Source organism: Nylanderia fulva, unplaced genomic scaffold, assembly GCF_048542155.1.
Source record: "Nylanderia fulva isolate GAGA-0341 unplaced genomic scaffold, ASM4854215v1 Scaffold497, whole genome shotgun sequence".
Taxonomy (NCBI): domain Eukaryota; kingdom Metazoa; phylum Arthropoda; class Insecta; order Hymenoptera; family Formicidae; genus Nylanderia; species Nylanderia fulva.
This window is the reverse complement of record NW_028190584.1, coordinates 1-69,938: the sequence shown is the minus strand read 5'-3', so window position 1 is coordinate 69,938 and position 69,938 is coordinate 1. Positions and strand designations below refer to the sequence as shown.

Below are 69,938 nucleotides of genomic sequence, written 5' to 3'. Positions count from 1 at the left end.
ATCAATGTGATAAATATGTATAAATATTTGTAGATCTTAATTGATAAATGTCATTACTTTTGTCCTGTTTCCAATGGTATACCGACTAAAACGTTTGCAGCTTCTCGCCAATTCTGATTACGTTCATAAATATCAGCTAAGTGTTGTCTTATACTAGCTACTTGTTCTTCGAAGGAAATTACACGTGGCTGAACCTGCATACATGTAAAAGATTTTAATTAAGGGAGAGAAATATGTTTTCTATATAATATTTAAATTATATATTTATTTTCTTATCATTTTATTACCAATAGAATAATAATGACTTACCTTATCTAATGTGTAATGTGAAACAGCTTTTGATATCTCATCAGGTAAAAATAATAAACGGCTGCTAACATCAGTCAGAACTTGCCTCGAAATCACCAAGCTCACATTTTCATTCACAACTAGAATAAAAATTTATCTATACATGTTTTTCTAATTTTGGAATATATACATAAAAATAATGTCAAATATTTGCATCGTAATGTCGAATTAAATAGTTGAGATTTTCGTAGTAGTTTTATATATATATATATATATATATGTTAGAGAGAAAACTGATTACATATAACACAAAAATGTTAATTTAATGTCAAATTATCATGATGAGTAACTCAATATGTTATTACAACTCTATTACAGATAGAGATAATTATGTGGAATAGCTAATAAGTCATTAATTTCAATAAAATTGTATATAAATGTATTTTAGCAACGGTAACTGTATAGATATGTATATTTGGGAAAAATGTGTGAAAACATGTGACTACAAACGTTGCCTGAATGCTATAAAAAAATAATTAAAATGATTGAATTTTAACAACAAATTAATTATTAACAATTATTAATCCTGTCATTTTCGTATTTAATTCAAACTACATAATACTGTCAAAATCGATGAGATAATAATAGCTATTCCGCATCTCTAGAGACACATGTGCACACATAAAATATCTCCTAGAAAATTGTAAAAATCTTTTTATAACCTATCTATGATAATTGAGATCAAAAGAATTTTTGTCGAGGAGAAGGCGTCACAATCGTTCCCAGGATTTTTTCAAGACACACTAGTAGTAGAATAAAAATAACATACTTGCTTCGATAAACGTCTTCAGGGCATCGACTAGTTCTTCGCCGGAAGACAACAATATCATGTCCAAAGTTGAACGATACCTAAACAGAAGAATTAAGTTGATTCGCGAACGAGGGAGAATCGATTTGCGATTTTCTACGAAACTTACTTCTCGGCCTGATCTTTGTGTGAACCGCCGGAATGCGCCAGATTTGTGAGTTGTTGACGTACGGAAGCCACTGTCACCACCATCTTTCTTCGCGATGATTTTACTTTTAATATCGCTCCGTCTGTTGCACTACACGCGGGTTATATACACCGTCCTACTACGTGCTGACATTTATGCCAGTTTTACGTCGAAAGAAACTTCAGGATCGCGTTCGGAAATCCGTCTGTCAAAATGCGAAACTCGACCGACCAATCGGAGACCGAGGATCTCTTCGTTCTGATTGGTCGAGCGCTTCACCCTGAATATAGTGTCCCTTGAAATAGAAATATTTTTAAAAAGTAAAAATTTATATTTATATTATTATTATTTATATTTATATTATTATTATTATTATTTATATTTATATTTTTGATTTATATTATATAAATATAAATAATAATAATATATAAATAATAATAATAATAATATAAATATTCAAGGAACACTAGCTGAATACATTTTTGAACACAATCTAACATTCGCGTGACGTCACAGCTCCGGCTCGGGCCCGCCGAAAGTTCGCGCGCGCAAGTTTACGAGGCCGGATCGCGGGAATTATCGTCGCGCTTTCGACGCGAAATTTTCCGAGTTTTTCCGCGTCGTCGATCGCATTTCAAGCGGGCGTTTACGTGTTTCTGCTCGTACTCTCGCATCGTCGTGTCGGAGTATCATTCCGCGAACTAGGCTCGTAATTTTCGCGAAAATCGCAGGTCGAGTATGACAAAGGTCGCGTCGCCATTGTTATATATTTCTCAATTGTGGAACATCGGCGATTCCGAGTGCGTCGTGGAGGAAGTCGCCCTCGTAATTCGGAGAATAGTCGAAAAATGTGAGTTAAATTAATTATTTTATTATTTATTTTGTTGAAGCAATTTTAATAAATCATATACATTATATATGTATAATTTTAATTAATTATTACAATCAATAATTTCAAATAATATATTAAATATATACATATAAACAATATATAGAAAAAAAATCTCAGAATATTAATAACATATGTCATAAATATATTATAATAAATATATTTTTCGTCTGCGTCAAACAAATAAATTGCATAGATGCAAAGCACCATGTATTTTCGCAGCACATTTAGTGTCGGACAATCGACGCGAGATGGCGCGTCGAATACGATTCTTGCGAGATGCCAGATCTTCAGTATGGCGAATTTAATGGGCCTGTTCAGTCTGTGATGATCGCGCAACAGGTGTTATGTGTCATTATTGGTTTTCTCCTCTTTTTTGTGTGCATATTTCGGGTGTCGATAAGTAGCCGCGCGTTATCTGTCGATAGTAAAGTACGCGTGTGTCCTATGTTTCGCGTGCTTTGACTTATCTCGAATCTCGAGTCGATGTATCTCAAAGGTGGAGCAGGTTGGGCACACGTGGGCGCTCCGTTGTCAAGATTTTTCTTCCGGGTCTCGTCGCGGGAGAAAGTGCCGTGATTGTACACTGCGCAGGTGAGTGCGTTATCATTTTTGGTGTATATAAAGCGAGATCCGAACCGAATTCCGGATTTAAAAGTCGCGAGAGTCGCGTGAGAAAACCGAGACTTTTCTGGTCTTAATTATACTAATCGGCAAAGGAAATTAAAATGTACAAAATATTTAGAATATTAAGTGTATAAATATAAAAGAAAGAAAACTGATTTCTTAAATTTGTAACATCAAATAATATAACAGTAATAATTAAATATAAATTTAACATATATAAGATAGGCAATAAGAGCCAAATCGCGGATGACAGTGCGTTATTCTAAACGAAACTAAATTTTTTCGTTAGAATTAAATACCTGTGCACAAGGCACCAAATTTTTACTTGGACACGGCCAAGATATAAAATTGGAATAATCTCTACAAGAGATTTTTAATTCCATGTATCCCCTATTCCCCCTAAAGAATTAAAGTGCGAGAGAAAAATATAGATCCGAAAGTCGCAGAATCGGGAATCGAACCCGAGACCTTTCGCTTGCCGGGCGACTGCTCTTCCAACTGAGCTATTCAGATCCTTTCGATTCTATACTTTTCTCTGTTATATATATTAATGTTGGTAAATAAACGCCTTTAAGCCAGCGTGTATAAATTAAGAGTTTAACTAGGCTCTGTAATATATAAATATAAATTTAACATATATAAGATAGGCAATAAGAGCCAAATCGCGGATGACAGTACGTTATTCTAAACGAAACTAAATTTTTTCGTTAGAATTAAATACCTGTGCACAAGGCACCAAATTTTTACTTGGACACGGCCAAGATATAAAATTGGAATAATCTCTACAAGAGATTTTTAATTCCATGTATCCCCTATTCCCCCTAAAGAATTAAAGTGCGAGAGAAAAATATAGATCCGAAAGTCGCAGAATCGGGAATCGAACCCGAGACCTTTCGCTTGCCGGGCGACTGCTCTTCCAACTGAGGTATTTAATTCTAACGAAAAAATTTAGTTTCGTTTAGAATAACGCACTGTCATCCGCGATTTGGCTCTTATTGCCTATCTTATATATGTTAAATTTATATTTATATATTACAGAGCCTAGTTAAACTCTTAATTTATACACGCTGGCTTAAAGGCGTTTATTTACCAACATTAATATATATAACAGAGAAAAGTATAGAATCGAAAGGATCTGAATAGCTCAGTTGGAAGAGCAGTCGCCCGGCAAGCGAAAGGTCTCGGGTTCGATTCCCGATTCTGCGACTTTCGGATCTATATTTTTCTCTCGCACTTTAATTCTTTAGGGGGAATAGGGGATACATGGAATTAAAAATCTCTTGTAGAGATTATTCCAATTTTATATCTTGGCCGTGTCCAAGTAAAAATTTGGTGCCTTGTGCACAGGTATTTAATTCTAACGAAAAAATTTAGTTTCGTTTAGAATAACGCACTGTCATCCGCGATTTGGCTCTTATTGCCTATCTTATATATGTTAAATTTATATTTATATATTACAGAGCCTAGTTAAACTCTTAATTTATACACGCTGGCTTAAAGGCGTTTATTTACCAACATTAATATATATAACAGAGAAAAGTATAGAATCGAAAGGATCTGAATAGCTCAGTTGGAAGAGCAGTCGCCCGGCAAGCGAAAGGTCTCGGGTTCGATTCCCGATTCTGCGACTTTCGGATCTATATTTTTCTCTCGCACTTTAATTCTTTAGGGGGAATAGGGGATACATGGAATTAAAAATCTCTTGTAGAGATTATTCCAATTTTATATCTTGGCCGTGTCCAAGTAAAAATTTGGTGCCTTGTGCACAGGTATTTAATTCTAACGAAAAAATTTAGTTTCGTTTAGAATAACGCACTGTCATCCGCGATTTGGCTCTTATTGCCTATCTTATATATGTTAAATTTATATTTATATATTACAGAGCCTAGTTAAACTCTTAATTTATACACGCTGGCTTAAAGGCGTTTATTTACCAACATTAATATATATAACAGAGAAAAGTATAGAATCGAAAGGATCTGAATAGCTCAGTTGGAAGAGCAGTCGCCCGGCAAGCGAAAGGTCTCGGGTTCGATTCCCGATTCTGCGACTTTCGGATCTATATTTTTCTCTCGCACTTTAATTCTTTAGGGGGAATAGGGGATACATGGAATTAAAAATCTCTTGTAGAGATTATTCCAATTTTATATCTTGGCCGTGTCCAAGTAAAAATTTGGTGCCTTGTGCACAGGTATTTAATTCTAACGAAAAATTATTTAGTTTCGTTAGGATAACGCATTGTCATCCGCGATTTGGCTCTTGTTGCCCGTCTTATACGTTAAATTTATATTTATATTACAGAGCCTTGTTAAAACTCTCATATTTGATACACGCTGGCTTAAAAAATGCGTTTGTTTACCAAGATTAATATATATAACAGTGAAAAGTATAGAATCGAAAGGATCTGAATAGCTCAGCTGGAAAAGCAGTCGCCCGGCAAGCGAAAGGTCTCGGGTTCGATTCCCGATTCAGCGATTTTCGGATCTATATTTTTCTCTTGCATTCATTTATTTATTTTCCGTAGGGGGGTTAAAAGGGGTATTGAAATTAAATCTCAAAATATGAGATTATTTCATATTTAAAATCTTGGCCGTGTCCAAGTAAAAATTTGGTGCCTTGTGCACCGGTATTTAATTCTAACGAAAAATTATTTTAGTTTCGTTAGGATAACGCATTGTCATCCGCGATTTGGCTCTTGTTGCCCGTCTTATACGTTAAATTTATATTTATATTACAGAGCCTTGTTAAAACTCTCATATTTGATACACGCTGGCTTAAAAAATGCGTTTGTTTACCAAGATTAATATATATAACAGAGAAAAGTATAGAATCGAAAGGATCTGAATAGCTTAGCTGGAAGAGCAGTCGCCCGGCAAGCGAAAGGTCTCGGGTTCGATTCCCGATTCAGCGATTTTCGGATCTATATTTTTCTCTTGCATTCATTTATTTATTTTCCGTAGGGGGGTTAAAAGGGGTATTAAAATTAAATCTCAAAATATAAGATTATTTTATATTTAAAATCTTGGCCGTGTCCAAGTAAAAATTTGGTGCCTTGTGCACCGGTATTTAATTCTAACGAAAAATTATTTAGTTTCGTTAGGATAACGCATTGTCATCCGCGATTTGGCTCTTGTTGCCCGTCTTATACGTTAAATTTATATTTATATTACAGAGCCTTGTTAAAACTCTCATATTTGATACACGCTGGCTTAAAAAATGCGTTTGTTTACCAAGATTAATATATATAACAGAGAAAAGTATAGAATCGAAAGGATCTGAATAGCTCAGCTGGAAGAGCAGTCGCCCGGCAAGCGAAAGGTCTCGGGTTCGATTCCCGATTCAGCGATTTTCGGATCTATATTTTTCTCTTGCATTCATTTATTTATTTTCCGTAGGGGGGTTAAAAGGGGTATTGAAATTAAATCTCAAAATATGAGATTATTTCATATTTAAAATCTTGGCCGTGTCCAAGTAAAAATTTGGTGCCTTGTGCACCGGTATTTAATTCTAACGAAAAATTATTTAGTTTCGTTAGGATAACGCATTGTCATCCGCGATTTGGCTCTTGTTGCCCGTCTTATACGTTAAATTTATATTTATATTACAGAGCCTTGTTAAAACTCTCATATTTGATACACGCTGGCTTAAAAAATGCGTTTGTTTACCAAGATTAATATATATAACAGAGAAAAGTATAGAATCGAAAGGATCTGAATAGCTCAGCTGGAAGAGCAGTCGCCCGGCAAGCGAAAGGTCTCGGGTTCGATTCCCGATTCAGCGATTTTCGGATCTATATTTTTCTCTTGCATTCATTTATTTATTTTCCGTAGGGGGGTTAAAAGGGGTATTGAAATTAAATCTCAAAATATGAGATTATTTCATATTTAAAATCTTGGCCGTGTCCAAGTAAAAATTTGGTGCCTTGTGCACCGGTATTTAATTCTAACGAAAAATTATTTAGTTTCGTTAGGATAACGCATTGTCATCCGCGATTTGGCTCTTGTTGCCCGTCTTATACGTTAAATTTATATTTATATTACAGAGCCTTGTTAAAACTCTCATATTTGATACACGCTGGCTTAAAAAATGCGTTTGTTTACCAAGATTAATATATATAACAGAGAAAAGTATAGAATCGAAAGGATCTGAATAGCTCAGCTGGAAGAGCAGTCGCCCGGCAAGCGAAAGGTCTCGGGTTCGATTCCCGATTCAGCGATTTTCGGATCTATATTTTTCTCTTGCATTCATTTATTTATTTTCCGTAGGGGGGTTAAAAGGGGTATTGAAATTAAATCTCAAAATATGAGATTATTTCATATTTAAAATCTTGGCCGTGTCCAAGTAAAAATTTGGTGCCTTGTGCACCGGTATTTAATTCTAACGAAAAATTATTTAGTTTCGTTAGGATAACGCATTGTCATCCGCGATTTGGCTCTTGTTGCCCGTCTTATACGTTAAATTTATATTTATATTACAGAGCCTTGTTAAAACTCTCATATTTGATACACGCTGGCTTAAAAAATGCGTTTGTTTACCAAGATTAATATATATAACAGAGAAAAGTATAGAATCGAAAGGATCTGAATAGCTCAGCTGGAAGAGCAGTCGCCCGGCAAGCGAAAGGTCTCGGGTTCGATTCCCGATTCAGCGATTTTCGGATCTATATTTTTCTCTTGCATTCATTTATTTATTTTCCGTAGGGGGGTTAAAAGGGGTATTGAAATTAAATCTCAAAATATGAGATTATTTCATATTTAAAATCTTGGCCGTGTCCAAGTAAAAATTTGGTGCCTTGTGCACCGGTATTTAATTCTAACGAAAAATTATTTAGTTTCGTTAGGATAACGCATTGTCATCCGCGATTTGGCTCTTGTTGCCCGTCTTATACGTTAAAAAGTATTAAATATGTGAATAGAAATCAAAGTTTAAAGTATTTTATGTAAAAAATAAAAATTTTATATAACTGATGACATTATATGTATATATTGCAGGCAATAAAAACGATTCAAAATAATTAAAATTTTTTATTGCAGAAAAAAGTGCATACAATATATTTTAAGATAATTGTTTTTCTCAATATAAAGAAAATGATAAACAATCAAACTCTTCTGTTAATCAATAAATATATGCGCATTAAAAAGCAACCCTTCTTTGCATAATAATTTTTTCAACAGGCACGTGTAGAGATCTGTGCTTTTTTTAAACTTTTTTTTATAAAAAATATAATTGATGTCGGAAAAGATTGATTTAAAATTTATCAAAAAATATTAAAGATTAAATATGAAATATATTGAAAATTTCAAGGAAATCTTTAAGTGAAATATCTTATATTAGATTAACTAGTATAAGATAAATCATTTTTTATCATGATGAACCGAAACACCTTGGCTTCCAGAAAGATTATCCTTTTGTGACGTGACCGATTCATCTTTCGCGATATGTAGTTTCTAAGAAATGTGTATCACTACTTGCAGCAACATACAGCTTCTTTCAACGCATTTTTATGCGTATTTAATTGCGGTTTAAAATATAGTAATTATTTTATTATTCCATATAAAAAATACAATTATTTTTATATATTACATTAGATATTAAGTATGTATTTTTATAAATTATATTTTAATTTTAATTTTTATATTAATAGCTTTAATATAAAAGATTTAATGTAATTAAAAATGTACATACATTTACTTATTTATATAATACATGCACACACGTATGTATATACATATAAATATATGTCCATTTTTTAAAATAAATTAAATCTATATATTGAAGCTATTAATATATAAATTAAAAAATTAAAATAATTTATAAAAATACATAATATATAATTCGTAATAATATTATTTAATAAATTTGAATGTACGTATGTAATGCCAATAATAGATAAATTAATAATATTTAATAATATTTTATGCATAATTGATGAAGAACCTTTTTTAATAATTTGATAGTGATTGATCATCTAGATTGGCATTATAATATAATGTCTACTTCATTCGTGTTTAGTATATAAGAAAATTATTATATGCATTATGCTTATAGTCATACAAGATTGAATTATGTGTGTATGTGTGAAAAATTTTATTTGCGAATTATTATTGAGTAAATTTTAATTAATTAAATAATCAAAAGATGCAAATTACAAAAGTGAATGTTTCGATCCATATTAGCAAAGAAATCGTTCTCGTTCCTGGGTATTATGAAAACATCAAATCTACTTACGCATTTGATGTCTGTACCGCTAGAAGACATTCTACGTGATGTCATTCTACGTGATGAAAGAAAAGAATAAATGTTTTTAACATAGTATTTCGACAATTATGATCTTGACGTACACAAGAACTTGTTCCTCGATATACATATACATATATTATCAAGATCGAATTTCTCAATAAAAAAGTTTTCTATAATAATTAAATGTTTAATACAAATTTTTTCGTAAATAAAATTTTTAGCTAGGATTTTTTAAAAATTAAATATTAAATTAGAGGAATTAAAGAACATAGACACTTATATATATTTAATTAAAAAATAATAATTATGTAATAAAAAATAATAATTGTTATAAAATATAGAATATCAATTTTTTATTATTTTTAATTTATACACATATTATTTATCCTCTTTCTATTTCACGCATAATATGATTTTTTTAAATTAAACTCGATCATTAGAATATTTTTAATTCTTTCGATATATTTTGGTGATATATTTTATTGTACCTATATTTTTTAAAATAATTTTTTAAAATAAATAATTTATATTACAATATTCTTATTGTAATATAAATTATTTATTTTAAAAAATTGTCAAAATGCATAAATAATATAATTTTTTAGCGGATTTATTTGTTTTTAGAGGATGCTAATAGAAAGAAAATCAATACAGATAGACATTTATACCTGAGTAAGACAAGTATTATCTTTGATCATTGATCCGAGTCGTTAGCACTTTAGTTGGTCATGTAAATATTTTGTTACTATCAGCCGCGTAATGTGAGATAAGACAATGTGTCGACATTACAGAGACATTGTATCAAAATAAGATTAAGGATGTTATTTATACAGTAATCAAGTCATGTAAATGTTTTTATATACTTTTTTATACATGTGAAAAATAGTACATAAACATTCTTAAATATTATTTTTATATATTAATAAATTTTAATAAAAAATATAATAATTTTAATTAAAAAATACATTAATTATATTAGGTAATGATTATAATAAAATTAAACAAAAATATTTAATGTTGTATATATTTTTAATTATTTAATATTAATTATATTTAATCATAATATTTATAATTTATAAATTATTTGTTTGGTAATTATTATAAATAAATCATATTAATTTTCAAATATATTATAGTTGATAGAATTCTGAATCACATCCATTTTGAATCACTGAAGACTCTTTTACGTGTGTGTGTAAATAATTTATCATAATACTTTATACATTCGATTAACATTTTTGACAGTTATCAGTTGATTTCTGTCAAAAATATTAATCTATTTTTAATCAGCTGATTTCCGTCAAAAAATATTAATAAAGCGTTACTTTGCTAATTAAATTTTAAAATAATAATGTTGCTTAATGGAAAATCATAAATAATTGAAAGTTTTGGCTTTACTTTCAATAGTGTTCTGGAGTTCTTGATAGTTTAAATTTTAAACAAAATAGTTCTGGCGATTAAATAAAAAAATGTTTAATTAATTTTAACTTACATATTTAAACTGTGTATGTTATAATATAAACTAAGATTATTCTAATATATGTATGCATTTTATTTGTTACAGGTAACATTGCGATTCACGCGTCGTGTTGGGAGTGCTGTGTAAAGTGCCGGACGATCGTAATTATTCGTTTTCGCGAGTGTCGTGAGTGCAACGAAGGACCAAGAGAGGAGGAGAAGGCCCAGGGAGGCATCGGGCGACAGTGGGGCAACTGTGAGGTATGCAAATTATAAATATTTTTTTCTAAACTGTATTGTTTGTTTTGATTGTTTCCAGACATTCTGTACACACACACACACACACACGCAATGTTTGCTGTTATCTACAAAAATGTATATAAATGATTATCTTGATAAAACTTTGGCGTTATCTTATCTTTATATAGAAATAAAAATATGTATTATCTATATTTGTACTTTAGATGAAAAAAAGTATTAAGTATCTTTATTAAATTATCTAGAGTAATTTTCAGATAATTTTGGTTTAGAATCATAACACATAAAAATACTTAAATAGTAGAACTTACGCAGTAAGCGATAAAAATTTATAAATAAAAATATGAATACATATATTTTTATATTCCTTTTTTAATTTACATTCTTTTATATCTGTGTTCACATAAGCAGTTTAAAAATTATTATTTAGAATCTAGAAAAGTATCTAGATAAATCGCCATATAATTTTATCTTTTATCTATATTTAAAACAAAATCATCTTTATTTTATTTAAAATGAATTTACATATTTTTATTTCATCTTTATCTAGCTAATTTTAAAATCATCTAAGCACTACACTATGTATATACATAATTTGAATATTTTGTTTTCAGATCAATATGCTGTGCATTACAATTCCGCTATTGCATCGTATCGGTGAGTGAAAAATTGTTTATTTTATAATATTTCTGTAGTGGTATAGAGTGTGTGAAGCGTCTTATTTTGTGGAACTCACAAATAATTAAGAGTTCTTCCTTTTAAAAATTTAAAAGATTAACTAAAACTAAATAAAGACTATCAAATCTCTTACTTAAACATATCGAAGTAAAATGCCACTCGATTTTCGACAATTCTGCTTATTACGAAATAATTCTGGTATTGAAGCATTCTGAATATTTACATTTTTTGTTTCCAAAGAGCTCAGATGATGAAAATAATTGTACAATTTTTCAAACAATTATTTTAATGTTTATGTAAGAGATTTACAAAGAGATTTGCTAATGTTTATTTGATTTTAAATAATATTTTTTACTTTTAAAAGGCAAAACTCTTCTTAGAACTCTTGTTCAAAGGAACTATAAATATTTTAAAGAACAATTATTGATAAAGAAAATATCGTAGGACAAAGTGATACACACATATAGTTTCTGATACAATATATTTTAAAATATTGCATTTTTATTCGCGATTATATATTCAGTTTTTCATACTGTATGCTATTTAGCAGCATACTGGTGAAAATTTAAGTGATCGATGAGATATAATTTTTATTTAACATTTTTCTCTGGAGGAGAATCTGATTAAAATATATTAGACTGCATAAGCTCGCGGGGACATGTGACTAAATTGGATTCTGTCAATGAAAAATACTCGTTATTGCGCGATCTATATTTTGAGAGCACGGCTATTCTCGATATAGCCTTCTTTTTCTTTTTTAGCAATTTCAGAAACTTAATTGGTGTACAAACATTTGTATTAATTTGCATGGAATTAAAAAGTGTGCAAGAATGGTTTCGTTAACGAAAGCGCGTAAAAATGTGGAGTTTGTAATCGCAAGATATCGTAAACCGATAAAGCGCGATGATAAAAGTAAATGGAGCGGCTTAGAATGCTCTGCTGAAAAATCAGTTTTATACAAAACTCGTATCTGAAAATATAACATATTTAAAAACTTTTCAGCTAATATAAAATATAGCGGAAATATAAAATATCAAGATATATAAGAGATAAAATACAAAATAAAAAATTAATTTACACGCTCAACTCTTTTCATATATATATATATAAATACATATTACGTATATACATATCTATATTTCTAAATTTTGATAAAATAATATATATATTAATTATATATATACACATATATATATTATGATGTGTTAAAAATGTTTATTTTGAATAAAACATATAAAGTGATTATTTTTTTATTATGATATATGTATGTTTATATAAATAGAACAGAAGGTAAGTGCGTCTTGTTCAATAGAACAGATGCAAAAAAATCTTATTTTTTAGTGTATAATTCTGAAAGATAAATATATATATATTACTTATTGCATAATATTAAACAGCTTATATAAATTATTGAATGCTGAAGAGACTTTTTTAATGCAACTACATGAAAAGTAAGTACATAAAAGTAATGATAAGATTTGGCTAGATTTATATCATTATCTATCGGTGAGCGTTACTATATACTTCTGTATCCAGAATTTTATAAAGATTGTTGCACTTATTGAAGTTTGTAGATTGATGTTTTTTACAGATATTTTTAGCAGATATTTTTTTTACATCTTTTGTAATAATTGGAATTTTTTATAACTTTATCTTGTTTTATATTAAAATATATTAAATACATACTTCAAACTAACGACGATACAAATTTATTCTAATTTATACAGTTAAAGTGTGTGTTGGCAAAATATACATATGCATTTTAATGCAACTTGTGGGCACGCTGAATTTTTATATTTCGCTTAAATACGTAATTTAAAATTTATGAAAGATTTTCTTTTATATTATACACACATACAATATATAGTATAAAATATAGGTATTATACGAATTATATATAATGGTTATTCATAAATTACAGTTAACGTTAATTATAAATTTATAGTATGCAATCAACTATGATACTTGACAACTTTCTACTTGACTCTCTTTTTGCAAACATACATTGACCTCATATTTATTTTTAAATATCTAATTTTGTAAGTTGTAAGTTGTAAAAATATTTTTTTACTTTTTTACGTATAAGCTTATATTTTTTATGTATTTTTGGCGTATGTTTTTTACCTTTTTTAAAAAAAAATGTTAGAATTAATTTAGCTAAAATCATAATTCATTGCATTTACGGCGAAAAAAATAAGTCTCAAATCTTGTCTCTTGTATAATATATTACCGGAAATAAGGGAGAAAGATAATTCATAAATGCGCAACACACATTGAAGCCTTATCAAGAAGGACGTATGAACAGCGATAACTGCGATATAAATGCGTTGCATTCGAGTAATGCATTTTTTCTTTTTTGTTCGTCACATAAAAAAATCATAGATTAATAAGAGATATTTCAGAGTACAGGAAAAGCATTTGGTCATGTTGTTTATTTTTATTTTTTCTCACTTGTCTCGAACTTATTTGATCTTTAAATATATTTTTGAGATAATATAATATTTAATACATATTTTAAATTTGCCACATTTAATAACTACAGTTTTAATATTTTTTTATTTAGTATACTTTATTAGAATTTAATTTTAGAAAATGTATGTTATAAGAAATATATATAGAGTGCCATGTTTTATAATTTTAAAGATGAAAACAAGGAAAAAGGTCTTGTTACGAAAATTATTTAATTACGGACAAAGGTTTCTTTCCATCTGACAATGTGTTCTTTCAACACAAATGTGTACGCCTCTGGTGGTCCATGGGTCTAAAATCGATTTAGAGAGACACAGACAGGGCATGGACCTCCCTATAGTAGCTTCACCATAACTTTCGTATAAAGTTGCACTTTATCCAATTAGACAAAGTTGTATTAAATACAGAGATTTTATATTTAATACATTATTTTTTATAACTGATATTAATAAAAAATAATAAATTATTTCTGAAATTTTCTACAATTTTATTCTAAATTTTTGATTTAGTTTTACAAAGAATTATTTCTTTTTTGGATATATATTACAGTTTTTGGCTTTTTATATAGATTGTTTTCGATTTAATTAAACTGCTAAACTTAGAATTTTTATCTAGGGATGTATGTTTGTGCTTTATTTGAGAAATATTGATATCTACACACACATAAAATAAAATAGGTAAAAAAAAAAAATAATAAATTATATGCCTACAGTATATGTATAGATATAAAATATACTTTTAGTAAAATATATTTTCTAGAGAGAAAGAGAGAGAAAGAGAGAGAGAGAGAGAGAGAGAGAGAGAGAGAGAGAAAGAGAGTAAAATATAAATTCGATATAATTTGATTTGTCTAATAATTAATAAAATTTCAATTTTTTATATTGATTATTCTTATTATATACACGTAGATTTGCATATGATCGTTAGAGTTAAATAAATATTTATGTAGCACTTATAAGTGTTACATATAAAAAATTGGCAATAATAGTAAAAATATATAATTAATATTTGAAAAAATGATAATACATATAAACTAATATAACTTTTTTGTTTGAAATATTTTAATGATTAATCTGAAAATTCTAGCAATAAAATGAATAATTTTTATCTCCGCTTTATTACTCTGTACTTGAACTGCGTATGAAATCTATTAATGATAAGTCTTTGCCATGATGCGGGTCCATAAATACGCGTTGGTCGCGTTCTGCCGAAACGGTGCGTATTATGACGAGGATATTAACAGTATATTCTTCTTCTTAATTTTATGATAGCTCGTAATAAACGCACTCGGCAAATTATTACGAGGGAAACTTCGTGTTATGCTGTTGTCGCGCGAGAGAGTTTCCAAAATAATCCCGGAATCCTGAGGTTCAGAGAGTTTATGGTATCTTTATTAGATACCGCGCTATATTGGAGTTGTGTTTATCCATCTGTTTATATGTTTATATTTGCATCCTCTTTTGCAAATTCACAAGTAGGGATACTATGAGAGTTCTAACTCAGGGGCAATGAGGGGGGTGCGGGGCGGGGGGGTTTTTGGGGGCGAGGGGGTATGACGTCACGCGGGCGGGGGGTCTTATCAGCAGATAAGCTTATCTATGTTTATAAACAAAAGATAAACAATATCTATTACAAAGGGTTGCCGACAATCGGGGGGGGGGGGGGGGGTTGCGTTTCTTCTCCTCATACGTTTATGTTTATAAACAAAAGATAAACATTCCATCAATATCTATTACAAAGGGCTGCCGACAATCAGGGGTGGGGGGGGGGGGTTGCGTTTCTTCTCCTCATACGTTTATGTTTATAAACAGAAGATAAACATTCCATCAATATCTATTACAAAGGGCTGCCGACAATCAGGGGAAGGGGGGGGGGGGTTGCGTTTCTTCTCCTCATACGTTATCTGTATATTTCTAAGAAATATAATCAAATTTTAAGAAGGGCCACCGCTTGGCATGCGCCGACAATCAGTTCTCTGAAAATCTAAGATAATCAAATTTTAAGAAGGGTCACCGCTTGGCATACGCCGACAATCAAGGGGGTTGATACATGATCTATACGTATATTTCTAAGAAATATCAGCGGGTAAAGTTTCAGGGCGAACAAGTTGCTGCCTGCAACCTCATCGCTTGCGGCCTGCGACATGTTTTTGCATGGGATTGTATATCACCCTCGCGGTACCTCCCCAATAAGCGGCGGTTCTTTATTGTTTATCTTAGGAAGAAATACCAGCGCCGATAACCAGCGGCTGCAGGAATTTATAAACAAAACAAGCGCCGAAAATTTACGTCATCTAAATTTTTCTCGTTCGTACGTTGACGAACAAAGGGTTGATCGGGGATATATAATGAGGACCGATGCCGCTGCCGGGCCATAGTACCACTGGCGAGCGCACGCTCTCTTCATTCAAGATGTTTGTAATACTATCAAGTGCTTCCGACATTCTCAGTTTAAGTGCCGAACAGTTACAATATATTCCGAAGATTGTTTTACTGCAAAAGTGCGGATATTTCGTAGAGCATTTGTGGGACAAGCTTCCGGAGCATATCAAGACGGATCCGGAGGTTCAGACATATCGTCGCTGCCTCGAACATTACAATCGGCCGTGGATGCGAACGCATATTGACGGTCCAGCACCGATGATCAGGGATTGCAGCGAATGTCAGCGAAAATAGGCTGAGGTTAAAAGTGTGAAAAAGTGTGATTTATAATATTGTATTATATATTTAAATTAATAATTGTTATATTTTTAAATTAATAATTGTTATGTTTACAGATGAACCATACGTTCCAATAATGGTTCCAGAGATGTTCGATTGGGACGCATTTTTAAGAGGCGACGACGAGGCCGACCTGCTCGATTGGGGTCTGGTGCAGCTTTTCACTCTACCAGACCTGTACGATGTTAGGCCTCAGCCTACACCGCCGTCACCGCCGCCGTCACCGCCGCCGTCACCGCCGCAATCACCGTCGCAATCACCGTCGCAATCACCGTCGTCACCCCAATCGTCCATAATGTAAATTATTTTATTTTTTATTTTTCATTTATATCCTTATTTTTATATTTTTATATTTACACACACACAGTAGAGAGGGTTTGGAGTCAATAAATACCGCGGAAGTGACGAACCGTGGGGTCCTTATCTCTTCTGTAACACATGCACAAGTACACACACACACACACACACACACACACACACAAATGTAAATTTACACATATTTTATAGATTAAAAAAAATATTATTATCAAATGAGTGTATTTATTTTAGATTAAAATGTCCTTACCTCTTGTTCCCTTTTAAATATTAGGAAAATATAAAGAAAGTATTAAAAATTATTTTAAAAGCTCTCTCTTTTTCTCTCTCTCGCGTACGTCTCTCGCTGCAGCCCGTCTTCTTTCTCTCTCGCGTCTTAATTCGCCGTCTCTCTCTCGCCACAGGCCCGAGCCGAATCTCTCTCGCCGCGAGCCGTCGAATCTCTCTCTCTCGCCGCCACATCCGATCTCTCTCTCGCGCGCTGTCTCTTTCTTTTCTAGTGATTGCTCTCTCGCAAAGTATGTAACGGGTGGCGCGCAAATAAAGTACACCATGATATACATATAAGTATTTATTCGTCTTATATTTAATACATAATTATATAAGTTTTATTACATATTAAAAACTAAAGCCACCAGCTCGCAATCGACAAGTTGGTGCATGTCGAAGGCAGTTGCTAGCGCGTATCGCATTCGGCAATTCTCTCGCATTCGTTACAGTGGATGCAATATTGGAGAATTGCGTATGTTTGATATCGACCGTTGCGACGAGCCTCGTCAATCGATCGTACATTATTTCGATACATGAATCGAGCTCGAACATACGACTGTAACGTCGATTCGACCATCATCATGCGCACGTCCGCCTGATTCGAGACTTATGAGCTTGGTGTCCGTTTATCTTGTGAAATCGTACTGTTAGCGGCCCGACACTTATACAATTATACACATCGTTGTTGAGGAGGAGTCATTGTTCAGGTAATTGTGAATAGCGTGGCGTTGCTCGTAGAGTTCTTTCCACGTTTCGAGAGATAGTATTAGCTGTTTTCCCCGATGATCTCCTATGGCGATCTCCACGTAACTCGGCGGATCCACTCTGATGCCGATTTCGAGGAATTTGAATTCCGTTGCCGTCAATGCGTATCGTCTTCCAAGTATACGAACCGCACGAGGCTCCAGCGAAACGCTGTAAAAAAATTCGGGAAAAAAAATTAAAACTAAAGTAGGAAAAAAAGAAATTATAACTCATAAAAAATATAAAAATAGAAAAAATATAAAATATATAAAATAGAAAAAGTTATACTTACTCGTCGCATTTCTTCTCGCACGTTTCTTCATGTCTCGGCATGTAGTAATTCATGCTGCTGCTTTTTTGGTGCAGAATATTTTTCTCGAGGGTATTAAAAAGTGAACCGTCAGTTAGAACGGTCGACGAGAGACTGATTGTATAATAGGGTACTAATAATCGAGTAACGGTCATTTTTAAAATATTAGGAGAAGGGGATTCTTAGAAATATATCTGGAGGGAAAGAACAAAGAGAAATATTTAAAATATTAGGAGAAGGGGATTCTTAGAAATATATCTGGAGGGAAAGACAAATTATTAAAAGTAGTGGGGGTAAAAGAAATTCTTAGAAAAACGATTGCGTGAGAAATTTTTAAAAGTAGTGGGGGTAAAAGAAATTCTTAGAAATATATATCTGGAGGGGAACAAAAAGAAATATTTAAAATATTAGGAGAAAGGGATTCTTAGAAATATATATATCTGGTGAGGGAGAGAAATAACAAAGAAAATAGTATGTAAATAATATGTTTATTCAAAAAACGGATGATCGTCGGATCCAAGCCTGGATTTTGCGGCCGACCACCAATTAAATAATTTAAATACATTTTGTAACGCGCAATTTTTTACATGTTTATTACATCGTAGAGTATATGTGAGATCTAATTTATTTAATGCAGGCACATCTTCATATATGGCATCCAAGGTCTCAATGATGAAACCGCTGCACACATCGTCCACTATTTCGGCAAGCCACTCTCGCTTTTCGAGTCCTTTTACATACACGAGAGAGGACTCTTCCTCCTCGTCTTGTTCATTTATGCCATTGATAGCTGCCGTAATCAAGCGCTGAACCATGCAGTATGGAACATTTCCATCCTCCCATTGCAAGCTGTGATGATGTTGAGTTAGCCACGAGGCCTGACGCCTTTCCGACTTTATAAGCACGCTCCATGGCACAGGGCATGCGAAGAAATAGTGCGACAGGATATATCCTCTTCTCAGGATTGCCGCTTCCTTCACGATAAATCGCTTGTTTAGGATAAATCCTTGCAGGTCGACAAACGTTGGTGCGGACATGATCTCTTCGATGCGAGTCAGTCGAGAGGTATTACTTCACTAACATCAGACATCTCACATCATCTTGATTATGTATCCTCCTCCCCCTCTTTCACACGCGTATTTGTGTAAACATTTTTTAGGTGATTTTGCGCACAACGTTGGTCAACGGGTTGTACTGGATCACGCGATCGTGCATGATGAGGCAGTACGCAGTGGTATTATTAGGTATATTCTCCTTACACTCAAATTCCAATCTCACATCCACCGTTGCGCTCTTGACCGATTCGTTTTGTCGAGAACAATCGATAATCACAAACGGACCGTTTTGTAAAAACCGCGTGATGGTGAGGCTCGGCTCGAGATACTCGTATCCGTAATAATTTTTGCAGAAACGCGCATACGTGTCATACAGAATCGACCATCTGTTTCTATCGAAATCCAGATTCATATCGTCATACGGATAACATTCCGAGTTCAGATAGAGTTTCACGTTGGTTAATTTACAGTCGTCGAATCGACTCGTATCCTCGGACATGACATTTTTACGTCCCGTCTGCAGAGCAAAAATTACATATCGCGGCTTCTCCAGTTGAGTCGCAGTCTTAATGGCCCACGAATGCTTGGTTGTACGCTGCAATAGCGGAAATTCGTATAGATCCCACGAGCGGAAACCCATGCTGAGGTAACGTCCGCTTTCCAGAGCGCGCAGCATCGACAGCTTCTTAATCTCGCTCAACAACACGTGTGGCATTCGCCATTGTATCTTGAATATGTTGATCGCAGGCTCCAGTGCAGAATTTCCATACAGACAATTATTGTCGTTGCGCGATCGTATTAGGATCAACTCATGACGCGCATTAATAACAACGCGTTTGTAATCCTCGCAAAATCCCAGCAACATGTGCAGCGGTACGCAAAAATTAAAGTATCCATTCACAGTAGTCGGGCTATCCCAGCCTGCATTTCGCATAATCACGCTTCTATCGGATGACATTGTTACATAGTTTTTCAGCAGACTTGTTATTCCCACATTCCTGTTGCGATCAATCTCCACACCATCGAGCTCATAGCGAATTTCGTCAAACATGAATGCGACGCAATTATTTCCCAGCATCACATTGGATCCCTCAATTGGATGGTTTATCTTTAGTTCTCCCTCGATATATAAGAAACTCTCATACGGCAATGTATATAAATCCTGTTGTTGTATGGGTATTCTTATCTCGTCGCTGTATCCAAATGTTGTGTTGGCAAACGGGTTGTATGTGTGAGTCTCAATCTTGACGATGCGATCGTCAAAGACTGGCTCTTCCTCGATGTTGAGAATCTCAGTCATTGTTCAGATGGCGCGCACCGCAAATCCCAAAGATTGTAAAAACGCAACGTTTGACGAGGTGAGTCTCTTCTTCGTAGTTGATTTGATATTAGCGAATGATGTTGCTGCTGGTCTGATTGTGTTCTTCGTGTCTTTATTCAACACGAGCATCCCGTCGCACGAGGGTGGCCCGCCGTCGTACGTGCAATCTAATTGTTATTTCTTCACCTCGAAAATCGAGCAATCGTCCCTCCTGATCAGTAACGCGTAACACTAAATCAGTAATGCTCCGTACGAAGACCGGCAGGTAAATGATCTGCGCCGGCGTTTCCGATATCTTATATCCTGGTGGTACCCTCGGTGAAAATTCAGTGTATCGTGTGAACGAGTTTATCGTTGCAGTATGCACCCGCGGTCACGTTACACTCTATGCGGATAATGTTCACGTTGATAATATTAATCGCCATGTTCGATTTGTGCCATTTTCGCGGTTGCAGTATACGATTCGAGAATCCCAGCAGCGATCCAATGTTGTTGGGCATGCTAAAATTTATTCTGTAGGCACACTTGATCTCGCTTCTCATCGTATTGTAATTAGCGCGGAGCACGATTGGGTAATCTTCATCGTCGACACCTTTATCGCTAACAGCATTATGTTTTCGGGAAAGTGCACGTTTCAAAAATTCATGTATCGCTTGCAGCTCGTACGATCCCTCGGGAATCGTAATTTCCGCGTCGTCTTTGCCGTAGTAAAATTTATTATTCGAGGAATTCACATTCGATATAGTGTGATAAGTTTCAAAATCCGTCAGACCGAGCTCGTAGTCCGCGTCGCTCAAATCTATGGGCGGAAAGTAGGTCGCCGCGAGAACGCTACTCTTCCCAGTCAATGTTAGTGTTAGCGACATGTTGACAAAACTGAGTTAAATAGCGCAATGTCAGTCTTTAAATTCGCTGCAAGTTGAACTAAAATTCAATCTCTCGGAGAAACTGCAAGCACAACTGTCCGCAGATACTCTGATCATACGTTTGATAAGAGGTGTAATTGTATTCCAATTTCGGCACATTTAAATATCGCACCAATTCCTCGGGTGGTCGAAGATTGCCAAAACTGTCGAAATAGATTGCGCGATTTCCTCTTTTAGCATACGCCACCCAATGAGTGCCAGGACCGTCTGTACTGTCTAGATTAACGATACCACTCTCATTTTCTCGCGCGCCATTTATCGGTAAATTATTGCGCATAAATACACCTCTAAAGTATGGAATGTGCATACGTTTTGCAAGTTGTAACAATTGCACATTTGTAGTTACACCTTTCGGCATTTTTAACGTTTTTTTGACGTTTTTTTTTTCTTCGCTCCTCGTCCATATTTGTAAGGGGCGAGATACAGTCCGCGGCCTTCCATGGCGCGATTGTGGCGTAGTATCTCTTGCAACTGACGTTGCGCGGCTTTTCTGTCATTTACCGCTTTTGCTACGCCAGCCGCTCCGCCAACCAGGGATCCGAGCGCGCCCAGCATTGGTAAAATCGGCAAAAATCCGCCTCGTTTCGCTGCCGAAAGTACCCTCTTCTTCGTCTTCCTCTTTTTCGTTTTCAAGCCCATGCCGAGCTTCGTCTTGGCCTTCATCGCTGTCCAGACAACTGCGGCCGCGGCTCTCTCACCGAGACTCGAGTCTTTCGCGACGATACGAGTTTTCGCTTTCTCGGCGAGTACCTTATCCGCCGCGTGTCTCTCGGCGAGTTCGCTGCTCCGAGAGTACGCTATATCGTGTTCACGGCACGCCGCGTCCAATGGGTTGACACCTTGATCACCTCTAGCCAATCGCTTTTCCAAACGAGTTCCCGGGCCGCAAAATTGATAGCCGGGAATATGAAGCTCGACTGGAAGTGCGTTTATCGCACGATTTAATACACCTGTGCCTATTTTCGTTGACATCCGTTGCAATCTCTAGACGATACTGAGCAAAGCGCGAGTCCGCAGCAGCTATAAATAGGCGGACGTTGGAGGTCAAATCGGGAGTGAGAAAATGAAATTCGTGCGACAACCTCTGACGATACGAGTGATGAATTACGACGACAGAGTACGCTGCAGCGTGAACGAAGGTGTGCGCAAACACGGTACGATGCTACCGACAACTATACGCGCGATCGTTTGCGGCCCCTCAAACTGCGGTAAAACCAACGTGTTGATAAGCCTGCTGGAAAGTCCGCACGGTGTGCGTTTCGAGAACGTGTACGTGTACTCTAAATCGCTGCAACAGCCGAAATATCGCTATTTGGAAGATTTATTGACGCCGATTGACGAAATCGGCTACTTTACATTCTCCAATAACTGTGACGTCATTCCACCGAGCGAGGCTTATCCAAATTCAATTTTTGTCTTTGATGACGTGGCATGCGACAAGCAAGATACGATAAGAGAGTACTTCTCAATGGGGCGCCACTCGAACATCGACTGCTTCTATCTCTGTCAGACATACGCGAGAATACCGAAACATCTTATACGCGACAACGCAAACCTGCTAATCCTGTTTAAACAGGACGCCTACCAATTTGAAGCACGTGTACAACGATCACTGTGAATACCGACATGTCGTATGAGGATTTCAGGGAGTTATGTCGTACATGTTGGCAACAAAAGTATGGATTTCTAGTGATAGACAAGGACAGCTCGCTTACGAACGGGCGATACAGAAAAGGATTTAACGAGTTCGCGATACCGCAGAGCCATTAGTCGTCGCCAACAATCCTCCTAGAGTTTAGGATGGCTGATAATATTCGCGAGCGTGAAAAGGTTGCCAAGGAGATTGCGAAGACGGCCGAATCGATCCGCAAGAAACACCGCGCTCTGAAGACCGGAAAGATCGATGATGATATCGCCGTCAAGACTCACTTTAAACCTATTATCGAGCCGCTACAAAAGATTGTCGACAACGCGACGATTTCGGTGAAAAACGAGCCTAACACCGACGACGACGACAATGTGAAGATCGAAACACGGTATGAGGGGGAAACACCGAAAAAGAGTAAACATAAAACCATCAAGCGATATAAAGAGGAGGAGGAGGAGACATTGAAAAAAAGAAAATATGATATTTTGAAGCCATTGGACGCTTCATTGCCGACAACATCTACACCGAAAAACGCACAACCTGTGATACCCAAAACACTCGTAGACGAAAATGTTTTCGAAACCACGCGTAACCCGCCCGAAATATCCTTTCGACACTGGTTAAGATCGTTGGAAGGTCGACAAATGATGCGAAAGGATTGGGGGCCATTAGGACAAAAGTATATGGACGCTCTCCTCGGTGCTGATGAGAAGAAAGAAATTGATAATGTATACGGAGTCTACTTCGACGAGAAATGAAATGCGGCTCGGCAGCAAGCGATTCGCGATTGACAAAGATGACAATATAATCATAGGCGACACGCGGTACATTGGAACGCCCGGATTGTACGAGTTGATCTTCAAGAAAAGACCTGATTACCAGGAGGATGATTTGCAAAAATACAAAGCATATATTATTGGCGACAAATGCGCATAAACGCAATTTTGATGTGCAAGGCCGTGTGAAGAGTAGCAAGGGGGACAAGTACAAATATATAATCGCACCGTTGACGCGGGTGGAATCGGACGACCCAAAATCTGGCATGGGAATGCCTCGCGCTATGACGCTAACCAACAATAAGATTGATTACGTGCACTGGGACGACCCCAACGAGCTAGTGGATCGCCTACGATTGCTCGATGCTTCGCACCAAGCTGGCAACAACGCGCATGACAACGAGATCTTGTCGATTATCGAGGAACTGCGGGAAGCGGGCATTATTATAAATTAAACAAGGTTCCCGACAATCTATTCAGTTCATCGTGTGACACTTTACAAAGCATTGAAAAAATGTCTATCAATAAATTTGGATTATTCGAGAGGAGAAATGATGCAACCCCTGGCACAAACGATCAATGGTATAGATTGATTAGAAAATGCGTGCGCAAAAACGCTCTGCATCGCGTCGCTGCAGATTATGACGCGAGATCGCGCAAGATTCGCCGTGTAGCGCAACCTGAGGCGGATACCGATGTCGTCAACAAATTGTACCTGGAAGAGTGCTTTAAAACATTGATGATCCAACAGAAAGAGTCAGATGAGAAGCTGGCTGCGTTAGAGAAGGATGTACGAGCGTTGGAAACTGCGATAAAAGAGCTTCTGCATGCGCCAAACACTACCTCAGACATCTAATGAGCGGTTGGCTCAGAAACGTCTATCAAACAGTTGTGAAACGTCTAGAAAGGATTCTCGAGTGGTTGCAAACAATTGTTGAACAGCTACGAAGGATTATTAGCGTGCTACCAAACAACAATGAGTGGCATCAGTGACCGACCTGGAAGCAGCAGTGAACGACCCGGAAGCAGCAGTGAACGACCTGGAAACGGTGGTGAACGCGACCGCTACGATCGAGGTTACGATCATGTCAAACAGGGTTGCGAACGAGGCTACGAACAAGTCCTTAAAGGTTACATAAAAGGCTATCAACAACTCAGTAAGGGTTGCGAACAGGTCAGGGACGGCTGCGAACGGGCCAAGGCGGGCTACGAACGTATCAGAAACGACTTGGGACGAGGCTGTGATCGAGTCAGGAACGATTTTCGAATGGGCCAAGGACGTGAGTAAACGAACGTGAAAGAACCCGAAAGAACCCGAAACAACGAGAATTTAACCTGAAAGAACAAGGCACAAACCCGAAACAACGAGAATTTAACCCAAAAGAACGAGAATTTAACCCGAAACAACGAGAATCTAACCCAAAAGAACAAGGCACAAACGCAAAAGAACCCAAAACAACGAGGCACGAACCCGAAAGAACGAGGCACGAACCCGAAAGAACGCAAAAGAACGAGGCACGAACCCGAAACAACGAGGCACGAACCCGAAACAACGAGGCACGAACCCGAAAGAACCCGAAACAACGAGGCACGAACCCGAAAAAACCCGAAACAACGAGAATTTAACCCGAAAAAACCCGAAACAACGAGGCACGCACCCGAAAGAACGCAAAAGAACGAGAATGAATAGTGAAAATAACAACGAGCAACATAGTTTGGAGAGACGGCAGTTGGTAAACGAGTTGCACGCGTCAGCGAGAAAAAATTTCCCTCGAAGACATGTCATAGTGCGAGGATACGATGATTTGTGGCAAGCCGACATTGTCGAGATGCGTCCATACTCCCGTTTCAACAGAGGTTACCACTACATACTCACCATCATCGATGTGTTGAGCAAGTATGCGTGGGCTGTACCACTCAAGAGTAAAGGAGGAAGCGAGACAGCTGACGCAATCGCCAAGATAATTCGGGTTAGCAAGAGATGCCCGAAAAACATGCAAACCGATAACGGAAAGGAATTTTACAACGCCGATGTGCAACGACTTATGCGAAGACATGACATTAATCACTATTCTACATATTCGATATTGAAGGCGTCGGTCGTCGAGCGATTCAATCGCACGCTAAAGAACGACATGTGGAAGATGTTTACGCTGAATGGTACTTACAAGTGGTTCGACATGCTGCCACGTCTCGTATCAGATTACAACGGACGCAAGCATCGAACGATTGGTATGCGACCCGCCGACGTTACCCCCCGCGATCGCCGAAAGACTCTTGGCTACCGTGTACAATCGTGTAAAAATCGCGGGCCCGGCAAAGTTCAAAGTAGGTGATCAGGTACGCGTCAGCAAGTACAAACAACTTTTCGAGAAGGGATACACGCCAAATTGGACAACCGAGGTGTTTAAGATTGTTAAAGTGCAGCATACTAATCCCGTAACATATCTACTCGAGGATTATCGCAAGACATCTATCGCTGGAGCGTTTTACGAGCATGAGCTGCATCGTGCAAATTATCCGGATGTGTACCTCGTGGAGAAAATACTGCGCAGGAGGGGTGACGAGGTTTATGTGAAATGGCTGGGATTCGACAGTTCGCACAACTCTTGGATACATAAAAACAATGTTATTTAATGTATTTTATTCAATCATTGTATAACAATATATATTGTATAACATATGAAATATATGAAGTATATAACAAAAAATATATAATTCTCATTAATACGTCCTTACAATATAATTTATTTACAATGGTATTCGATAATGTCCCCACGGCAAGGTGTCGGTCGACTCAGGTACGACATACCGTTTGTCGTCGTAGGGACTTAGAGCAATTTTCGTCTCGCTGATGGTATACACTTTATGCAATTTCGATCTTATACATGACTGTTGACGCGTCATTTCAATCTCGTCATTAAGGCAACGCGTATAATCGTCGAATGTTATACTACGCGCTACGACGTTACTTTTGACACCTTTTGCCTTTTTAGTGTCCTTTTTACCATCCACCCGCAAAGCATACATTTTTGCTCTAAGCCCGACGAATTCGGTCATTATCGCGCCGTTATTCTCATCTTTCATCAGACCCGGCACCTTTTTATTCGCGAGCGGTATACCGTACGCATTATTCGCGGCGTAGTCGCTGGTATCGAATCGAGCGATATCGCGTTTCAAATTTTCATAGACATCATGACATTTAATTTGATATATTAAACTATCCGTGTCGGTGTACATTACTCTACAATTGTCACGATAGAGCGGTGACATGTATTCGTGATGAAATTCATAAAGACATACTTTTGATATGTCGAGTATGCACATGCCAACGTAGATTGGTTTGTAGATTTTAACTTCGAGTTTGCGTAATTCAATTGCAACTAATTTTTCCGAAAATATGCTAGTACTATGAAAATTTGGTTTAGCGATCATTGCCTCCGCACCGTACCGTCCGTCCCATTTTGTTAATAATTTTACATCCACATGATTGCGCACATTTTCCATCGTCTTGCCAAATACCGCATTATTCATCAATTTATATAAATTTTTTTCAAAATCGTTTTTCGCTCGTGTTCTAAACTGTGTGTTGAGTTCGATGTATTTTTGAAGCCACGCTGACTGCGTGAATTGTAGTATGCGGTATATTTTTGTTATGCGTAGCCCGTGGCGCGTGCACTGCTGTAGATTACGATAGTGTATTACGTAGCGCTTCTTATCGTAAAGCGTTGCGAGGAGTTTATACTCCCGCTTGCCGGGCGGCTTATCGCGCGTCGGGCAAAACGGTAGGTCAATGTGCGCGTCATGAAGATGCCGCGGATACTCTAAATCTACTTCGAGAACATAGCCTATAGGCGAATCGAACGCGATAGATGATACGTCAAAATTCGATATATCGTCGACCCACCGAAAATCGGCATATGGCAATGGTTGACACATTGCCCATCCGTACAAATTATTTACATCGAAATACATTAGGTACGATGAGGGTTTCGATGGGTCGTACGATTGCATGTACTTGTTATTAGCCTGTGCGTATCGGCCTGAACATTGACTAAGGCCGCCGCGTATACCTCGTTCGACAAACATTACCATGTCAATGTCTGTTAATAATTCAAATTTTATATTCGTATGTTTTAACATGGCGTCCCATGTATATCCGGGGAGAGTATAATAATACGCGGGATCGAGTCCGTAACTTTTTATACAACTATCGCGAAAATTCTCAAATATATCGGCCAATAACAAGACATCAATTTTTAAATATAAATCGCTATATTCGCCTAGCGTTCGAAGGGAGAATCGGCTCCAGACGGTCTCGGCGTGCGCGTAATCACTCTCGGATACTGTGTCGCCGGTTAAGGAACTGTAAAATGAGTCGCGCGGCGGTAAACGTGTGTCTTGTAATCTGTCCACGCAGTCAATGTATTCGTACGGAAAGACACCCTTTCGTGTCAATAAATTGAATTTTTCACTAGTTAAATTTTGATATTCCGAATGTAAAATTTTTAGTTTATCTTTATCCAAAAATGACGCTAATTTGTCGAGACTAGCGCTGAGAAACTTGTACGAATCGATAAACCGTAATTTAATATAATTTTTCGAATTATTATCTTGTGTCAATCTAACAGTCTTCGAGAATGAAATGTATTTTTCCTTTGTTATCGGCAATAATTCGATTTCCCCTTCGAACGCTGTGGCTATGTCCTCGATAATGAAATGCGCGTCGTAGCCGGACAGATTGTGAAAGACTATAGGAATACAAAATGATTCTTTGTAATTTAAGTTACAATTTGAGTGCGCGGGACCCCTGTACCGCCCGGTGAGGTGGCAATGATCGCGGACTCGTGTATCGTCTTCGTCAAACGGTTTTTCACAAATGTGACAATGCGTCGCGGTGCGAAATTTTAACCACTCGTCAGGCGTTAAATTTACCATGGGGACATTGGTCGTTAAAATATTTTTTACGCGGATTGCTAAATTTTTAAGCTGTTCGGCGAACCACGCGACGCAATCGACACTACGGCGGGAATTGTACGCGGACAACGAACTGTCGTACGAACACTGTACATAGTATGCGATGCTGAACACTTGATGGTGTTGATGATTTTTGGCATCTTCGGTCTTTGCCAAAACACACTCGAGGTCGGCGTACACTACAAACGGCAGCCGCTCCTTCCTCGTGTAGTTGTCGAAGCTGAGCCACTTGTCCTTGTCGCTCGGCAACCGGATAGCGCAGTCGTTCAGTTTCCCGCAATCTTCCATATGCGCCTGCAACTGGTCCTCAGAATAGAAATAATGTAGGCATCTGTAAAAAAATAAAAAATAAAAAATTTAATTAGAAATATTTTAAATATAATTTAAGTTTACTATATACTTACCGATCGCAAATAAATTTTTGACCAGTGTGTTTGCTCAGTTGCGAGCTCACGAGACGAGACAGATTTTTTATGCACGCGAAATGTCCAACGCTGTTTTCATCCTCCACGTACAGCAGATTGACGTGCCTGTCCTTCTTTTTTTCCGAAAGACGCAACGGGACGATGTTCTCGTTCTCGATGATGTACACATTCACGGAAATGTCGTTTGCAAGTTCAAACTTTTTAATTTGATTCACAGTCACTGGAAACTCAATGTTTTGGAGATTCAGCACTGTTGTGTAATGTGGATAAGAGGATTCTCGACCCGTGTTTATTTCAGCAGGGTAAAGAGCGGCCACCACCGACCATGCGAAACACGCATTGTCCGCTGATTGCACATTAACCACCGCTCTCTTTGTTACAATTTTTTGCGGTAATTTGACATGACATCCCGCGCGCATTGGATTGTACTTATTTACATTCACTGTCAAATCTATTATCCGCGACAATGCCCAGCCGCTATCGCGTTCCTGGAACTCTTCTAGCGATGCTAGCGTGGGCTCGATTACGCGGCGCTCGTACCACTCGCGTACATCGGACGAGCGAAAGAGTTCAAAGTTTCTCGTGTTAATACTTTTATTGGCGCGCTTGTCACCGGATACAAATTCACCGTTGAAAACAGTGTTCACTTTTACACTGATGTGTCTTTGCAGCACATTCTCCACGTTCTCGACTATAATGTCTTTGGCATTTTCCAAAAATTGACGCGGTTCGATATAGTCAGCGTTAATTACCGCACCGGTCAGTATACGGCTATCGAACGCCGTATCGATTTCGCGCCAAACGAGTCTTTGCGCGTTATTGCCGCCGCCGCCGCCACTAGGCATGGCTCCACCACTAAACATGGATTCACCGACATACTGTCTCTGCAAGCGCACCTTCGCACCCTCGAGTCGCGCTATTCTCGCCACCAGAGATTGTCTATGTCCAATCGAGAGACGCGGACGCTTGGCACGGCTGCGTTCTTCCAGCTCTTCGATAAATTCTTCGCACTCTTGCAGCCATCCGAAATATTCGCCCAAGTTAGCAACTTGGCGGGAACGCTCCAACAGGTCGCGCTCAACGTTCTCCATTTTTGTAAAAATTCACTTTTTCACACTTATTACAAAAAAACTTCTTTGCACACTAAACTTTTTTTCTTGCACCTCGAATGAAGCATGCGCTCGCCAGTGGTACTATGGCCCGGCAGCGGCATCGGTCCTCATTATATATCCCCGATCAACCCTTTGTTCGTCAACGTACGAACGAGAAAAATTTAGATGACGTAAATTTTCGGCGCTTGTTTTGTTTATAAATTCCTGCAGCCGCTGGTTATCGGCGCTGGTATTTCTTCCTAAGATAAACAATAAAGAACCGCCGCTTATTGGGGAGGTACCGCGAGGGTGATATACAATCCCATGCAAAAACATGTCGCAGGCCGCAAGCGATGAGGTTGCAGGCAGCAACTTGTTCGCCCTGAAACTTTACCCGCTGATATTTCTTAGAAATATACGTATAGATCATGTATCAACCCCCTTGATTGTCGGCGTATGCCAAGCGGTGACCCTTCTTAAAATTTGATTATCTTAGATTTTCAGAGAACTGATTGTCGGCGCATGCCAAGCGGTGGCCCTTCTTAAAATTTGACTATATTTCTTAGAAATATACAGATAACGTATGAGGAGAAGAAACGCAACCCCCCCCCCTTCCCCTGATTGTCGGCAGCCCTTTGTAATAGATATTGATGGAATGTTTATCTTCTGTTTATAAACATAAACGTATGAGGAGAAGAAACGCAACCCCCCCCCCCCACCCCTGATTGTCGGCAGCCCTTTGTAATAGATATTGATGGAATGTTTATCTTTTGTTTATAAACATAAACGTATGAGGAGAAGAAACGCAACCCCCCCCCCCCCCCCCCGATTGTCGGCAACCCTTTGTAATAGATATTGTTTATCTTTTGTTTATAAACATAGATAAGCTTATCTGCTGATAAGACCCCCCGCCCGCGTGACGTCATACCCCCTCGCCCCCAAAAACCCCCCCGCCCCGCACCCCCCTCATTGCCCCTGAGTTAGAACTCTCATAGTATCCCTACTTTCACATATGACTTTAATAATTATTTTTTGATAATTCAAGAAAAAAGTCAACAAAAATGATTAAATAATAATCAGAAATGTGTATAAAGAATTAATGATTTTATGTATAATTAATTCTAATATTTATAAGTTTTAACTGTATAAAAGTAACTATGTGAATGTCAATTTTATGTTAGCCAATATTTTAAAAATACGGACTTAAATGAAGTCATTGCTTTGGTATAATGATATTATGCAGACATGTAAATGTAAATATTATTCGTATCGTATGTGCGTCTGCATATATTTCTAACATTGAGCATACTACAATCATGTAAAGTGTATAATTCGAGTTACCATGTATGTACAGGTATATCCTCGAATTGCAACGGTAGAAATTTCAATATAAGTATAGCTTTCATGGCAATTTTCGTCCGCAACTTCGTGCATTCCTTTTAATGTGGTTGCTTTGCTAAAATATCTGAAATTAGGAGTTTGAAACTTCGATAGAGTATAACGTAAGTTACATCAATATTATCGAACTGCGCAATTGTTATTTTGATTGAATATTGATTCTGGCAAGAATATTTTTGAAATATGAAAAACACGTAATTTTATTTATTTATATGTGTGCGCAACCAAGAAATAAACATTAAAATAGGGTGTATCATGTCGTATAAGAAGTTAGTTTTTTTAAGTTCTATCTTTGGCTGAAGAATATGGGTTAAAATTTATTTCTTATCTTTATTATTTATTTTTATTATTATCTTTATTAAATTTTTTCTTTTTTATTTTCTTTTATTCTTGCCTCTTTGCAACAATTTTTGAGAGATAAACAAGTTTGCTTGAAGAAAAAGATTGGTCCCCAATTTCTTGTTAATTATTGTTACATATTGTATACAATATTATATATATGTATAAAGAGAATATATAAAAACATATTTTTTGTTTTGCATATTTTTGCTCTATTTTCTCCAAAATTAAAATTAAAAAGACGAAAGCATTAAAAAAGTTAAATTTTTTATTCATTATTTCTGTCAAAAAATTTTTCTCTGAGTCTATTTTAGAATTGTGAATACAAAAAAAATAGTTAAAATAGTTAAAATCGCGCAATAATAAATGACGCACAAATATGGAGCTTCTATTGTATTCGGATTATAGGTACGATTTATTCACATGAATCATAAACGTTTTAAAGCGATTCTAACAGGATATTCCGTTGCCATAATTTTGGGTGATTATCCACCCCTTTAGGATTGAATACACGTGCATATTGACTACGAGAGATCATGGGCGAAGCATGCGGGATCGCGTCCTCTCGTTCGGCCATATTGTTAGTATGTTCACGGATCGGAATTCGAACGATGCTAATCCCAACGTGGAATTTGCATGGCATTTCCCTTTCCGGTCATCGTCTGGAAGGCGGTCCACCGCGAATTATATTAACGCCGCGGCAACCCTTTCGTCCTCGTTAATCGTTGTTAAAGTCGATTTCTCGATTCTCAAGACCCAAAATAATTCACGATTTGCTTATTCGAAAAATGGATATAATAATAAATTTATTTGTTGATTTTTTGAAAAATATTATTAATCGTTAGATATATTTTTATGTCTTTAAATTCATTATTATACTTCTACATTTTCGTATTACTTAAATATTTTTTAATCATAATTTTTTATTGATTTCTTATACATTGCATTATATCTTATTTTAATATTTTAATATTTTATAATTTTTATATTTGATATAATTCTATATATAAATATAATATATATATTATATATATTAAATTATATTGTATTAAGTTTGTTTTCGGGTGTATGATAAGCAATCTATATTAGTTTTGTAATTTCATTTGCGTTGCGAAACTTTGACCCGCAGAGACCACGGATCGCGCAGTATTTGCAAATATTTGCATTTAGTACTTTATGTAACTTCTTCTTCTTACCCTCGATTAGAATAATTGTCGTGCTTTCGAGTTGCCGCCTCAACTTTGCAATTCTAGAATAAACTCGCTGTAACTCTCAGGACAATAGCAAATAACAACGAACAATTGTGATATTTGTTAACATGTGTAGAACAGACAAATTTATTTTATTTTACAAAATGTTTGTTTTGATTGTTGATACAATTTATATATTTTTTCTTCTTTGACGATAAGTCTCACATAAAGGTTTCCTTAAAGCGTTTTGCTTCTAGTATTAGACACAGAATGAACTTAATAGTCACTTCGCATTCGTCAGTCTTGCTTTTAACTGAAACAATATATATATATATATATATATATATATATATATATACATAAATTACGACAAAATAAATAATATTTTAATAATAAAATAATAAATTTTTGCAATGTTGCAAAATGAAAAATTTATATTATTAAGAAATATAGCAAATTATGTTTAATCATATATGATTGCAATTATAATTATATAAATTTAAATTAATTTTTAAGTAATTTTATGTTACACGTACTAATTAATTTTTATAGTTTTATTTATTAACATAATATTTTTAGTATTTTTTAATTGATTACCTTGTTCTGCACATGTGTCAAATATTCGGTTGCGTGCAACAATGTGCCTTGGATTTGGTGATCTACCAGTATTGTAGCGTACATCCACGAATTCCTTAAGTTTCTCCACATTGATATATGAACCCGACATCTGGAATTTACGCATAATGAATAATGAGAGAATAAATGCAATAATAAATGTAATTAGTGTAATGTATAAATTAAATAATTAGGAATGGATAAATCGACTAAGCAATAACATAACGGGTACACAAAAAACATGTGAATTACATAAATAAATGAAAAAATTCTTTTACTCAAAAATATTGTTGCAATGATCAAAAAAGTAAATGATATGAATTATACGAATATATCATTGATGTATTATTAATATAGTTTTAAATAAATCTTACTATTTCTTTTTTCTGTAACAAACAGGCAAAGAAACAGCCGACTTTTGAAACTGACTTATCAATATCTGCTGTTTCCACATTATCATCTACTAGTTGATTTAGCTTCGCTAAATCTTCTGCAAAATACAAATTAAGTACGAACAGATTAATCAATATTATTGATAAAATATATCTAATAATTTACGAGAGCGCAAAACGACTGTGCATTATAATTAATTTTATTTTGTAATGAAAAAGTACGCGTAAAACAATAAACAGTTTGACTATTAATACAAATTAAAAATATTTGTCTTTTTATTTTATATATATATATACGTTTGCTATTAATTACTTTAATATAAATTTAAATTATTTTGTAATATAATCAAATATAATTAAATTTACAAATATATAGAAATTTCCTTAATAATTACATAAATTAAAATTAATTATACAAATAATTTTTAGTTAGAGCTGATAAAGTTTACCGATTTTGCTCTGGAATACTTATATAATATAATATTATATTACACTTATGGTTAATCATTTTTTGATAGTTTGCAACTATGTATATAACGTGAGAAGAAAAATTTAAGATAAAGATTTTGGTTGTTAATTTTATTGCCAAATAAACTTACCTATTGTTACAGATGTTTTATTTACACAGATCTGTACATCTGTTTTTGACAGCATAAGAAATTCCGCCATTCTCTCTGTGACATCATCGCTGAGACCCATTGTCTATAAAATACAGATTAATATTATATAAAAGTATACATAAACATATGAAAGAAATAGTAAGATGATAGTGTAGCATGAAAGTAGTTATATTAATAAGACAGAAATAGTAATAAAATGGTAGCGGAACAAGAACATAATTCTTACTATGAAAGAAATATAGTATATATCACAATAAAAAAAGAATGAGAATAATCTCTAAAATTTTACCTTATCAAGAAATGTAAAAAGAAAAGTGCCAAACAATACGCGCCAGTGAAAAATTAATAAAGTTGCAAACCCATGTAGAGTTGTAACAAAAAATTATTTTAACCAAAAAATTGTACAAAACATTTGTTTTAATTTTCTAGATATACCCTACAAAAATTATGATGTTAAAAGAGTGGCGCCAAGTAAAGCAATTTTTTAAATATAATTTATTTTTGTTAGGGTATATTTCGAAAATTAAAACAAATGTTTTATACAATCTTTTGATTAATTTTTAAAAATAATTGTTTGTTATACTTACAACGGCGATAAATAGACCGAAAATGAATATTACTTGCTTCATGATTTCACAATTATTTTATACACGTTTTTGGATAATACACTTGCCAATTCACTTGTTCAACAATAAACTGCGTCGACATCTCGATGTACGGCATTTATATCTTATACCCGATGATAAACTACCATGATTTTTATGTGTCGAGGTTATCGTGTAGGACATCTGCGTGAAGTTGTGAAGAACTTTTCTCACAGTACTTGGGAAACATTAGCGTGTTGTGTTCATTATTCCGCGAAATTGATTTGTTATAAAATTATTAAAAATGAATTAAGTAATAATAGATGTATTGACGTCTAAATTCCGATTAATGTTTTTTATACTTCCGCGAAGAGAATTAGACTCTATTAATGTGTAATAATCTTTGAAATGTGAAAAATGGTGCATTTCACAAAACTTGCTTGCGTATAAACGTTTTGTTTATTTAGTTTGTAGAAATATATTTCAATAAAAAGACGCGTTGTTTAAACGTCATTTACATCATGTGTGTTAACAAATTATAAATATTTTATATAAAAATATAAAAGGAAGATAAATTTTTGATGATAATTATTGTAATTTTATTTCTATCTAAATAATAAGGATAAAAATAAATATAAATAATTTTTCAATTTTATACACATGTAAAAAGTCTGATAGTTTGTGTGCACACTAATGTATTACAGATATATTAATATTATTTTTTTATTTAAGTAATTTGTAATCTTAATTTATATGTATGTAGGTTTAATATTTAATTTATTTTATTTATATACCTTTATTTTTTAGAAAATTTTTTGTTTTTTAGAATTTTAGCAAAAATTTTGATAACAGTAGAACATTGTACAAAAATCTAAATACTATTTCTTTATCTTATCTTTAATATTTTTATAATGTGTAATTGTATGTTAAACTATCACTAGAATTCTAAAATTCTAAACTTCTCAACTTTTTATATATTTGTCATATTAACTTTTAAATCTTTAGCTTATATGATTATAAATGATATAAAACTAAAAAGTCACCAGATGATAATTAAAAAATGGTAGTAATTCAATTGACCAACTCTGGCAAATAAGTATTTTTATTGAATATTCACAACGTTTCGGCCGTGGGTTTCTTCGGCCCTTATTAAGTGCTATGTTCTTAAAACAAAGTAAATTACAATTTTTTTAAAAAACAAAAATTCGATCTTAGAATATGACATGATATAATAACATGATAGTATGAAAACGAAATAACTATATACTCATAATTATTTCGTTTTCATACTATCATGTTATTATATCATATCATATTCTAAGATCGAATTTTTGTTTTTTAAAAAAATTGTGATTTACTTTGTTTTAAGAACATAGCACTTGATAAGGGCCGAAACCCACGGCCGAAACGTTGTGAATATTCAATAAAAATACTTATTTGTCAGAGTTGGTCGATTGAATTACTACCATTTTTTATATGATTATATTTCGAAGAAATGAATAAATATTAATAATTTTAAATTAATGTTAAAGTACATAAAAATTTAAGAAGTTTTAAAATTATGTAATAACATATATTGCAATATAATAAAATTTAAGAATCAAATATACATATATCAAAAAATTAAATGGTTAAATTTTAAGAAACTTTGATGCTTTTATAACTACTTATATTGTTGTAGCAACAATAAGTAACAATGATATATTTAATATTGAAGATTCTGACAATAAATAAAACACACACACAAAATATAATACAAACGATTTTTTATTAATATAAAGAGATCAGCATATTTATAATAATTGTAGCGCTAATCGATTTTTCATATTATTGTGTTGAAACAGAGTATTTCATATATTTATATGATAATCTATTTGTTATTCTTTCTCTCTTTTGTTTCTCAGATTAGAAATCTTTCCAGAGACACGTAAGAAGGTCAAGGGACTTGTCGCACATATCCGGCTTTGTTTTAACTGAAATAAAAATTATTGTTTTTACATGTTTTATATATGTTCAGTTATCTTATAAAGAGTGAAATATTTATTACATATGAGAATTGATTAAACTTTTAAAATAAAAAATAAAAAAATTGTTTGATAATAATATATTGTTGTAAAACACAATAATAAAGAATAGGTATATCATTTATTTAATATAGAAATGTATGTACCTTTTATTATTCAAAATTATTATCTTGAAGAAAACGGCATTGTCGACATTTATGAGATAACTTGTGATTATATATATAGTAGATGTATATTCTTACCTTGTTCAATGCAACGATCTACAGTCGCGTATATTTTAGCTTGAGTAGCCTGATTCAAATGAGCGTGTGCTGATTTGCCGTACAACTTGTCCTTCTGGATCTCTGAGTCAACGATCTAGAAATAATGTATAAATATAATATAATATTTTTTTTTATAATATGAACGATACCTTAAATATGGAAAAAATATAAATTATGTCAGTTTAAGAATGTATGGAAAATAGTACACTATGTCAAAAATTTCTAATCCAAAAATCATCAAAGCTGTAGTTCGATGTAATTTGAATTGATAATCGCATCGGTTAACACACGATTAAAAAGCTATTTAGATTTTGGATTACGAAAATTCCTCTTGATATGATCACTATTTATATGTTCAAAAGTAGCGTAAATTATCCTTTAAATTTTTCAATTTGAGCGTTTAGAAAACAAACATAGATATTCGCTGACGTTTGCTTTAAACTTATATAATATTAAAATATTTAATATTTAATATTAAAATATTAAAATATTAAAATATTTAATTCTAACTCTGAGAAAATTTATGTTATAAATGCGTTTAAAAATATAATCTTTGCTTTTAATAATTGTTTTTTAACTTTTTTAAGTTTTATATTAATTGATACATGATTATATACATAATTATTTACTTATATTCAGTGAAAAATATTTTTTGTGATTAAATCAAATTATTAACAGGCTATATTGTTTTTTTAAATTAAAAAACTAAGATTAGTGAAAAACGTATAGATGAAAAGCGTATTATAATTAATGAATTACGTATTATATTAATGTGAAGTATTTTGTGTGTGTGATAATTTTTGTGGAACAATGAATGTTTCGTGCATAACAATTTAATCATTTATTGTATTACTTACTAAGCCACGTTTTTCTAATATACATAAGACGAAGCATCCATTTTTTTTCGCTTTTTGCGCATTTTCTGGATTTTTATAAGAACCATCCTTTATTTCTGCGTTTGTAATTAAATCGGCTGCAAAGTAATTATTTAGTACTATTATTACATTGCAAAAAATAATTATGCATTTATTCCTTATTTATATAGGATTTCCCTTGGTTAATGGCATTTTTAAGATTATTTGAAGACGATTTCTTCTTAGTAAAAATATTGAGGCATCAATAATTTCCTATTTATAAGTGAGTCAAAAAGAAGGGCGTTTGGCAAATTAAATTTGATAGAGTATTAAATGATCATCAAAACTATATTCTTCAGTTAACTTCAAATAGAGTTTATTTTAATAGAGGTTTATTTTAAAGATTAGGTGCAAATATTAGAATAATAGCACAAATTTGAAAAGAATGATGGAAATTTGCAAAAAATAAAGATTCCTTGACATATTTTCGTTGAAAAAAAATCTCCAAATAATCTTAAGAATCTTTCATTAATAGGTAATAATAATATAATGGCACACTCTGTATGTGTATATGTATAATTATTTTTTTAAGAAATATAACACAAGTTTTCAAATGTAAGAAATTAGTTGAAACGAACGAAAGCATATTTCTTTTCAGAGTCTTTTTGATCAAAAAGTGATATAAAAATATATAAATAAAAACATACTAAATAAATAAAATGTTAAATAAATAGTATAATATTGCAATTATTAATATAATATAAATCATTTTTAGAGCAACCTTAATGATTCTGAATCAATTAACTATCCTTTCGGGATGCGAGATAAAAGGAGTATTTAATTTAAATAATATTGAAGTGGCCTTAAAACGAGAGGCCATCAATCGGGATTCAATTGTATATATTATATGTTTATGCATGAATATATAAACATATATTACATACGTATGTGCACATGTATATACATTTTCTCTTAAGAAGTTCAAGAAAGTTTACCTTCTACTAAATTCGCTCTGTCATAACATTGTTCCAAATCCGCGGCTGGTAACGATTCTCCGTGTAAAGCTGTATCTGCGATAGTATTTGCATAGGCAATCATCTGAAATTATTTTGTTATGAGAATTAGAAAACATAAAGCGTAAAGAGACCTAGATATGAGAGCTATGAAAGATATATTATAACAATTAAAAAAAATATATATATATATTTATCTATGTTTGTGTGTAAAATATTTATTAATTATTAAATAAAAATAGTACTAAATATATAAAAATAAATAAATATTCTATTCATAAATAATACAAATTTCTTGAAAGTTAAATATCATGTTATAAATTTTTCTATATTTATAAATTATAATAATGCAAATATTTAATTGTAAAAATATGGTTAATAGCAATTAAATTTTTTATATTAAATATTTAATAATAAATAAATTGTGTCTACTTACGACGATTGCCATCAGCCAGACGAATAGCGCGAGGAATTTCATTTTTATTTTACTGATGAGGCACTTTCGATGCTGCGTCGTGAACTGACAGCAATGAGCCAACGCACCCCTATTTATATATCTCATACAAGCGCTAAATATGCAATCGTCGACCGCGAGAAAACATTATAGGAAAATTGCTGTTGATATTATTATCTCTGTTACATACGGAAAAAGTATAAGAGGAAAAATTTTGCTACGGTCGATGTACGGGTTAAAGAAGATTATAACACTGATTGGAAATTTACGTCGCAATTTGCATCACGTATCCTTTGATCGACTTAAAATATTATAATTTTACGTAGAAACAAGTAAGTTGAATATATTATATAATAATATACTAAAAATTCCTGAGATTTTTTATTACATCTTATCATTTTAAGGCGTATCTTGTGATAAGTTGTATTTAGAATTTTAAATATTTCTGATGTATTGTACTAGCAATTTTTTCGCAATTTTCTTATTATGGTGTTATTTTTTAATTACTCAAAATCTTAAAACGTCTTTACATTAAAATTATTGAATAGAATTGAATAATTTGTACTTTTAAAATGTTTTTAAAAGATTTTAAATATTTAAAAAGAATTAAAATATACGACGAAAATAGTTATTGTGAAGAATTTGAATTTTTTAGTGTCTAAAAGTTTTTTTTCACAAAAAATCTAATGAATATTGCGTCGATAAAAAAATTGTGAAGCAAAAACAAACAAGGAAAGTTGCTATTTAATCATTTTAGGGATTTCCGAGAGGATTTCCCGTATTCTTAAATCTTAAATAAACAACTTTATACGACTTTATTGAACGTGCTATAATTAACTCTGTGTTTGAAAAACATCGCTTTATGATTTGCGATAATGTAATATGGTTTCGCGATAAGACATATTTTACATTTTATTATAATTTTATCTTTTGACGAAAATACATTTACTTTTAAATATTAATATACATTTACTTTTATATATATTTTTGCATTGAAATATCAATCAAATTTATATTATTAAATATGTTCTATTCTTTATAAATGCAATTTATTTTATATTTGAATTGTTCTTTTAATTTATTAATATAAAATTATATTATATTTAAATTAAAACTTAAATTATATAGAAGAAATTAAATTGAAATTATGTTTTATAATTTTTAAATTAAGAAAAAAGCTCGTGCGAGATATTAGTTATACATATATCATTTAATATGCTTTTATCAATGCTGTGTTTACTATTGTGAACTCATTACACTTATCTGACTTGCGAGAAGAAAAATCAAACTATTAAGATTATAGATACGTTCTATGTCACAAGATAAAATAATTTGATCATTTGAACGTATAATACATATACGTTTATATACATTTAAGAATTGTCAAAGTTTTATGCGCTGACACTGAGTACATTTATATTCATTCTATGTTTACTTTTGATTCATATTTTTTATAATATATTTTTAAACTTCATAAAAATTAATAAACTATTTATTCATTTATTAATATACTATTTTTATTACGTTTTTTAAAGATCTTTTTTAACAGTAGTGTGTTTTTAACTTAGACATTTATAGTATATTTTATATCTAGATCATAAAATAATATTTCTAAATTATTTTCAATATTTCTTTTTTATATGCTTTTCTAAAATTTCTTATTAGGACTGTTATATATATAGCTCTTTGCATCGGTTTTTTTTGAAACTTTTTCTCTCTCTCTTCTTTAATTAAAACATCCCGAACTTTATTTCTGGCAGTGTATAAGAATCCAGGATATGACAATTTTCTAATTTTATTTTTTGTTTAATTGTTGCATTTTAAAATAGATTAAAATTTTTATTTATTACGCTAATGGTATAACAGGTTATACAAATAAGTTATCAAATTTTTAATTAGACGATTTTATTTAATATCAGTAACATGATATATAAGCATAAAGTTTTATTGTGAGTTTGCAATAATATTGTGAGTTTATAAGAACATTATCTTATTTTCCATAAATCCTGACACATATCTTTATTTTCTGTTCTCGTAGGAAATATCACAATTTTTCCGATTTAACGTTACATGTGCGAATATTTCTTTTTACTTTTTGATTTTGCTTACGTCTCTTTTTCGCTGGTAACAAAGCAAACCAAAAGTCCATATGACCTATCCTCTTTAGCCATTTCCTCTTCATTTACTGAAAAAGTTAAGAAGGAAAAATTATTAAAAATATTGTACATAATATAGAAACAATATAGATGTAAAGTTAATGTTGAAATATATTTTTTTATTTTTGTACTTTTACATATTGTATATGTATATATAAAAGAGAATTCAGATAATAGGTTAACAAAATAGGCTAACAAAAATCAGACTCAGAAATATTTGTTTTTTACTAAAATCTTTATTTGATTTGAATGTTTCGATCCTCTTCCCTTCCTTCTGGGTAATTTTCATCAATTCAATTGACAAATAAAATTTATGCTTTTGATCCTCATTCTCGCTTCTTTGGTAAATTCTCAAAGTAATCGAAAATGAGATCGAGATATGAATTTTTTGTCAATTGGTATAAAGATGGTCCAAAGAGAAATGACCGTAACATTCAAATTAATAAAAATTTTTGGACAAGTTTTTGTTTCTAATTTCTATACGATTTTTATTCTATTTTTTATTCGAATATTTATATTTATATGTCAGAACCTTTTTTGGTTATTATATTTTACATTTTTACTCTTCATCAAATCTTGTTTAAATATAAATATATTTCAATAATAAACAAAACTTAATGAAATAATTAGAATTTAGAAAATTGATATGTGTGCATAGGCTACTCTTTTTTCTATACATATATACATTTCTATTTTAAAAAGCAAATATATAATTAAAACTGTTATTGCATAACAAAATTGAAAAAAGAAGAAGCGAAGAGAATACTTTTTTATTTTAATTATTTATTTACTTTAAAATTTTACTTACGTGAAATCACGCATTTCGATAAAATTTCCTCGTCATATGCATCTACTGCACTTTTATCATTGTGGAGCACTTCTAATAATTTGTCTAAAACTATCTTGTGTCTTTCATCTAAAATTGTGGAGAAAAACAGGATATATATAAAAAATACCAATAATTAGAAAAATAATGACAAAAAAATTGCATACATATACATATATTATAAAATCAATCTTATTATAATTATTAAAAGAATTTAGTATAACGCATTAAAACTTATGTGTCTAATTGTTACCCAAATCCATCCGCTCCATTACGCATCCTAGGAAACGACAGTATTCTATTACAGATTTTTTCATTTCTTCGGTATATTTTTTTTCGTCGATTTCAATCAACTTTTGTCTCTCAATTGCTACTTCCTCTGTCATGGAAAAATATTTTTAAGTGTGGAAAATTATATTGAAATGTTTGCAAAAAAGGAAAAGTTTGAATGCATAAATTTAAGTAGATTTGTTATTTTTACATATATTGTTATATTGTTATATTGATATTATTTTTTAGATTTTTTAATTTTATAGAAATTACCTAGTAAAAGAAATTTTTGAACTTAAAGTTAAAGTTATTTTTTTATATATTTTTAAATCTTAAATACTAAATTTTTATTTAAATACACACACATATGCGGATATAACACTTACTCAGAGTCGTCCCAACCTCATTCAAACATGATTCTATATCTTGTACACTGGCTTGTAAATCTGATGCTATTTCTTCCATGTCCTTTTTGTCATCGGCGATTACCTGAAATAATCATATTATAATTTTTCTATTGTCATGCCATTACTTACTGTTGGCGGCGAATGTAATGAAAGAATTTATATTATATTAAGAATATAAAGAATATGATTTATAACATAAATATAAGAAAGCTATACTAATAGAAAAAATTTTATATAAAAAGAATACGAAAACTTATTATTGAGGAAATTTTTATTTATTTTCTATATATGTATATATATTTTATTTTTTAAAGAAATTTTACTTAGACAATTTTTTTAGTGCTTTTTATATATTTCAAATGCTCGAGATAATTAAATTATATGAAGTGTTTTACTTAATTTATTCTGTTCAAACAAAGTAAGAGAAAAATAGAATAGAAAATGTAAATAATCTTCGCAATATTCTCTTTCTTTTCCTGTTTTTTCAATTTTGTTACGCAATAAACAGTTTTAATTATATATTTGTTTTTTAAAATAGAAATGTATAGAGAAATGTATATATGTATAGAGAAAAAATAGCCTAATGCATATCAATACAGATAAGATAAATTACACTTACATTAGCGATAAGAGCTAAAACGAGGAGTGCGATTCTTTTCATCTCTGCAGTTTAATGACAAAAAATGAACAACTTGTTGAAAATTAATTTATCAACTGGATGAAAATGTACCTATGCTCATATTTATATTAGCATCCCACATGTCATACCGTTTCATGTGAGTCTTACATCATCGACCTACAAAAGATAATATGTATTTTTGTATATATGTATATAATGTATATATAATGTGTGCGGATTTGCGGAAGCGTGATTGGTATAATTGGTTGTCATATCAGATTTTTAAGGATAATTTTCGATGGCGCGATATCACGCTACCTCTATTATTCCGCGCGCGTATATATATTAGAGCTCGTCAGAGTATGTGACATCGGTGACTTTGAAAAAAAATCACGCCGAATGTGGGAGTAAACTATAATATTTAGAATATTTAAGATAATATAAATCAGTGTATATAAATTAAAAATATAAAGGAAACAAATATTTATATATATAATTAATATTTTCTTACATATAAAATATATATTTTATATGTTATTATTTATATATAAAATATTATGTTTATATAGATATAAATATTATATTTATAAAATTTAAAAAGAGGATTATAAATATATTAATATTATTCATTAAGCATGCACTTTATAGTCAAATTTTAATATGTAATATAAAATTAATATATATACATATATATTTATTTATTATAATTATAATGTATTATTTATTAATAATATAATATAAATATATAATACATAAAATATAAAATTGTTTCTAATATAATTAGTTTTATATGTAAAAAATTTAAATTTTAAAATATAAATAAATATTAATATTAAATAAATCTTATATTTTTGATAGTTATAACAAACAGTTGGTAACATCAAGAAAAAAATTAATTTTGATAAGACAAATGATAAATATAATGGCGGCAATTTTCGAAGATGATAAATGATAAAAATAATAACTTCACCGTATAACCACATGAAATTGCCGAATGATGCAGTTTTGTAAGAGTACAAAGCTTTATTTTGATTTGGCGTATTCTTGTTTATATTCAGTGACAAATTGTTCCTGGAAAAATATTTTTTTTAACCTTATACTGTTCGTTTCGAAAATGATTGTTGTATAATGGATTGTAACTAAAGTTATTGATGTGAAACACACACACACGCACATATATATATATATATATATACTGATTTATATGTACAACATATCAGCGAAAAGAGATTAGTTTTTTTTTGGTGCTAAAAATTGCATTTCATGTACATTATTTTATTTAACGTGACAATAAACTTATGACAATAAACTTATTTTTAGGAATACTTAACATTTTATAATAATAATATAATGTAATAAATGTAATGTATATAATAAAATATATGAAATATTTAATAATTAATATTTTAATATAAATAAAATTTGTGGTTTGAATTAATTAAAATTGGTTGATTGTTTTAAATACTTCTTATTAAAAAATATTGATAAAAAGATTAATTCTTTTTGAACTTTTTTTCAACTAAAAGAGCTAGAAGGTGCAAGTAGAATATATTCAAGTAGGCAATTTTTACTTAAATTTGAATGATAAAAATTGAAATTTTTGACACAATTTCAGTAGTGTGGAAACACTTTATATTTCCAAAATTGGAACTGGCTTGTTATATAATAGTTCCCTTAAAACTGGTCCTGGCATCAAGAACATTATCCTCTCCTCGTTCCAACCCGGCGACAACTTTATGCGATACTGTCTATACGAGCTAACTTCTACCATTACAGATTGCTATTATATCCGAGGACGTGAGTCGCTTACGCGATCTCTCTTTGCTTTTACACGTACACAGATACAAACACGTTGCAGATTGCGTATATACACACGTTTTGCAGAGGCCGGCCGTTAACACATCGCGCTTATCGTCGTCGCGATACTAAATAATTCATAACGCGTTAAGATTTGCTTCGTTTTATTCATAAGCTTGCGTTTTAGGTTATAGCAGCTACAGCTACATCATTCTTTAAAGATTTTGAAATTTCAGTCGGGATGAAGTAAGAAATACAGCATTGTTAGAAAAAGAATTGTCTGAGTATAAGAATTCGCGAAAAAGAATAATTAAATTTTATAATTGACTTGAAACTATTCATCACATTTGCGAATTTTATATATGTGCTATTTTGTGTTTTATTTTGTCTTCGATTTTATCGCAGATTTTAAAATTTGTTTATATAATAAAATTTAAATAAAAATGTCAACAAAACTGGTTAAAATATGCAAAAAATTTTCTAAAAAGAAAAGGAAAAAATTTAAATAAAATTACCATTTATATAATGTATAAAATAGAATTTTCAAAAACTGAAATTGTTATACTCTATATATTAATAAACTCGCTCTTTAGAAATAAATATCAATGCATTTAAAATATAGTTGATTGTATATATTAATTTATATGCCGATGCTAGATAGTTTGTTAGAATTTTTTTAGTTTATACAAATTTTCTATAATATATAAGTTAAAAAAATACGTTAATTTTGTATTATTTATTTAATGAATGCAACATCAAATTATTGCGTTTTTAAAATCGAAAATTATAAAAATTCTGTGTGTTAAGATCTCATATGTATTTTGTATATTGTATGTGCGTGCGTGCGTGTCTGTATATGTATATACTGAATGTACCAAAAAACTTCAAATATTCTTCTAATAATAGATAGAAAAATTTGGAGATAATTTTTTCTCCTCAATGAAATGTCGAAGGAGATTATCATTTTTTATATGTTTTTATTTTTTTGGCTATCATATTTCTATGTTAATTAAGTCATGAAACTTTATACTAATAAATTTCTAAAATTAACTTAAGAATATATTTTGTTAATTTGTAAATTTACAAAAGTTTAGTATTAAAAACTCTATTATTTATTAGTCGCTTATACTTAAAAAATTATTGACAATTTTTCAAGTCTCGATTATTCAACAAGTCTGAACATTTTTCATTGGCAATGAGGAAAAATTATTCCTAAATTGTTTAGAGAATCTGTTGTAAAAGGAATATTCGGTCGTTTTAAGATATTTTGTTTTCACATACATATATGTATACACATATGCATATGATAAATAAATAATAATACTAGTATTATAAACAGTATAAGCAAAATGATTTATTTGCAAGAACATTATGAGTTTACAAGAGTAATAATATCCTATTTTTTTCATAAAACTAAGGTGATGGAATTTTTTTATGATATATCATTACATTGTAGGACATATCGCAATTCTTCCAATCTAATGTTATATGTCACGCAAGTGTTTCTTTCCATTGTTCTATTTTTCGCTTGCACCATATTTTCAAATGGGCAAAACAAAAATGCGAAGGCCCTATTTCTCGAGTTCAATTCGACATTTTCGTTTACTGAAAAAGAAAGGAGAAATTATTAGAAATATTTTATAGTATGATTTAACTTTGTGATTAAATGATTCAAATACATGATAAATTTTATAAAAATATATAGATTTAAATTTAAAATAAAGGAGTATTTTTATCTTGATTTATTTATTTACTTTAAGATTTTACTTACATGAAGTCAGGCAGGCGTCAAACTTTCTTTTGTTAGTAGTCCTTTATGACAACAATTTTAGTATCTGTCTACAACTAGCTTTCGAGTCTTTCATCTAAAGTTATTGAGAAGAAAACAAGACATATAAGAACAAAATCTTAGCATATTAAAGCTATAGATTATAGATATATAAGACAATAATTATTTAATATTTTATCTAGTTTTTTGAAGAAAAGGTTTAATTTAATGCGTTTGATTTTATAACACGTGTGGTACACACACGCGCGCGCGCGCACACACACACACGCACACGCACACCAAAATATGGTGGTTATATTGATTAATATTCTAGAGATGTAACATTAATGCTATTATTTTCCTTTTTTATTTATATATCTATATTATATAGCTACTATCTATTCATATATACTATCCTAGAGATTCTATTAGAAGGTAATCAGATTGATTATTAAAAGAGGAGGTGGATAATAATTAAAGCAGGGGGGTATGGGGTATACCATACGACTGTTTGTGCGGTCCAACTACGTCATCTTATGGTGAATCTCCGCTTGTTGTGTTACGTGACGCGGCAGTTTCTTGCTTGGGTGGATGTCTTGCGAGCGGCTGGGGAGTTGGTGCCCACTGGTTCATTTCATATTAAAACCCAAAAACAAATACCTTCTCTGTCATGGAAACTATCTTAAATATGGAAAAGATATATTGTTCATGGAACTGTTTTAAAAGAAAAAAAAGTAACATACATATGAATATAGAGTTTGCTATTGCTATGTTTATTATTTATTTTTACTTTTTATTTACGAAAGAGACTTTATCGAAAATGATATTAATAATAATTAATAAATTAGCTCAATAAGAGAACTGTGCAAAATGTTATAAGTTACATGTTAGAAATTTAATATTTAGTAAATGGTAAGTTAGATTGTAATGAACATATGAAATTCTAATTCAATGTTAGATAAAATTTGGAACGCCGTGTTAACTTAAAAATATTATTTTTCTCATATTTCTAACATTCATAGTTTTGCATTACACACATATCAAATTGTATTATGATTACCCATATTGTCCCCAGTTTTTTTGGGTGGTGGGGGTGGGGGGTGCGGTGGGGGGGGGGGGGGGGGAGCTTTATGCAGACATGCCTTCAACCTTTTGTGGATCGTTTGGGAAAATGTCTCTAACGTGTTTGGGAGGTTCCTCCTTTTTCATCTGCAATTTACCTATAGAAGCAATTATATACTTCTAAAAGGGTATTCATGCCATGACTGGGGGCGGTAGATGAAAAGAAATATGTGGCATAAAATTTTATAATATTAAAAGATAGAACTGTACCATTAAAATCTGTAGACGAACACTGCGGAAGTAGTCATTTGGGCTGTGAAAAATTTTTAATTTATTTTATATAATCTGGGTGATAGGTTTTATTTTCGATTTTGGAACAAAGTGATACGTAAACTTTGTCAATGCTTGTATATATTGGAAATGACGACTCGAGATACGCAAATTACATAAAGGGGTTTCTGTGAGTATTTTACTGTAGTTCTATTTGAACGAGTAAGAAGGAGAAACAGAAAGGCCAAAGACAAGAACACAGAGCGCGAAGAAGCTGAGGTGGGAAGTGGTTGAGGACTGGGGAGTTGGGACAGGAGAAGACACACGAAACGCGGGGAGCGCGCAGCCGGGGGAGAGGGGGCAGCAAAGGAAGACACGGGGGGAGGGAAGGCCGCAACGACAAAGGGGGGGGGAGCGCGTGAGGGATAGTGCGAGCCGTGCCACGGGCAGGCCCGGGCAGGGGGCGGACAGCAAGCGACGTGAACGGGGGGGGGACGCTAAGCGGAAGAGAGGAGGGGGCGGCAAGGGGGGCGGGGAAGGCGGGGAGGGCAGGGGGGCCGACGGAGCAAGTGTCAGGGAAGGGGCGAGAAAGGCGGCCGAAGGGGAGGGGAGGGACAAGGAGGAAAGAGAGCCACCGGCACGAGCAGCAGGGCCGGGGACACAGAGAAAGGAAAGCGCGCAAGGCAGGGGAGGGGGAGGGAACAAGCACGAAGTCCAGAGGGGGGAAAGAGAGGGAGACGACAGAGCGGAAGGTGGCAGGAGAAAGTAGAGCAGAGGGGGAGAAGACGAGCAGAAAAGGGGGAAGGGGGGAAGAGAAAGGAAATGAAATAGGGATTGAAAGATGAGAAATGAGGGGGAGTTCAGTGAATGGAGTAAGTTCGAAGCAACCCGAACAAATTAATAGAGAGGTGAAATGAATTAGAAAGGGTCAATGGGTTGTAGGGATATTTCGGATGCTGAAATAGGGGGGGGGTGTTTAGGGTCCTTGGTCTAAAGAGAAACGGAAACACTTGTCACAATTTTTTTTTTATGGGAAAGTGAATATTAAAAAACTGAGAAAATTTTTGAGATTTCTAGATCGTGCGACAGCCCTTTTCTATTTTTAAAGGCCTCTGCCTATATCATAATTCCTTTGAATAAAGTTATGGACATTTAAGATGCATAGTCGAGCGCGTGTCACTTATATAACGCATACTCTTTCCTTGTTACACAGAAATACAATCCATACGTTGCAATCATTCGTCCTCAGTCTATTCCTATCTCTCCCTCTATCTATTCTCCATACCATTTTTGTCCACTCCTTATTGTGCTCATTATTTCATTTAACATACTATTAAATCCTAAATGACCATATTATAATAAATTTATGTGTGTTTACAAATATCTGCTTAAAACTATTATTATATTTAACCCCCTACATATGGGTTTGGTCTTACACCGTATTTCTTCTTTTTGTGATCTTATCAATGTTTCGTTGTTGGCGAAGAAGGGATAATAATTAATCAGAATTCAATAGCTTTCGCGAAAGGACTCGACGGGAGGGGGGATAGGAAAAAATCACTAGAAGAGATTTGGGGTGGAAAAGAGAATGAAGCGAATAAGAAAGTTATAACAGAATGCCTGTCTTCACGTAAGTAAAATCTTAAAATAAAATTAAGATAAAAAAATATATATATACATATACATGTTTTGCAGAGATGCCAATTTTATTTTCCACAGTATACAAGAATCATGATATGACTTTCGTATTTTGTTTTTTTTTAATTAATGCATTTCAAAATAAGTTTAAAATATTTTATTTTAGTACTTAATGTGTTACAAGTTATATAAATGTGGAGTTATCATATTTTTATATAGACAGTTTTAATTAATATCAGTAACTAAATATGTAAGCAGAAAGATTTATTGTTAGTTTGCGAGAATCTTATAAATTTACGACAAAAATCTTTTTTTTTATGATGTTACTACTACAAAGTTGGAAGTATCGGAGTAATTCCGATCTAATGTTTATACGTATGTTTCTTTCCATTCTTATTTTTTCGCCTACATTTGTTTCTTTGCTCCTTTCGCAAAGCGGAAGTCCTAACGCCCTATCCTCCCGAGTCAGTTCGTCTTCTGCGTTTACTAAAAAAAAAAGACAAAGAAGAAATTATTAGAAATGTTTTACATAACATACGAGTATATAGAAATTATGCAGAAATATATTGAAATTATGCAGTATATAACAAAGTTGATGCTGAAATATACGTATTTGTTCTCTTATTATTTTATTTATTAAATTATGAATAATAGGAGCCAAGTGCAGTATAACTATATACGCGCAATAAAAGTTTGTCTTAAAATCTTTATTCAATTTGAACTTTTAGATATCTCCTCTTCTTCTGGATTATTCTCATCAGTTTAATTGACAAAGAATGTATATGCATCTTGAAGTCTTGATCCTCATCTCCTCACGGCTTTTAAATCGATTGAATTTTGTTTTATTTGATCCGCTGAAGACGGTCCAAAGAGAGAGAAAAAATTGAAACATTTAAATTAATAAAGGAATTTTTAAAACAATTTTGTTGCGCTTTATTTTTGTGCTTGGCTCTTATTAGCCTAGTTGTTATCTGAATTTTTGTGTTTGGAAACATAAAATTTTATAAACAAATTTTATTAACAAAGATTCATGATAATAATTATAATATATAATATATAATAAATAATATACATAATATATAATATATAAAGAAATATATAATATAAAGAAACTTATGTTCACAGACTAGAGAATCTCATTGTTAAGATTAATATTAATTATATAAATTGGTTTAAAATGTATATGAATCATCTGATATTTTCAAAGAAAGAGGGAGGGGGGCATAATAAAGGAGTGTACTTTGTTTATCTTAATTTATTTTAAGATTTTACTTACGTGAAGACAGGCATTCTGTTATAACTTTCTTATTCGCTTCATTCTCATTTTCACCAATATCTTCTAGTATTTTTTCTACAACTATCTTTGAGTCTTTCATCTTGAATTATTATATAATTATTATAACATTATTATAGAAAAGAAACATGATACATATAAGAAAAAAAATGCGGTTTAAGGAAAAAACATATATTAGTTTTAAATATAATAATATTTTTGATTAGATATTGTGACACACAAATTATTATAAATATGTAATGTAATATTTAATATGTATTTAAATAAAAATAATTAAAACAATAATGATTTAAAAAATTCATTTTTACGTATTATACGTATATTGAACTCATTATACTTATTAAGAGATTTTAATACATTAATTAAAATTAAAAATGTAGAATTATTAATTACCACATTTTTTTTCTCCAGTACGCATGCTATGAAACGACCGTGTATTGCAGGAGTTTCTTTAGTTTGTGCATCGAGATCTTCATATTTTGTAATTTTCTTCCACTTTTCTTCCGCAATATGTAGCTCCTCTGTCATGAAAAAATATTTTTGATATTGTAAGTTATAGAAAAAATATGTATTTTTTAATAGTATAGAATTTTGTCAAAGAAATGTTATAGTAGAAGGAGTCAGTAAACTCTTAAATGTTTTTCGTAATTTTTCTATCTCGTACTTTTATTTATATAAAAGAGCCTTATACCATTTTTCTCCATTAGTCGTCACTTATCATTGTACGCCAGAAGATTCCCACACAATGATTTAGTGTCGACTTTTGTCTTCAGTCATTACGAGATAAAACATATGTCGAGTTTGCACCATCTACTCATCTAATTGTAAGAAGTCATATGATTTTTTTATTTGTGTTGCTATATGTAAGCTATCTTTTTCTTCTTGTTTGTTTTTATACACACAAAGTTTTATAAAAATTATATCACAAAAGAAATTTTCAAAAATGTTTAAAGTTTCATTTTTTATAGTACGTAGTTTTATAGAAAACCGCACATATTGTGGTAATTGTCGATTCGAATTTGTCGCTACAGTTTGGATTACCTCTTCATCATCTGCGATTACCTAAAATAATTATATTATTAATTTTTTTATTGTCATGTCATTACTATTGATGCAATTATAACACGAGAATATTGCATATTTATAACATTTAATATAATAAAACTGTACTAATAAAAATGTATAATAAAAATTATTTGAGAACATTTTTTATATAATATAGGTATACTATATATTTTATTTGTATTTTGTAAAATTTTATTTAAAATTTTTTAAATACTTTTATATATTTTAAATGTTCGAGATAAATATATTATATGAAATGTCCTATTTAGCTTGCTTTATTTGAACGAAGTAAGAAAAGAAAAAGAATGAAAAATGTAAATAGTCTTTGCAGTACAGACAAGTTACACTTACATTAGCGATAAGAGCTAAAACAAGGAACCCGATTCTTTTCATGTCGTTTGTAATTTAATTACAGAAAAATAAAGAACTTGCGTAGCGTTAATTTGTGAACTGGATGAAAATGTGTCTATGCTCATATTTATATTATCACCCCACATTATTATTCCGTTCCATGCTCTTACATCATCGATGTAACTTGCAAGAAACAATAATTGTATTTTAAATATGTGTATATACATGTTTATGCGTGTGTGGATTTGCGGAAGTTCGTTTTGTATAATTGGCTGTCATATTAGATTTTGAAAGCATAATTTTCGATGGCGCAATATCGCACTGTTTTTTTTTTATTTTGTGCTCGTATATTAGAATGTAACATCGGTGACATTGAAGATTAATTACTCCGGATGTGTGTAAAACTGATTCAAAATCTTTAAGGTAATATAAATCAATATATATTAGTCAAAAATATATACAGGAAAAATAATTTTGTTATAATTAATATTCTATTATATATAATTAATATTCTATTATATATAAAAAATTGTAAAATTTTGTGGAAAGGTATAAAAAATGTAATTACTAAGTGATGTACAATTATTCAGAATAAAAAGGGATTTTAAAATATTATTTATTAGAATGCAATTTACATTCTACAAATTTTAATAATAATATATAAAAATTAATCTATAATATAATTAATATATAAAATTAATAATTATAAATAATATAATATAAAGAAAATACACTTTAATATATAAAATGCTTTCTAATATAAGCAGTAAAGTAAGTAGTAATTAGTATAATAAGTAAAAAATATGTTTTGAATAAAATATTTCAATATTAAAATTTTATACTTTTTATAATTTAATAAGAAGCAAGTAATAATATAAAGATAAAAGTGCGAAATTTTATGAGAGATGTAATAAAAATAATGACAGCAAATTATGAAGATAATAAATGATAAAAATAATTATTCTATGAGTTGAGATCGCCGGAATATGCATAGTCGTTAGATTGCGCAATAGATGTAGAAAATTGAGCTCTATTTTGATTTAGTCCATTTCAATACTGTAACACTTTCAATGTAAACAAATCGTCAGAGTGTCTAATTATAACTTGGCTTGATAGTTTTGATTGCATAAGTTAATGCATTCCAGGAATAATGATGTACATATAAAGACCTAGAATGATCTAATATTTCTGAAAAACAACACTTTACAAAAAATAATTTAGACAAAATTTTTATTATGTTTGACAATGGGCTAATTTGAAGGAATATTTTAATAAAATTAACACATACAATTTAGATTAATTAGAATTGGTGGATTGATTATTTATACTTCTAAAATATTGATTTGTTTTTTTTAACTTTTTCAGAGAGAATACAAGTAGAAAAATTGGCAATTTTTTATTGAAATTTAAATATTGCGAATAAGTTTAAAAATTGCGAAATTTACATAATTCTAATAGTGCGAAAGCACTTTATATTTCCAAATTTGAGACATTTTCGCTTTATAATAGTTCTCCTTAAAATTGATTATGACATCTAGAATATATCTCGCAATGTGAATTATTTACGCGATCTTTCTTCGCTTTTACACATATGCATAAACACAAACATATTGCATATTGATTATATAAACACGTTTTGCAAAAGTCGCCCGTTAACAAACACATATTTCATTTATATCGTCGTCGCGACGTTAAATAATTTATAATTTATAACGTTAAGATTGTTTTGTTTATTCATAAGCTGTTGTTCATAGAGCAGCTGCAGCACAATTCTTTACAGATGTTGGAATGTTAGTCGGGATAGGATTAGAAATAATAATATTGCGAAACATAATATTTTAAGTATAAAAATTTTAAAATGACTTAAGATTATTTATGAAATTTTATATTCTATTTTATAAATTTTATATCCTATTTTATATTCTATTTTGTCGATTTAATTGCAAATCTTTTACAAAATTTTTTAACATAATACAATTTCAAAGATAGTAGGTATATTTTTCTAAAAAATTCAAATATAATATATAAAAAATATAATATATGTATAATATAACAAATAAAAGTTTTAAAAATTGAAAAATATTATATAGTAATACAATTGAAAATTGTTGTAGAGTTATACAACTAAAAATTTTTATATTATAAAAAAGTAAATAAATAATCCAACAACAAGAATTTATATTTCTTTGAGTATGTGAAGTTAGCCCTTTAGAAATAGTTCTACCTTTTAAAGCATCGAAAATAGCACTTGAAGTTACATTAGCTAACTTCACATTTTTTTTCCAACTTTGAGGCTGTAGAACTTTTTTCTATTTATTGTTTAATGCGCTAAAATAAATAGAAAAAAGTTATACGGCCTAAAAGTTGGAAAAAAGTTGAAGTTAGCGCCTCGTAACTTGAAGTGCTATTTTCAATGCTTTAAACGGGGGAACTATTTCTAAAGTTGATAGAGAGTTCTAGAATTATTAAGCCAGAACTCTAATAATTTTTTCAAAATTAAAAAAATGGGGAGCTAACTTTACATACTCCATTTCTTTAAAGTTGAATATTATGGATTTTTTTATTTGTTTGCGTCATTCTTTTTTTACAGTTATTTTTGTTGAAGAATTTTCGATTTTACTTCCTACAATACATATATAGAAAACCAAGCAAGATATGATATTCTTATTTGATTTTTTTTTAATTATTACATTTCAAAATAAGTTAAATTTTAATTTATTACTTAATGTGTTACAGGTTTAAATAAGTTATCATGTTTCTATCTAGACGGTTTTAATTAATTACCAGTAATTAAATATATAAGCAGAATGATTTATTGTAAGTTTACAAGAATTTTGTGAATTTACAAGAAGAATAATATCGTATTTTTAAAAAACCCCGATGACAGAAATCTTGTTTTTCGTTTAAATGATGTTACCATTGCAAAGTTGAACATTTTTTCATTAGTTCGATCTAATGTTACAAATCTAATGTCGTGCAAATGTTTCTTCCTATTTTTTCATTTTTTGTTTGCATTTATCTGACTGCTAGATACGCAAAGTAAACATCCAAACGCTCTATCTTCCCGAGTTATTTCGTTATCTTCATTTACTGAAAAAGTGACAAAGTTGAAATTATTAGAAATATTTTACATAAGAATCACACATAAGAATTATACATAAATTACTAACAAGGGAAGTTCGGCAAGTGTAAAATTCAAAAAAATCTGAAACTTTGTATAAGTTTAGAGTAGATGAACCTAATCACGAAACAATTTTTTTTAGCTGCTGATATTCGGTTTTAGGGGTGCAGCATCCCCTTAAATAAAATCGGTGTTTACGTTTTCAAGCGAATATCGCCGAAATAATGAGAAATATAAAAAAATGTTTCCAGCAAAAGTTTTATGGTTTCGAAAGCTCTTTATAATGGCATGATCATATTTTGCAAAAATGTTTAATTTTTCAAAATACCCCCACCACGTATCTTTTTTTTCATATTTAAATTTTTCTTGCAACTAAAATTAAAGTTTATTTCACGCCAAATTCAACCATATATAATAAAGTTGCGATCCGTAAACGTGTTTTTGAGAAATAAACTGAAAACATCCTTACAGGGTATGCTGTCAATTTTATCGGCCCGCTAATTTTGGCTACGACTTCTCTTTCTCCCCTTCTCTCTGTAATTTTTCGCAATACAAGATAACGATGAAACAGATGTTCGTAATAAATCTAATCACGTAACTGATTTTTGTATATTACACATTTTATAAATAATATAGTAGTCAAAATATATCGTAAGAGAAAAATCAAAGTTATCGATAAAGTAATTTCTGATTTAGACCTTTGGTAAAAAAAATTAAAGATTATCGTCTAGAATGAAATAAACACGGATGCACTAACGTATATGTAATATTTCCTGTTATGTACGTCATTATATTTATGAGAACGTTATCAACTTTGAATAACTATTCAAAGTTGATAACGAAGTTGATAACGTTCTCATAAATATAATGACGTACATAACAGGAAATATTACATATACGTTAGTGCATCCGTGTTTGTTTCATTCTAGACGATAATCTTTAATTTTTTTTACCAAAGGTCTAAATCAGAAATTACTTTATCGATAACTTTGATTTTTCTCTTACGATATATTTTGACGTTGAAGGATTATCGAGATTGATGTGATGCAATAAAAGGGAAGGTTATGGGAAGGCTATCTTTAATGTTCGTTTTCCTTATACAATTAGTATAAAAGCCATCCGCTTCTGCATTTCATTCATGTTATTTAATATATTGTACGTGTGATACTTTCTGTGGGAAAATTTCATATAACATTTATTCAAGCATTTATGTCAAAATGTTGGCCATAAATACGGCGAACGTTATAAATTTGTTAATTACAACGTTTCACATTGCAAATCTCGCTGTCACTCCTGTTAATCATCGTGAAGTAGAACTCCACGATGCAATTTCAAATTTAATAAGGGATTCTCTAAAAACGATATTACGATTGAATATGATTGGGGACTTGATTTTGATGATCCATCGGAACCTCAAGCTGTACAGTTTGTAGATTCGTATGATCCTCATGCTGAAGAAGATAACTATGAAGATGAAGTTTGTATTGTAGATGACGAAGGTGGAAGTGTAGATTTAAATTATAAAAGAAAAGCGGTTGAATATTGGAACAGTGGAAAAAAAGACGTTTATCCGTTTCTGTTGTACAGAATCGTTTTAGAAAGGTAAATTCTCATTAAAAAATAAGTACAATACTAACTAAATATAGATAAACGTGTATGAATATCATAGTGGATAATAAACAGAAGTCAGGAACAACGTTTCATGTCGCATGTTCATCTGCATTCGATTAATTTTCTTGTGTTTGATATAATCTTTTAAATATTGGATCTTTTTTCTCTTTTAGGTAAAACATGTTTCGCAATTGTACAGATGGCAGGAGTATATAATGCGTGGAGGGACAAACAGAGACAAATTGATATTCATTGCCGAATATGTATTAATAAAATTTCAAGAAACTATTGATAGAGGATCTATTATTCATGACATCGATTTGCGAAGGTGGGCGCTAGAAGCAAAGGAGCAAGTGAATTTTGCTACATTTAAAGCAGGACATTGGTGGATATGGAATTTTAAAAAAGCTCATCGCATTACATCACGTAAAATAACGAAATTTAAAACGCAATCTAATTTACAAGCTGATGCACTGATACGTCAAAATGCAGAAGAATTTGTGACAAATGTAAAACCACATATTGCTATAACTGGTGAAGGATCAACTTATAATGCAGATGAAAGCGGTTTTAATCTAGAAATACATTCTGGAAGAACATTAACTAATATGGGAGTAAAGACAGTCGAAGCTACTGTTCAATCTTTATCTTCTATAAGTCATAGTTATACTATTATGCCAATTATATCTGCGGACGGGTATCTTCTTTCGCCTCTATATATAGTCTTAAAAGAAACTACTGGGTCGTTTGGACCACGAGTAGAAGAAACTCTTTTTCGACCTGCTAATGTTTATATTGCGGCTTCAAAATCCGGAAAGCTCACAACCCAACACTTTAAAAATTGGTTTTTAGAGGTATATCTTCCGAATACTAAAGAGAAAAGTTTACTGTTGCTAGATTCATGGACAGGCCATTGCCCGGAACAGTTAATAGAACTTGTACCAAAAGACAAACAAGTAAATATTTTAACAATACCAAAAAAAACAACTGCTTTTATACAACCTTTAGATGTTTTTGGCTTTAGAATCTGGAAAAATTTTATTCGAAGCTTCTCTGATAATGTTATTTTAAATAATTACGATATAAATTTACATTTACGCAATAACATTATAAAATTACAGTCTTTGGCACACAATCAACTTTCTTCTCCAAGATTTCGAAATTTATTTAAATATAGTTGGTATAAAAGTGGCTATTTATCAACACGGCCTGAAAAGTTTGAAAATCCAATCAATTACTGTTATTTTAAAGAAGAAAAACATATACCGAAATGTAGCATTTGTGATAAAATGGCTTTTATACGTTGTGCATGGTGCAAAAAATACTTCTGTTTTGAACACTTCTTTGAACAATACCATTATTGTAACAATTATATAGAATAAATAATATCTTATTTTTGTAAAAACTACTATATTATTTATAAAATGTGTAATATACAAAAATCAGTTACGTGATTAGATTTATTACGAACATCTGTTTCATCGTTATCTTGTATTGCGAAAAATTACAGAGAAAAGGGGAGAAAGAGAAGTCGTAGCCAAAATTAGCGGGCCGATAAAATTGACAGCATACCCTGTAAGGATGTTTTCAGTTTATTTCTCAAAAACACGTTTACGGATCGCAACTTTATTATATATGGTTGAATTTGGCGTGAAATAAACTTTAATTTTAGTCGCAAGAAAAATTTAAATATGAAAAAAAAGATACGTGGTGGGGGTATTTTGAAAAATTAAACATTTTTGCAAAATATGATCATGCCATTATAAAGAGCTTTCGAAACCATAAAACTTTTGCTGGAAACATTTTTTTATATTTCTCATTATTTCGGCGATATTCGCTTGAAAACGTAAACACCGATTTTATTTAAGGGAATGCTGCACCCCTAAAACCGAATATCAGCAGCTAAAAAAAATTGTTTCGTGATTAGGTTCATCTACTCTAAACTTATACAAAGTTTCAGATTTTTTTGAATTTTACACTTGCCGAACTTCCCTTGTAAGATTAAATTACGGCTCTGTAATATTAAATATAAATCTAAAACGCCTTTCTTGCGATTTAGATTTATATTTAATATACATAAATTGTATATAATAAAGTTGAGATTGAGATATTTTTTCCTACTAATTTATTTAGTTTTTTAATTATGAGCTAATTGGGTAGCCAGGTGCAATAATTTAGGCGCAATAAAAACTTATTTTAAAATCTTCTCAATTTGATTTGAACTTTTCTATCTCTCTCTCTTCTCTCGTCTTCTATAACTTTTTAATGACATGTAAAAGATGATAAAAGATACGATTCAGACAGTTAGTTTTTTCTAAATCATATCTATCGGTTTCTGAAGTCTCTTTTTTAAGGTTTGAAGTATCTTTTTTAAAAGTAATTAACTTATGAATAAAAAATATTATAACCACATGAATCCTTTATTATGTACGAATATATATTTATTAATGTTATTTATTTTGTAATAATATAACGAGCTAATATTATATAAAAACCAAACGCAGAAACCAATAATAATAAAGCATAAATAATTATTCTTAAAGGAACTATATAATTACTTATTAAATAATTAATAAATTTTTAAACAAAACATAATTGATATTTATTAATTATAAATGAATTAACGTTACATTTTATAAAAATATTGTTTTAAATTTTATAATAATTATAATATATTTATTATATAAATGTAAAATTGTTTAGAGTATATCTACTTTTATAAAAAAAACTTAAATATCCAAACATTATTTTATTCTTTATTAGATTATAGTATCAAATATATTTTGTTCAAAAATTATATGCATTATCCGATTTTTTTAGAGCAAGAGAGAGAGAAAGGGATTGAGATGGAGTACTTTTTTTATCTTAATTAATTAATTTACTTTATTTATTTTACTTACGTGCAGTCAAGCATTGCGTTATAACTTCCTTGTTTAGTGTTGCATCCTGTACCTTGTCAACCATTTCTAGTATTTTGTCTAAAACTAGCTTCGAGTCTTTCATCTAAAGTTATTAAAAAGAAATGAGACGCACAAAATATATTTTGTATAATATATATAATATTAGGTCATTCAAATAAAAACAAGTCAAAGGACATAACAAAATACTGAATAGGTTTACAATAATTATAATAATTATGTTCTTTGGCTCATTTTTATTTGAATGACTTAATACGAGTATATATGTATATAAAAAATAAGAAAACTGTAGACCAGAGAAAATTCACGGTTTAATTATATACGATTAAATATATTAATATTTTTGACTAATTGTAAGCTGTAATAAATTATTATAAATATGTAATTTAGTATTTAATATGTATTAGAATGAAAATAATTAAAAAAATAATGGCTTCAAAAGGTTTCATTTTTATATTTAATATATAGTTGATCTGATTATAATTATTAAAAAAATTTACTGTATGTTGAATTGTTACCATATCTTTTTTCTCAAATATGCATGCTAAGAAGTTTCCGTGTATTGTAAAAGATTCTTTAGTTTCTTCATCGAGCTCTTCATCCTCTTTGATTTCCTTCCACTTCTCTTTCGCAATATCCATTTCCTCTGTTATGGAAAAATATTTTTAATTATGAAAAATAAAGAATATATATATTTTTCTATTTTTATTTATATTGTTATATTTATATATTATCTCTTTTTTTCTATATTTACGAGAAAAAAATTTGTAAGAATTATATAGTAAAAGAAATTTTCAAAATGACTAAAGCTACGTCCTTTTTTGTATTAGTGAACTTTAAATACAATATTTTTATTTATGAATATTGTAAATTAATCTTGAATATTAAATTTTAAGTTTTTAATTTCAAATTTTAAATCTAGAACTTTAGATCATATTAAGTTATAAATTATATATTTTTTGTAATTTTTAAAATATAAGTATTTTTCAATTACACACACGCGCGTATGTGCACACACATACATATAATATTGTTTGGATATTATGTGTGTAACACTTACCTATAGTTGTCCCAGCTTCACTTAGACATATTTCTATCGTTTGCGTATCGGTTTCGAAATTTGTTGCTACATCTTGTATATTTGTTTTTTCGTCTGCAATTACCTAAAATAAGCTCTTTCGTATTATATATTTCTTTATTGGCACGCCATTATTGTTGGCAATTATAATAAAAGAATATTACATCAAATTTATAATATAAAACGTAGGAAAACTGTATCAATAAGAATATAATAACAAAATTATTATTTCAGAAAAATTTTTATTTATTTTATATAATATAGATAAATATTTTATTTTATATTTTTAAAACAAAATTTTACTTAAAATGTTTTAAATGCTTTTATATATTTAAATACTCGATATAATTAAACTATGTGAATTGTTTTATTTAGTTTGTGCTATTTGAACGAAGTTAGAAAACAAAAAGAATAGAAAATACAATAAAAAATAAATAATAATCGCAATAGGGAGATGATAAGTTGTACTTACATTAGCGATAAGAGCTAAAACGAAGAAAGCGATTCTTTTCATTTTTTTATAGTTTAATGACAGAACAATCAATAACTTGCCCAGAGAGTTAATTCGTGAACTGGACGTGAATGTGTCCATGTGCTCATATTTATATTATCATCCCACATGTCATTCCATTCCATGTGCTCTTACATCATCTGCAAGTGATAATACCTGTATTTGTATATATGTATGTATAGTATACATAATGTGTGCGGATTTGCGGAAGCGCAATTGGTATAATTGGGTGACATATCAGATTTTCATAAGTTTCGATGGCGCCGCGATAACACGTTGCCTCAATTATATCAGAATGCGCATCAGAATGTGTGACATCGGCGATATTAAAAACAAATAATGTCAAATTTGCGTGTAAAATTAATATTCAGAATTTTTAACGTGAAATATGAGTCGGTATATATGTATGTACAAGTGGAAAATATGCAGGGAAAATATTTTTATGTAATTCATTTTCTATTATATATAAAAAATAATTCATATTTTATATATTAGTACTTTATATATAAAATAATAGTACAATCAGTCAATTATGTTGATATGAAATATGAATTAATTTTTTTATTCTCTGATTGATTGTAACGAATATTTCATTTCCTTATAAATATTATTTATCAAGTATATGCAATTTATATTTTTATTTTAATATATACACACATATATATTATTATATATTTATTTATTAATAAATATGATATAAATATTTAAATTTAGTATATATATATATATATATATATATATATAACATTTTTCTAATGTAATTAATGTTTTATGTAAAATATATACTTTAAAGTTTAACAAGCAATCGATAACAGAAAGAAAAAATATAGCGTAATTTGACGAGATAAATGATAAAAATGATGATAGCAAATTACGATGATGATAAATGATAAAAATAATGACTCCAATTACGACAACAACGATCGCTGGAGGATACGCGGTCTCGTTAGAGCGTGCAATAGATGCATTAAGTCGAGCTTTATTTTCATTTGGCTTACTCTTGGCTATATTTAATGGCAAATAGCTTCTGAAAAGATGTTTTGCTGACCTTGTACTGTCGGTTTCGAAATTGACTGTTGAATAATAGAATATGACTATGGTTACTGACGTGACATATTGTATATGTACACATACATATATTTATTTTCTTTTTGCGCAGAAATTAAAAGTTGATGTAGAGTATTTTATTTAGCGTGATTTCTTTATAATAGCAATAGTGACACGTTATACAGATCTGTAATTGACACTAGTGTGTTGATTCTATTTATAAAAATTTAATATTAATTTTTAATATATTTTTTGGCACAATTGTCGATGGTGTTAATTTTAGATTATTAAAATAATATAAATATTATAAATGATAATAATGATTTACTTATTATTTAGATAAAATTTAAAAAAAAATGTTATGTAACGAAGTATAAAATAGTTTTAATTATTTAAAATATAATATATTATTATACTCATAATAATTTATAATAAGAATTTGTTAACTGCATATATAAAAAAACTTGTATAAAAATATAATAGTTTAATATTATCATAATTATATTTATGATAATATTAAAATATTATATTTTTTATACAAGTTTTTTTATAACAAATAAAAATATTTTTATAATATTAATTTTATAATATTAATTATGTATAGTTATTTTATGTTATACTATTAAAATAAGAAATAGGTCAATTTAACGTTCTAAAGAAAAGATCATATTTTATACATCATATTTTATTGAAACATAGGCATACAATTTAAGTTTAAGAGACCAGAAACCTTTAAAATTCTCGACAATACATTAGTATATAGAAAGTGAGAATTATTAGTATTTAATTATGCGTGGGCTTCTCTATAAAGCTATTATTTTATGAATATTACTCATAAGAAGGAATGTAATTTTTTCTTTTTATTCCATTTTATCAAATAGATGTACTACTCCTGTTCCGCATTTTATAGCTTCCAAAGTTTTCTCGTTGTTACTTTCTGAACGTTCATTTGCTGTAATTTGAAATAAAGTAAGTTTCTAAATATAAAGAAAATATACTATTAATTATATGAATATAAAAAATTTTTAAAAATGATTAACTTTAAAATTTACAGCGATTCTGGTAATTAATATATATAATACAATAAATAAAAAAATACAATAATAAAATATAAAATAATATAAATAATAAGATTAGTCAATTATACAAAATATGAATTATTAAGAATATTTCATTTACCTTGGTCGATACACAAGCCAACATACTCTTTCGCATGACGTAACTTGGTTTTATCGGAAATAAGGTTGTTCAAATTGTTGAAAACTTTTTCTTTAACAATTAAACCCTGTTCGTCAAGCTGCAATTTATAAATTATATTATTTATTATTATTAACATATTTAAAAAATATATATTTCAAGAATTTATAATTGTAATTTAAAAATTATTTTTATACGATATAAGTTGTATAATATGATGTAAGTTACGCGTTTGTTATCTTTTATATCATGTTATAACGTGAGAAATCATATTCATTTATTATATTGGCACTTTTGCAATAACATTTTGTGCATAAATTATGTATAATATTTTATTCATGCAATAAGTAAATATATATACATACCAGTTCGTACTTTTCCATCATACACAAAACCACATTCGGTGGGTAGTCGCCTAAAATATACAAATTAAAAATTGAACTCAAAACTCAACAAATTCCTATGTTTGCTTATAATATGGCAATTAAATAAATTGAATAAAATAAAATAAATAAATAAAATAATAAATAAAAGTTGTTTAAAAACTTGAATATACAATTTATTTATGTATGTAATATTATCTACTTTAATTTTTTGAAATAGAATTTTTGAACAAGTTTGTGTTGTATATTAAATTATTTTAATGTAGTAATATTAATTTGAAGATAATAAGATATTTTTCCTATTTTTATTTTTAAAGAAACATATTGGAAATCTTGTTTTGGAAATTCTTATTGCGTGTGCAATTATTTTAATAATACAAATGTTTAAAAACTGTTAATTTTGTTAGAAATCGAAAATTTTATTTACAATTTATCCAGTAAATATGACATTTTAATTTGTCTCCATTTACATACACATATATACAATACTAATATTTATTAATTATAATATTATCCATAATCACCCTGCGCATTCAATTCCTCGATACATTTTGTGTGGATACTGTTGTATTTCTTCATGTTTTCAACATTAATCGCATAGGAAATTGTCTGAAAAGTTAAAACATTTTTTTCTATTTTAATTCTTATATTTTATTAATATTTTAATTATTTATATTTAATGTATTACTTAATCTGTGTGCGCTTTCTTCTTGACGCCAATAAAGCACTATTATTGTGATTATTAATAATATTTGATATAAGTACATATAATACACATCTATATTTGGTTTACTTAAAAAATTGTTCTTTACTTAAAAAATGTTTATTTTTTAATTACTTTAAATAAAAAAAAATAACATGTTATTACATTAAGTACTTTACTTTTTCTTACTTTATTTATTTATTTATTTTATTAAAAAGAAATAATATTTATTGAGCATAAGAATCAGAATCAAGACGTTGTCAATTTTTCTTTTGCGTTATATTTTAAACATGTGTTTAAAAATCTATAAAATAAAAATTATGTATTAAAATATATACTAACAAATTAGAATATAATTATATTACATAATTATATTTTATAAACATTGTATATTTATATTATATAGAATATAAAATATTACAAAATAGTATGACACATAAACTATAATAATATAATATTAATTAAATAAGAGGCAATCAACGAACGTCGAGTAATGAAACGAAATAAAAATAATCCATATATGTTCAATGAAGTAGAATAGAATATCAAAATTTTTAAAGCAAATCAAATTGCTGTTTAGACATAAAGTTATATCCACATTTTAAAATATATTCTACAACTATATGAATTTAAACTTAATGAAAATATATTTAATAAAAATTTTTAAATAACATTTTATTTAAATATGTATATTTGAATTACTTTGTAAAGTTTTTTTCAACATTTTCTTTTTTTATATTATCACGATAATATAAGAGGAGACTTTATATGAAGCTTTAAATAAAAGTATCATGGTGGCGTGTAATTAATTGTAGTATAAATAATGTCAAAATTAATTTAGGAATACAGTAAACGCTAATTTCGAATTTGTTAAAAATTTTTTGTGACTTAAAAAAATAAAATTTCTTATTATATTAATATTATTTCTTTTACTCTATTGTTTTATATGTGGTTCGGAAATGTCTAGTTTGCGTGTTGCTTTCCACTTACCAACATACATGCCACAAATATGAGAGTCTTCATTCTGTCGTTTCTCGAATATTTTGAGATGCACTGTTTCTAATTTTTCCTCGCACTGGTATACATCGATACCTCAACTGCGTATTTATATCAAACCAATATTTGATGATGTAATTGCGCCACATATGCGTTCACAAGCACCGATTTATTATAGGTGATTTACATATAAAAAGGGCAGTTTGATTTAAATGATTTTTTAATCTTATGAATAAATATTTACAAATAGCAATTAAATGAAACAATAAAGAACTGGGATGTTAAAGAATGATACTTATACATTATTTATTTTTTGTAAAAAATGATAGAAGAAGACGGTCTAATATGCATTCTAAGAGTTTTTTTAAATTCTAAGTTCTATTTTTATAGATATATCGAAAATATAGAAAATTAAAGAATACTGAAGATAATACTGAAGAATACTGAAGATTATATGTATAAATATAATTTTTTTCAAAATTTATATTTTGACTTATTGCTTGTATTGAAAGTAATTGCTCTTGTGTAATTAGTACTGCTCGATAATCAAAATTATGAGCAATTTAAAACTTGGAATCGTATTCAAAAACCTATGAAATATGACTATAATTTTGTTTAAATATTATTTTTTAATAAACTGAGTATAATTAATTTAATTAAAAAATAATACTAATCTATTAATTCCAGGTTGACGATAAGGGTGTAACTATGAAAGATAAACTTTTTAAAAATTATGGATATATAATTTCCGATGAGAGCAAATTAAATCAAGCAAAAGAGATCTTTATTAAGTGTGAGGAACAAGGTAAATGAGAGAGAAAGAGAAAGAGAAAGAGAGGGAGAAAATATTCCTATTGTTAATAATTTATATTTTGTACTTGACATATTCTGTTTAAGTTATATTATTTCTTATTATTATTATGTTATTTTTTATTATTATTATTCTTATTTTTATTTTCTTTATTATTATTTCTTTTTATACATATATATGCGCTTTATTTTATTTTTATACATTAATATTATGGATAAACTTTAAATTATAAATCATGTTTTTTTTATTATTCTATTATTTTTTTCATAATTAAAAATTATAATTACAAACAAATATTTTGTTCTATGTTATTATTTATATATAGTATATATATATTATAATAATATATATTACAATTATACAGTAATATCTATTTATTAAAATAATATTATTTTCAATAACCTGTTTTATATCAAATTGCAGAAAAACAAGGACCAGGAACTAACGAGGAGAAGCTTTTAAAAATTATAACATGCGCAATGCCGACAAAAGACTTAATCGACAAATAAAAGAAAGATCATTTTTTCTTTCACATAATATTCATATAAAATAATAACGATGAAGAGATAAAGTATATATAGTAATGAGATAAGAATACTTTTGATCCTTTCTTTATACTAACGGGTTATTGGGAATTTTACACAAAAATTTTTTTGTCACTTGAATTAACGTGTACCTACTTTATATTATATTTAATAAAATTATAAATTTAAAAAATTATATAATAATTTTTTTGAAACAAAGTTTCGAAAAAGTATAATACTGTTCTAAATTATTACTGCATTGCTTGTAATCACTCAAGAATAAATTCAATATTTTTAACAATAATATCAAACATTTACTCACCCATTTACTCCTCTTAAATAAAATCCGTACTGATTAGTCGCCTGTTAGTTAACTCGCTGAATCTAAAAATAGAAATTAAAAATAGAAATTAGCTACAATTTTTTGACTTACATGGAGTAAGAAACAAAAAAAATAGTATTTAAGTAGTCGTTTGTATTTTAAATCATATAATATATCTACATATCAAAAAGCATTATCATGATAAAAAATTCAGTGTTGTTGCATATTTATTAAAAGATTTTATAAAAAGCCTATGAAGAGTGGTGTCACTTCTAATTTGCGTAAATCTGAAAATCAATATTTCTTACATATTCTGAACCTTGAATTTACTTATATGTTAAATACTTCCGCGTACTTGACAATAAGAATACGCTCATATCCCATGTTTTACTTTTTTTATCTGAATCATAAACATAACAAACAAATGAATAGAAATAAAAAGTAATTAAAACTGTAAAATTAAAATTTGAATTCCTTATTCAAATTAAATGTCCACGTTTCATTACTTTACATAAATTTAAAAAAGGAGTACATTACTGTCATATTGTATATATTTTTTCAAAATTCTATTTCAAATAGGTACCAAACAAATAAGAATATAAGACTTTCATTGTTAATTCATGTTGCATATTGTACAAAGTGTTATAAAAAATTATTTGAAATTGTCGCTTCTTTCTTGCAGAAATCTATCATTCTGGCATAATTAATTCTACCTCAATAAAATTTTCTCGCGACTTTCTATACTATATTATTTTCTTAATCTTATTAAAAATTGCACAGAAACCGCAGGAGCTTAAACATTTACTCACAGAAATATAAAGAGTCAAACAAATCATATATAGTAGGCCAACTGAACGAGCAAATAAATAAGGTGTAAAAATTTTTATTAATAGTTAAATAATTAAATTAACATTCCGTTACAGAATCGATATAAATTGTAAACGTTTCGACTGCACTACAGTCTTTA

General features: G+C 30.5%; 11 protein-coding genes, 3 long non-coding RNA genes and 1 pseudogene across 21 annotated transcripts in view; 4 read left to right on the top strand and 11 right to left on the bottom strand.

Annotated features, from left to right (window-relative positions):
- Window positions 1–1,465, bottom strand: part of LOC114941283 (COP9 signalosome complex subunit 4-like) — a 3,835-nt pseudogene extending 2,370 nt beyond the window's left edge. The window contains exons 1-4 of the transcript XR_014925688.1: window positions 1,266–1,465; window positions 1,118–1,197; window positions 310–428; window positions 58–194 (exon numbers count right to left, since the gene is read on the bottom strand). The product of XR_014925688.1 is annotated as a COP9 signalosome complex subunit 4-like (transcript). The remainder of the gene's footprint in view (window positions 1–57; window positions 195–309; window positions 429–1,117; window positions 1,198–1,265) is intronic.
- A 376-nt stretch (window positions 1,466–1,841) lies between these two features.
- Window positions 1,842–11,467, top strand: LOC114941295 (uncharacterized). Of its 2 annotated transcripts, none has more exons than XM_029316228.2 (3): window positions 1,842–2,133; window positions 10,604–10,758; window positions 11,370–11,467. In XM_029316228.2, the coding sequence occupies exons 1-3, from the start codon at window positions 2,022–2,024 to the stop codon at window positions 11,418–11,420; spliced, it is 318 nt and encodes a 105-aa protein (XP_029172061.2). In that variant the 5' UTR covers window positions 1,842–2,021; the 3' UTR covers window positions 11,421–11,467. The 2 variants fall into 2 exon arrangements, 1 of the variants encoding a protein (XP_029172061.2); XR_014925690.1 differs by lacking the exon at window positions 1,842–2,133 and adding an exon at window positions 2,389–2,766.
- Window positions 11,468–15,777: 4,310 nt separating this feature from the next.
- LOC146721358 (uncharacterized) lies at window positions 15,778–17,486 on the top strand. Of its 6 annotated transcripts, none has more exons than XM_085486926.1 (2): window positions 15,778–16,583; window positions 16,679–17,486. In XM_085486926.1, exon 1 carries the CDS (start codon window positions 16,260–16,262, stop codon window positions 16,575–16,577), a length of 318 nt encoding a protein of 105 aa, XP_085343052.1. In that variant the 5' UTR covers window positions 15,778–16,259; the 3' UTR covers window positions 16,578–16,583; window positions 16,679–17,486. The 6 variants fall into 3 exon arrangements, with proteins under 6 accessions (XP_085343052.1, XP_085343055.1, XP_085343051.1 ...); XM_085486925.1 differs by having other exon boundaries at window positions 15,778–16,590; XM_085486924.1 differs by having other exon boundaries at window positions 15,778–16,600.
- Window positions 17,487–17,926: 440 nt separating this feature from the next.
- Window positions 17,927–20,956, bottom strand: LOC146721357 (uncharacterized). The gene is made up of 2 exons (XM_085486931.1): window positions 18,244–20,956; window positions 17,927–18,122 (listed from the first exon to the last, which is right to left on the bottom strand). Exon 1 carries the CDS (start codon window positions 20,614–20,616, stop codon window positions 19,417–19,419), a length of 1,200 nt encoding a protein of 399 aa, XP_085343057.1. The 5' UTR covers window positions 20,617–20,956; the 3' UTR covers window positions 17,927–18,122; window positions 18,244–19,416.
- Window positions 20,957–21,918: 962 nt separating this feature from the next.
- LOC146721356 (uncharacterized) lies at window positions 21,919–22,569 on the bottom strand. Its single transcript, XM_085486930.1, has one exon. The coding sequence runs from the start codon at window positions 22,533–22,535 to the stop codon at window positions 21,924–21,926; it is 612 nt and encodes a 203-aa protein (XP_085343056.1). The 5' UTR covers window positions 22,536–22,569; the 3' UTR covers window positions 21,919–21,923.
- Window positions 22,570–26,713: 4,144 nt separating this feature from the next.
- Window positions 26,714–30,485, bottom strand: LOC146721355 (uncharacterized). The gene is made up of 2 exons (XM_085486923.1): window positions 29,369–30,485; window positions 26,714–29,295 (listed from the first exon to the last, which is right to left on the bottom strand). Exons 1-2 carry the CDS (start codon window positions 30,478–30,480, stop codon window positions 26,739–26,741), a joined length of 3,669 nt encoding a protein of 1,222 aa, XP_085343049.1. The 5' UTR covers window positions 30,481–30,485; the 3' UTR covers window positions 26,714–26,738.
- A 3,039-nt stretch (window positions 30,486–33,524) lies between these two features.
- On the bottom strand, window positions 33,525–35,743 carry LOC114928122 (pheromone-binding protein Gp-9-like). The gene is made up of 5 exons (XM_029299214.2): window positions 35,622–35,743; window positions 35,014–35,116; window positions 34,397–34,512; window positions 34,005–34,134; window positions 33,525–33,720 (listed from the first exon to the last, which is right to left on the bottom strand). The coding sequence occupies exons 1-5, from the start codon at window positions 35,661–35,663 to the stop codon at window positions 33,629–33,631; spliced, it is 483 nt and encodes a 160-aa protein (XP_029155047.1). The 5' UTR covers window positions 35,664–35,743; the 3' UTR covers window positions 33,525–33,628.
- A 1,624-nt stretch (window positions 35,744–37,367) lies between these two features.
- On the bottom strand, window positions 37,368–40,315 carry LOC114928117 (pheromone-binding protein Gp-9-like). The gene is made up of 5 exons (XM_029299209.2): window positions 40,209–40,315; window positions 39,755–39,857; window positions 38,763–38,878; window positions 37,885–37,999; window positions 37,368–37,591 (listed from the first exon to the last, which is right to left on the bottom strand). Exons 1-5 carry the CDS (start codon window positions 40,248–40,250, stop codon window positions 37,524–37,526), a joined length of 444 nt encoding a protein of 147 aa, XP_029155042.2. The 5' UTR covers window positions 40,251–40,315; the 3' UTR covers window positions 37,368–37,523.
- A 1,799-nt stretch (window positions 40,316–42,114) lies between these two features.
- LOC146721354 (uncharacterized) lies at window positions 42,115–43,287 on the bottom strand. The gene is made up of 2 exons (XR_014925689.1): window positions 43,191–43,287; window positions 42,115–42,411 (listed from the first exon to the last, which is right to left on the bottom strand). It is a non-coding gene; the product is annotated as an uncharacterized LOC146721354 (long non-coding RNA).
- Window positions 43,288–43,450: 163 nt separating this feature from the next.
- Window positions 43,451–44,660, bottom strand: LOC146721353 (uncharacterized). Its single transcript, XR_014925691.1, has 3 exons — window positions 44,505–44,660; window positions 43,865–43,967; window positions 43,451–43,587 (listed from the first exon to the last, which is right to left on the bottom strand). It is a non-coding gene; the product is annotated as an uncharacterized LOC146721353 (long non-coding RNA).
- Window positions 44,661–49,197: 4,537 nt separating this feature from the next.
- LOC146721352 (uncharacterized) lies at window positions 49,198–52,861 on the bottom strand. The gene is made up of 4 exons (XM_085486932.1): window positions 52,727–52,861; window positions 52,316–52,415; window positions 51,415–51,525; window positions 49,198–49,289 (listed from the first exon to the last, which is right to left on the bottom strand). The coding sequence occupies exons 1-4, from the start codon at window positions 52,859–52,861 to the stop codon at window positions 49,198–49,200; spliced, it is 438 nt and encodes a 145-aa protein (XP_085343058.1).
- Window positions 52,862–56,539: 3,678 nt separating this feature from the next.
- LOC114928902 (uncharacterized) lies at window positions 56,540–63,062 on the bottom strand. Its single transcript, XM_085486922.1, has 5 exons — window positions 62,950–63,062; window positions 62,460–62,562; window positions 61,918–62,045; window positions 61,382–61,484; window positions 56,540–56,839 (listed from the first exon to the last, which is right to left on the bottom strand). Exons 1-5 carry the CDS (start codon window positions 62,989–62,991, stop codon window positions 56,748–56,750), a joined length of 468 nt encoding a protein of 155 aa, XP_085343048.1. The 5' UTR covers window positions 62,992–63,062; the 3' UTR covers window positions 56,540–56,747.
- On the top strand, window positions 58,374–61,451 carry LOC146721351 (uncharacterized). The gene is made up of 2 exons (XM_085486921.1): window positions 58,374–58,472; window positions 58,655–61,451. The coding sequence occupies exon 2, from the start codon at window positions 58,697–58,699 to the stop codon at window positions 59,861–59,863; it is 1,167 nt and encodes a 388-aa protein (XP_085343047.1). The 5' UTR covers window positions 58,374–58,472; window positions 58,655–58,696; the 3' UTR covers window positions 59,864–61,451.
- Window positions 63,063–64,737: 1,675 nt separating the features above from the next.
- Window positions 64,738–67,452, bottom strand: LOC146721350 (uncharacterized). The gene is made up of 5 exons (XM_085486933.1): window positions 67,309–67,452; window positions 66,140–66,224; window positions 65,598–65,647; window positions 65,215–65,332; window positions 64,738–64,987 (listed from the first exon to the last, which is right to left on the bottom strand). The coding sequence occupies exons 1-5, from the start codon at window positions 67,339–67,341 to the stop codon at window positions 64,896–64,898; spliced, it is 378 nt and encodes a 125-aa protein (XP_085343059.1). The 5' UTR covers window positions 67,342–67,452; the 3' UTR covers window positions 64,738–64,895.
- Window positions 67,453–67,788: 336 nt separating this feature from the next.
- Window positions 67,789–68,953, top strand: LOC114928903 (uncharacterized). The gene is made up of 2 exons (XR_003819163.2): window positions 67,789–68,119; window positions 68,549–68,953. It is a non-coding gene; the product is annotated as an uncharacterized LOC114928903 (long non-coding RNA).
- Window positions 68,954–69,938: the final 985 nt, after the last annotated feature.

Excerpts from the sequence above, each read along its gene's own strand:
- LOC114941295 (XM_029316228.2), top strand. The coding sequence starts at position 2,022 with ATGACAAAGGTCGCGTCGCCATTGTTATATATTTCTCAATTGTGGAAC. Across the intron at positions 2,134-10,603 it reads TCGGAGAATAGTCGAAAAAT|GTAACATTGCGATTCACGCG; the intron begins GTGAGTTAAATT and ends TATTTGTTACAG. Across the intron at positions 10,759-11,369 it reads GACAGTGGGGCAACTGTGAG|ATCAATATGCTGTGCATTAC; the intron begins GTATGCAAATTA and ends TTTTGTTTTCAG.
- LOC146721358 (XM_085486926.1), top strand. The coding sequence starts at position 16,260 with ATGCCGCTGCCGGGCCATAGTACCACTGGCGAGCGCACGCTCTCTTCA.
- LOC146721357 (XM_085486931.1), bottom strand. The coding sequence starts at position 20,616 with ATGACTGAGATTCTCAACATCGAGGAAGAGCCAGTCTTTGACGATCGC.
- LOC146721356 (XM_085486930.1), bottom strand. The coding sequence starts at position 22,535 with ATGTCAACGAAAATAGGCACAGGTGTATTAAATCGTGCGATAAACGCA.
- LOC146721355 (XM_085486923.1), bottom strand. The coding sequence starts at position 30,480 with ATGGAGAACGTTGAGCGCGACCTGTTGGAGCGTTCCCGCCAAGTTGCT. Across the intron at positions 29,296-29,368 it reads CAAAAATTTATTTGCGATCG|ATGCCTACATTATTTCTATT; the intron begins GTAAGTATATAG and ends ATTTTTTTACAG.
- LOC114928122 (XM_029299214.2), bottom strand. The coding sequence starts at position 35,663 with ATGAAGCAAGTAATATTCATTTTCGGTCTATTTATCGCCGTT. Across the intron at positions 35,117-35,621 it reads TCGGTCTATTTATCGCCGTT|ACAATGGGTCTCAGCGATGA; the intron begins GTAAGTATAACA and ends TGTATTTTATAG. Across the intron at positions 33,721-34,004 it reads TGACACATGTGCAGAACAAG|TTAAAAGCAAGACTGACGAA; the intron begins GTAATCAATTAA and ends ATATTGTTTCAG.
- LOC114928117 (XM_029299209.2), bottom strand. The coding sequence starts at position 40,250 with ATGAAATTCCTCGCGCTATTCGTCTGGCTGATGGCAATCGTC. Across the intron at positions 38,000-38,762 it reads TATTAGAAAAACGTGGCTTA|ATCGTTGACTCAGAGATCCA; the intron begins GTAAGTAATACA and ends CATTATTTCTAG. Across the intron at positions 37,592-37,884 it reads AGATCGTTGCATTGAACAAG|TTAAAACAAAGCCGGATATG; the intron begins GTAAGAATATAC and ends TTTTTATTTCAG.
- LOC146721352 (XM_085486932.1), bottom strand. The coding sequence starts at position 52,861 with ATGACAGAGGAGCTACATATTGCGGAAGAAAAGTGGAAGAAAATTACA. Across the intron at positions 52,416-52,726 it reads TACTGGAGAAAAAAAATGTG|ATGAAAGACTCAAAGATAGT; the intron begins GTAATTAATAAT and ends TAATAATTCAAG. Across the intron at positions 49,290-51,414 it reads AAGAATGGAAAGAAACATAC|GTAAATTGCAGATGAAAAAG; the intron begins GTATAAACATTA and ends TTGCTTCTATAG.
- LOC146721351 (XM_085486921.1), top strand. The coding sequence starts at position 58,697 with ATGCGTGGAGGGACAAACAGAGACAAATTGATATTCATTGCCGAATAT.
- LOC114928902 (XM_085486922.1), bottom strand. The coding sequence starts at position 62,991 with ATGAAAAGAATCGCTTTCTTCGTTTTAGCTCTTATCGCTAAT. Across the intron at positions 62,563-62,949 it reads TTTTAGCTCTTATCGCTAAT|GTAATTGCAGACGAAAAAAC; the intron begins GTAAGTACAACT and ends AGCTTATTTTAG. Across the intron at positions 61,485-61,917 it reads TATTTGAGAAAAAAGATATG|ATGAAAGACTCGAAGCTAGT; the intron begins GTAACAATTCAA and ends TAATAACTTTAG.
- LOC146721350 (XM_085486933.1), bottom strand. The coding sequence starts at position 67,341 with ATGAAGACTCTCATATTTGTGGCATGTATGTTG. Across the intron at positions 66,225-67,308 it reads TATTTGTGGCATGTATGTTG|ACAATTTCCTATGCGATTAA; the intron begins GTAAGTGGAAAG and ends TTAACTTTTCAG. Across the intron at positions 65,648-66,139 it reads CGAGGAATTGAATGCGCAGG|GCGACTACCCACCGAATGTG; the intron begins GTGATTATGGAT and ends TGTATATTTTAG.